Raw genomic sequence first — 72,089 nt, 5'->3', positions numbered from 1 at the left:
CAGTTCTTTTTTAAAACTCTCAGTGTGGCAATCAAGGTGTGAGACAGAATAAAATCCTGTAAGAAAATAAAGCTATAAGAAGGTGGGCAGCTTTCTGTGCAAACTCATTTTAAAGACATTTACTATGGCAAAATAATTGTACTATAAATATTTCATGCTGAGTTAGGTTTTATCAATATATGATCTCCTATGGGGAAATAAATTAGGAATTTTTAAAATCTGCATGAATATTGTCAAGCTACTAGCAGAAATATGTATTAATGGAACCTAAAGTGTATGAACAATGAATAATTTCTACAAAAAATGTTGAATTTAGACTGAGCATATAAAAACAATCAAGAGAAAGTAGTCAGTCAACAACCAGATGAAACATAACAGGTATCAAATAGGTTGATTAATGGTAATGTAAAAACAGTCCGTCCATAGCCAAATGCATTAGTAAATTAATGAAACTCCCTCATCTTAGAGCTGGGAAATATCATGGAAATGCTGCTTTACCCAGACTATAAATAATTATAATATTATAAATATAACATGGATAATAAGAAAAAATCTTAAGTTAAATAAATTATGAAAATTGTGACGGCATCAAGTTATTTTATAAGATAATAAGGATGATTTTGTTTCAGATGGCCATTGTTTTAAGTGATGACACAATATTTTTTGCCTGTTTTTCCCATTTAATGCAAAAGGCCATATGAATCATGGATAAAGTACAAATAATATACTGCATTATAATACATGCATAACTTATGCAATTCATTTTAAAAAATCAAATGATTTTTTTTAATTATAACTTTTTTACAGTTCAGTTGTTACCTCGCTCCTAGTCTGCTCTCCCACAATTCCTCATCCCATTCCTCCCCTTCCCCATCTCCAAGAGAGTTACCCCATGCACACATTGCCAAACCTCTCCATGATCTGAGGCCTCAAATCCCTTAAAGATTAGGCACATCTTCTCTCACTGAGGTCAGACAAGGCAGTTCTCTGCTGTTTGTGTGTCAGGGGCCTCATACCAGTTAGTATATGCTGACTGGATGATGGCTCAGTGTCTGAGAGATCTCAGTGGTCCAGGTTATTTGAGACTGCTTGTCTTCCTATGGGGTTGCCCTCCTCCTCAGCTTCTTCCAGCCTTTCCCTAATTCAACCACATGGGTCCCAGACTTCAGTCCATTTGTTAGGTCTAAGTATATACATCTATCTCAGTCTGCTGCTTGGTGGATCACTTCGAGGACAGCCCTGCTAGGACCATGTATGTAAGCAACAAACTAAGAAGAGTTCCATACCAAACTCCCTGATGAACATTAATGTAAAAATACTCAGTAAAATACTTACAAACAGAATCCCAAAACACATAAAAAACAAGTCATCTCCCATGATCATGTAGGGTTCTTCCCAGAGATCCTAGTATGATTCAACATGTTTAAATCTGTGAGTGTAAATTACCATATAAACAAATTTAAAATAAACCACATAATCATCTCATTAGAGGCTGAAAACATTTGAGAAAAATCCAACAACCATTCCTAATAAAAGTTTTGGAGAAATCAAGGATGCAAAAAACATAACTAAACATAACAAGGACAATATATGGTAAGCCTATAGCCAATATCAAATTAAATGGAGAGGAACTCAAAGCAAGTCTACTAAAATCCACAACATGGCAGGCTCCTCACTTTCTCAACATCTATTTAATATAGAATTTGAAGTTCTACAGGAGCAATAAGACAACTGAAAAAGATCAAGAGAATAAGAATTAGAAAGAATAAGTCAAAGAATTTCTATTCACAGATAGTATGACAGTATACATAAGCAATTTCAAAATTTCTACCAGGGAACTTCAACAGCTGATAAACATCTTCAGCAAAGTGATTGAATAGAAGAATAATTAAAAAAAATACTACTTTCCTATATACATGAGATAAATGAGCTGAGACACAGAAAACAAATCACAGGAAGAACACTTTTTACAATAGACACATATACCCAGAAGAAGTTCCAACTTGTAATAAGAACTCGTGCTCCACTCGTGTTCATAGCAGCCTTATTTATAATAGCCAGAAGCTGGAAAGAACCCAGATGCCCCTCAACAGAGGAATGGATACAGAAAATGTGAGACATTTACAAAATGGTGTACTACTCAGCTATTAAAAACAATGAATTTATGAAATTCTTAGAAAAATGGCTGCATCTGGAGGAGGATATCATCCTGAGTAAGGTAACCCAATCACAAAAGAACACATATGATATGAACTCACTGGTAAGTGGATATTAGCCCAGAAATTTAGAATACCCAACATAGAATTTGTAAAGCACTTGAAACTCAAGAAGAAGGAAGACCAAAGTGTGGATACTTCCTACTGTCCTAGAATGGGGAACAAAATACCCACGGAAGGAGTCACAGAGACAAAGTTTGGAGCTGAGACTGAAGGAAGGACCATCCAGAGACTGCCCCACCGGGAATCCATTCCATAAACAACCACCAAACCCAGACACTATTGCATATGCCAGCAAGATTTTGGTGACAGGACCCTGATATAGCTGTCTCTTGTGAGGCTATGCCAGTGCCTGGAAAATACAGAAGTAGATGCTCACAGTCATCTATTGCATGAAACACGCGGCCTCCAATGAAGGAGCTAGAGAAAGTACCCAAGGAGCTGAAGGAGTCTGCAACCCTATAGGAAGAAAAACAATATGAACTAACCAGTACCCCTCAGAGCTTATGTCTCTAGTTGCATATGTAGCAGAAGATGACCTAGTCAGCCATCAATGGGAGGAGAGGTCCTTAGTCTTGAGAACCTTATATGTTCCAGTACAGGGGAATGCCAGGGCTAGGAAGTAGATGTGGGTGGGTTGGGGAGCAGGGCAGGGGGGTATAGGGGGCTTTCGGAGAGGAAACTAGGAAAGGGGATAGCATTTGACATGTAAATGAAGAAAATATCTAATAAAAAGAAGGTTGAGGATATATGCGTGTAAAAGAAAAAAAAGGATAGGATAGGATAGGATAGGATAGGATAGGATAGGATAGGATAGGATAGAATAGAATAGAATAGAATAGAATAGAATAGAATAGAATAGAATAGAATAGAATAGAATAGAATAGAATAGAATAGAATAGAAATCTCCAGTAGACTGGGGCGGGTACACACAGGAAGAGGAAGGATCAGGTTGGGGAGGATAAAGGAGAATAAATTACAGGGCATCTCAGGGACAAGATAGAAACTTTGTGCACTGGAAACTCTCTGCAGTCTATGACAGTGACTTCAAATTTGCCCTACAATTCATCCTGCCTACAAGAAAACATGTGGTAAAGATGGTGAAGAAATTGTGGGAGTGGCTAATCAATGGCTTGTCTAAGTTGAGACCTGTGCCACTAGAGGGAGGCCACACCTGACACTGCCTGGTGCCAGGAATCAGAGGCTGGATAGCTCAGTGACCTAGAATAGAAACAAACAACAAAAAGTAAAGAAAAAACTCCTAATTATATTGTGTCTTACTTGTAGAAGTAGTAGAGCACAATTGTCATGAGAGAGGCTTCATCTAGCAACTGATATAAACATATGCAAAAACCCACAGACAAACATTAGTTGGAGCTCAGAATATGCTGCAGAAGATGGAGAGGAAAGAGACAAAGAGGTAAAGGACACCATAAACAAACCCACAGAACTAATCTGTGCTCATAAAGGCTCAATGAGACTGAACAAACAGTCAGTATGTCATCATAGATCTGACACAGGCCCTCTGCATACAGGTTATACTTATGGAGACTGATCTTCTGGGACTGCGAAGAGTGGGAGTGGGAGCTACCTCTGACTCTTTTGCCTGCTTTTGGGACCCTTTTCCTCCTACTGGATTGCCTCATCCAGTCTTAATACAAGGGGAGGTGCCTATTCTTATTGAAACTTGATATGTGCCATGTGGTTGATATCTCCCTGGAAGACCTGTTCTTTCCTGAATGGAAAGGAAGAAAAGGAGATGAGATTCAGGGTGAGGGACGTCCTTAAAAGGAGGAAGAAGAAATATATGAGAGAAGAATAAATTTTCAAAATTAACATAAAATACGAGGAAAAAGCTTATGGGGCACCAGTTTTTATACAATGATACTGTGATAACAATTGTTGAGGGAGGGAGAGATGTTCTTCAGTGCTGTAGTTATTGGTAATATATATGTGTACCTGTTAACAAAACTTAACCACACTCCTGTAAATAATTCCAATGAAACTCATTCACATACATGCATACACATGCACACAAACATACGCTTACATACACAGAGGCATGCATATAAATAAATAAATAAATAAATAAATAAATAAATAAATAGTATTGAATTAGAAGGGACGTTAGTTGGAGAGAAGTAAACAAGAAAATGAGAGGTGAGAGGATAATGAAATGTTTTAAATAAGGTACATATATGTATAAAGGTGTCATGGTTAAACTTGCTTTGAATAATTAATACATTCTGACTGTAAAATAAATAAACAAAATGATTTATGGAGAACTCAGTGTCATTGTGGTACTTTACTCAAGCTCAGCTTGTAATCCTGGCATTATGCATCTACTAATGGAACAGCACACAGTGAAGGAACACAGTGGGGAATGGAATGTTAGAACACGTAAGGACTTGTTCTACAGGTTTGTCTCATGGTAGATTTTACAAAAATGCACTCCTTTTTATCTTCCCATTATGCTTTTTCATTTGATAAATTTTCTGTTCTCTTACTATTCATAAAGCTTTATTCCCCAAGAGGAGGTAGGGGACACAGTTTTAATATCTATACCTAGAAATATAATAAGATGGGGTAAGATTTGTATGCACTATCTATCTAGCTTTGGAAATACTCTCATTTACTTGAATCTGTGTTCTTCACTTGTAAAGTGACAGTAATTATACCTGTTTAGAGAAAGTACAGGAAGCTATTACATCCTTTATATATAAAACTGTTTTGAAAACATAAGTTGTTCCTTCTCTGATGAGGGTAATGTAAGAACCAGCTCCTTCTAACATGCCTATAAGAAGGACAAAAAAAAAAAAAAAACACACACACACACAAAAACAAACAAATAAACCCAAAACAATCCTTAAAACCTTTACAAATTAGAGTACTTTTTTTTTAAACCTGCTTGATCTTGTTCATAATGAAGGAAGAATATAAGCCTGAAGGCTGCTTACTGGAGAGTGGGATTTGATCAAATCATAGAAAGCCTAGGCTGGGAAAAGAGGAGCATAAGAGACAGAGTGTGTGTGAACCTATCACTGCAGGCACGATATTTCAATACATAGAAATGTCATCTCTTCAATTCCATAAGTGTTCTGAATTTATGACTTATCAATAAATACATATACAGTTATTCATTTTGGATAATCTGAGTGATTTTGGAGTATCCACTCCTACCTCTGTTTTCATGTCATAATAATTGTACTAATAATGTTCCTTCCACACTGCTTTTCAAATGTCTTATTTTATTTCTATGTGCATATCTGAGAATAAAAATTTTAATAGTCACAGCCATTATATAAACATTTATGGATTTTTAAAAATAAAAATTATAGTTTACTTTTACTGATAACAGATTTCTTTTTGTATATATATTATTTTTATTAGGATTTTTCTTCATTTACATTTCAAATGCCATCTCAAAGGTCCACCATACCATCCCCCCCCCCACTCTCCTACCCACCTACTCCCACTTCTTGGCCCTGGCGTTACCCTGTACTGGGGCATATAAAGTTTGCAATACCAAGGGGCCTGTCTTCCCAATGATGGCCGACCAGGCCATCTTTTACTACATATGCAGCTAGAGACATGAGCTATGGGGGTACTGGTTAGTTCATAATGTTGTTCCACCTATAGGGTTGCAGATCTCTTTAGCTCCTTGAGTACTTTCTCTAGCTCCTCCATTGGGGGCCCTGTGATCCATCCAAAAGCTGACTGTGAGCATGCACTTCTGTGTTTACCAGGCACTGGCATCTCCTCACAAGAGACAGCTATATCTGGGTCCTTTCAGCAAAATCTTGCTGGCATATGCAATGGTGTCTGCCTTTGGAGGCTGATTATGGGATGGATCCTTGGGTGCGGCAGTCTCTAGATGGTCCATCCTTTCTTCTCAGCTCCAAACTTTGTCTCTGGAACTCCTTCCATGGGTGTTCTTCGTTCTTCTTGAGTTTCATGTGTTTTGCAACTTGAAACATGGGTATTCTAAGTTTCTGGGCTAATATCCACTTATCAGTTAGTGCATATCTTGTGAGTTCTTTTGTGATTGGGTTACCTCATTCAGCATGATGCCCTCCAGGTCCATCCATTTGCCTAGGAATTTCAAAAATTCATTCTTTTTAATAGCAGAGTAGTACTCCATTGTCTAAATGTACCACATTTTCTGTATCCATTCCTTGTTGAGGGACATCTGGGTTCTTTCCAGCTTCTGGCTATTATAAATAAGGCTGCTATGAACATAGTGGACATGTGTCCTTAGTACCAGTTGGAACATCTTCTGTATATATGCCCAGGAGAGGTATTGCGGGATCCACCAGTAGTACTATGTCCAATATTCTGAGGAACTGCCAGACTGATTTCCAGAGTGGTTGTACAAGCTTGCAATCCAACCAACAATGGAGGAGTTTTCCTCTTTCTCCACATCCTCACCAGCATCTGCTATCACCTGAATTTTTGATCTTAGCTATTCTGGCTGGTGTGAGGTAGAATCTCAGGGTTGTTTTGATTTGCATTTCCCTGATGATTAAGGATGCTGAACATTTTTTCAGGTGCTTCTCAGCCATTCAGTATTCCTCAGGTGAAAATTCTTTGTTTAGATCTGAGCCCCATTTTTAATGGGGTTACTTGATTTTCTGGAGTCCACCTTCTTGAGTTCTTTATATATATTGGATATTAGTCCCCTATCTGATTTATGATTGGTAAAGATCCTTTCCCAATCTGTTGGTGGTCTTTTTGTCTTATTGACAGTGTCCTTTGCCTTACAGAAGGCAAAAGCTTTACAGAAGCTTTGCAATTTTATGAGGTCCCATTTGTCGATTCTCGATCTTAAAGCACAAGCCATTGCTGTTCTATTCAGGAATTTTTCCTCTGTGACCATATCTTCAAGGCTTTTCCCTACTTTCTCCTCTATGAGTTTCAGTGTCTCTAGTTTTATGTGAAGTTCCATGATCCACTTACATTCAACCTTAGTACAAGGAGATAAGAATGGATCTATTAGCATTCTTCTACAGGATAACCACCAGTTTTGCCAGCATCATTTGTTGAAAATGCTGTCTTTTTTCCACTGGATGGTTTTAACTCCCTTATCAAAGATCAAGTGACCATAGGTGTGTGGGTTCATTTCTGGGTCTTCAATTCTATTCCATTGGTCTACTTGTCTGTCGCTATACCAGTACCATGCAGTTTTATCACAATTGCTCTGTAGTACAGCTTTAGGTCCGGCATGGTGATTCCACCAGAGGCTCTTTTATCATTGAGAAGAGTTTTTGCTATCCTAGGTTTTTTGTTATTCCAGATGAATTTGCAAATTGTTCTTCCTAATTCGTTCAAGAATTGAGTTGGAATTTTGATGGTGATTTCGTGAATCTGTAGATTGCTTTTGGCAGGATAGCCATTTTTACTATATTGATCCTGCCAATTCATGAACATGGGAGATCTTTCCAACTTCTGAGATCTTCGTTGATTTTCTTCTTCAGAGACTTGAAGTTCTTATCATATGGATCTTTCACTTCCTTAGGAAAAGTCACACCAAGGTATTTTATATTATTTGTGACTATTGAGAAGGGTGTTGTTTGCCTAATTTCTTTCTCAGTCTGATTGTCCTTTGTGTAGAGAAAGGTCATTGACTTGATTGAGTTAATTTTATATCCAGCTACTTCACTGAAGCTGTTTATCAGGTCTAGGAGTTCTCTGGTGGAATTTTTAGGGTCACTTATATATACTATCTTATCATCTGCAAATAGTGATATTTTAACTTCTTCCTTTGCAGTTTGTATCCCCTTGACCTCTTTTTGTTGCCAAATTTCTCTGGCTAGGACTTCAAGTACTATATTGAATAGGTAGGGAGAAAGTGGGCAGCCTTGTCTAGTCCCTGATTTTAGTGGGATTGCTTCCAGCTTCTCACCATTTACTTTGATGTTGGCTACTGGTTTGCTGTAGATTGTTTTTATCATGTTTAGGTATGGGCCTGAATTCCTGATCTTTCCAAGTCTTTTATCATGAATGGGTGTTGGATTTTGTCAAATGCTTTCTCAGCATCTAACAAGATAATCATGTGATTTTTGTCTTTGAGTTGGTTTATATAGTGGATTACATTGATGGATTTCTGTATATTAAACCATTCCTGCACCCCTGGAATGAAACCTACTTGGTCGGGATGGATGATTGTTTTGATGTGTTCTTGGATTCGGTTAGCGAGAAATTTATTGTGTATTTTTGCATCAATATTTGTAAGGGAAATTGGTCTGAAGTTCTCTATCTTTGTTGGGTCTTCTGTGATAATAGATTTCTTAATGAACTCTTTTACTTAAAAGAAAATAACACTCCAGGTTATATACCCAAAAGGATGCTCCAACATATAACAAGGACAAATGCTCTATTACGTTCATAGCAGTCCTATTTATAGTAGACATAAGTTGGAAAAAACCAGATATCTCTCAACAGAAGGATTAATACAGAATATGTGGTACATTGACACAATGGAATACTATTGAGCTATTAAAAATTGTGATGACTTCACAAATAGATGGAACTAGAAAATAACATCCTGACTGAAGTAACCCAGACCCAACAGGACATACATGGTATGTATATATTAATGTATGTTAGCTCCAAAGCTCAAAAAACCCATTTTACAACTGACAGACCATATGAAGCTTAACAGGAGGGAAGGCCAAAGTGAGAATGCTTCAATCTCACTTACAAGGGGGAACACAGTAACCATGGAAGGCAGAGGGAGTGAGATATCTGTGTGGTAGAGGGGAGGGGGAGGATAAAGGGGGAGGTTATGACCAGGTATGGGAAGATATAGGTAAGAATTCCAGAGGGCCAGGAGAACAAATATAAATAAGTAGCAGTGGGGGAAAGGGTGGGGAACTTGGGAAACCACTAGAAATTCCCAGATTACAGGAATGTGAGAGGTTCCCAGGACCCAATGGGGAGGAAATTAGCCAAAATACCCAATAGCAGGAGATAGATCCTGAAAAGACCACCTCTAGTAGATAGACATGACCCCCAGTGGAGAGAGGTGACCACCCATCCATCTAAAAGTTTTTAACCCAGAATTGTCCATGTCTAAAGGAAATTCAGGGACAAAAATTGAGTAAATGATGAGAAGGAAAGGCTATCTAGAGACTGACAGCCCCACTGTATGATCAGTCTCATCTGCAGACACCAAAACCTGACACTATCTGATGCCAAGATGTGCTTGCAGACAGGAGCTGCAGACGGGAGCTGCAGACAGGACAGTATGGCTGTCCTCTGAGAGGTTCTGCCAGCACCTGACTAACACAGATGCATAACTCACAGAGAAGCATTGGACTGAGCTTGGGGACCTGAATAGAAGAGGGGGGCAAGGGCTGAAGGAGCTGAAGAGGATAGCAACCCCATAGGAAGAACAACAGTATCAATTAACTGGATCTCTCAGAGCTCCCAGGGGTTAAGCCACCAACCAAAGAGCATACATGGGCAGGCCCATGGCTCCAGCTACATATGTAGCAAAGGACTGCTTCATCTGGCTGTTGAAGACCAAGTGCTTCATCAATGGGCAGGGAAGCACTTGGTCCTGTGGAGAATAGATACCCCAGAGAAGGGGGATGATGAAGGAGTGAGGCCAGAGGGGGTGGGTGGGGAGGAGGAAGCACCCTCTTAGAGACAAGGAAGCAGAGAAGTTTATGGAGGGGAGAGCAGGAAGGGGGATAACAGTTGAAAGGTAAACAACCAAAATGATTAATAAATAAAAGAATAAAGAAAGGAAGGAAGGAAGGAAGGAAGGAAGGAAGGAAGGAAAGAAGGAAGGAAGGAAGGAAAGAAGGGAGGGAGGAAGGAAGGAAGGGAGGGAGGGAGGGAGGAAGGAAGGAAGGAAGGAAGGAAGGAAGGAAGGAAGGAAGGCAGGAAGGCAGGCAGGAAGGCAGGCAGGCAAGAAAGCAAAGCAAAGCAAAGCAAAGCAAAGCAAAGCAAAGCAAAGCAAAGCAAAGCAAAGCAAAGCAAAGCAAAGCAAAGCAAAGACTAAAAGATATTTTCACCATGTCTATGTAGATAAAGTTGTTCCCAGAGGCTGTAGGCTTTTAAATGAAAACAGTTGGCAAGTTGATATATCCTTAGATATATTTAGAGGCTAGTCAGGAAGCCTCCAAAAGCCCCCTAAAGAATATAGGCTATTGCCATTGCCCTTCAATCTTCCACTAGAAATACATGGTAAAAATCTATCACTGAAGTCACAACATACTTCAGATAAAGAACAGAGTAAAACCAAACTGTAACTGAACTGGACGTTTCATGCTTGTTTTCTTACATTTGTAGTGGTGAAAATGTTCTATACAGGCTGCTGTTGGAAACAGACCATCAGCCATTTTACCCAACAGTTGGCCCTTCATGCTACAATACCAAATTTCCAGGCAATATATACTCACTGCTAAAATGATGCTGAATCTATATGGATGGGTAACCAATCACATTCTGATTGGATATGAGTCCCGTTCTATCAGAAGGAATTATATTACTGTAAATTTAGTCAAAATATTATGGCTAAGGAATTTTCAGGTCCTACAGTGAAATGTTTTATTATCTGCCTAATGGACGATTGCCAAGCTGCCTTCTAAACACTTTTATTTATATAATTAAAATAGAACAACATAGCTAATGCTGCTCTAAGCCTGGGCCATTGAAGTTTTTGTTTGTTTGTTTGTTTGTTTGTTTGTTTTGGTTTTTTGGTAGTTAGAGCTAATTAATACAGATACTCAGGATTAATCAAAACTCTGTGAGTGACTACTGGATGATCAGCCTTAAAAACAGAAGCCGAAATCCTCCCTCTAAAGTAAGGAACATCTAGGACATCATGGAGAAAGAACATAAAAGGTCAGACGATGGAGAAAAGCTCAAAGAATATCTGCCTTCTGGATATGACATAATCATTGCAAACATTAACACTGCAGCTGTGTCTAGTGTCATGGCCCCCATGTACGCACACGCGCGTGCGCACACACACACACACACACACACACACACTCACACTCACACTCACACACACACAAGTGCTAGCATGCTCATTCAATGTTTCATTTTCAGAGAGTAAAGACTGAATGTTCTTTTAAGGTTTTACCTTTGTGTTCTCCAAAAATAGAGCATTATTGAAATCAGAGAGTACTCAAGAGAAGACGATTTAACTTGTAATTAACAGTAGAGGATAGCATAACAGTTGCATGCTAATTAATTCTCTGTTGGGTGTAAAGTCCATTCTCTGTCTTTTTAAACAAACATGTTAATGTTAATGTGAGGTAATATGTTTCTAACATGACTTGGAAAGTAATTAAAATCTATCTGTCCACAATTATGAATTTCTAAAAGGAGACACAGTTGAACTACAGAAAAGCACTGAAAAAATTCATACACAGACAAGTATAGAAATACTTCTGATTTGTGTATTAATGTAATTATAAGAAGATTAAAAAAAGAAGTAATCAAAATGGAGAGGGGAACATGATTGGGTATTGGGTGGGGGAAAGGGACAGAAAACCCTGAGAGCCAGCAGAATGGATGGAGACATGCAACCTTGGGAGGTAGAAGGTTGGGGGGACCCTCCAGAATGTACCAGAGATCTGGGAGGAGAGAGACACTCAGGATGCAAAAAAAGGGACCTTCGATGAAATGGACTACATTAGGGAGAGGGAATTTACAAAGCCCACCTCAAGTAGAAAGACAGGGCATCAAGTGAGAGATGGAGTTGCCATCCCACAGTCAAAACTCTGACTCATAATTGTTCGCGTCTGAAAGAACTGCAGAGATGGAAATAGAGAGGAGGAAAAGAAGGTCCAGCAACAGCCCCAAAGTGGGATCCAGGTCAAGGGGAGGTCCCAAGACCTGACACTATTACAGAGGCTATGGAGAACACACAAAAAAGAGACTTATCACGACTGCCCCTCTGAAAGAACCAACAAGCAGCTGAAAGAGTCAGATGCAGATATTTGCATCAGACCAATGGACAAAAGCTGCTAACTCCTGTGGTTGAATTAGGGGAAAGCTAGAAGCTGAGGAGAAAGGCAACCCTGTAGAGGACCAGCAGTCTTGATTAACCCGGACCCCCAAGATCTCTCAGATACTGGACCACCAACCAGGCAGCATATACCAGCTGATATGAGCCACCCCCTACACACATACACACACACACACACACACACACACACACACACAGCAGAGGACTGCCGGGTCTGGATTTAGTCAGAGAAGATGTACCTAACCTTCAAGAGACTAGAGGCCACAGGGAGTTTAGAGGTCTGGTAGGGTTGGGGTGGGGACATCCTCATGGAGACAGTGGGGCAGGGAGGAGATATGGGAATGTGGAACAGTCAGTGGGTGGACCAGGAGGGGAATAAAATCTGGAGTTTAAAATAAAAAATAAATTAGTTGAGAAAACTTAAAATGATTCCTTCTCTGAGTAATGGTTTGTGTTATTTCCAACTATTTTCCTTTAGTGGATGGGCAAAAAAAAATGTTTACAATAAAAATAAAAGAAAGATTCAACTTATGTCTGCCTTTCCTGTAAAGCCTTAATTTTAAAACCACAGAGAAAATCTGGCATAAAAAGTAATTAGGTCAATTTGACTCCCACTTCAGTTTGGTTGTTTGGAGGATATTTTCATCAAATCCTCTGAGAGGTACATCCCCTAAAGGTGTCTTAGAAGCACCTTCCAAGTTGAGAGTGAAAAAACCAAGATGTCTGCTTGCTAGAAGAATGTTATTTCCCCCTGGGGATGGATGAGGGATTTGCCTACAGATAAGTTGGTGCTTGGGAGATAGCCAGAGATTGAGTAGTTCCATTATGAGCGCCTTCCAGATTGCTCAGTATTTTATTATTGTGGTCCAGTGTCTGGCCAGTTTGCTATTACTTCCATCACTGCTTCCTCTCTGTTCTGAGGGCAGTGAGGTTCCCCTGTTTAAGTTTCTCCATACCACAAATAAAAACTATCAAACGGATTTGAAAACCTCTGTGGTCAAACCTTTGTCAAATGATTCCACTATCAGTCTGTCTTTAGATACAATTTGTCTGGTTATTTATTTATTGCTTTCATGCATTATTCTACTTGGTTTCCAACATTTTAAAGTTACCTAAATATTTTAATATCATGAAAGCTGGCTGGGGAGCATATGAAAAAGAAAATATAAAATATTGTTGCAAATATTCTTCTTGCACAAAATGCTCCTTTTGATGATAAGGTTGAGATGTGAAAATGTAACAATTATAATGTTTCACTTGTAAAATAATTTGTCTCCTCAGTAAACATTAACAGTGCATATAGTTTAATAAGGAGTAAACAACAAACACAAACAACTCAGAAATGATGATGTGCACCCAATAATGTATATCACACATGGGATAGTGTTTGCTTTGCTTTATATTGACTAGTTTCCTTTATTTGAAAACTGGACATTTCATTAAGAAAGGTGAAATAATGCCTCAAAAATAACAGTACATTGTGTTTTGAATAACATATTTGGCACAGTGTCTAAGTCAAATGAGTTTTCGTGGATTACACTTAATTTTAAAATGTCAAGTTGCATGATAAAATGTAGTTACCTAGAAGTATTAATGTTTTACTCCTGAAAGAGCAGTGTATGCTCTTTTAAAATTTTTTATTTTATTTATTTACATTTCAAATGTTATCCCCTCTAGAAACCCCCTATCCCATCCTCCCTCCTACTGCTTCTGTGATGATGTCCACCCACCCACCAACCCACTCTTGCCTCTCTCCACTGTCATTACCTTACACGGGGGCCTTGAGCCTTCCTAGGACCAAGGGCCTCTCCTTCCACTGATGTCCAAGGCCATCCTCTGTTACATATGAGGCTGGAGCCATGGGACCTTCTGTGTGTACTCTTTGGTTGGCGGTTTAGTTCCTGGGAGCTCTGGAGTGTCTGGTTGGTTGTTATTGATCTTCTTCCTATGGGTTGCAAACCCCTTCAGCTCCTTCAGTCCTTTAACTCCTACACTGGGGACCCTATGCTCAGTCCAATGGTTGGCTGTGAGCATCTGCCTCTGTATTTGCCAGGCTCTGGTAGAGCCTCTCAAGACACAGCTATATCAGGCTCCTGTAGATAGAGTTTTGATAACCTGAGTAACTTCTCTTTCCCAATTTTGTCCTCCAGTTTGAGCATATATTAAATAGATACAGTAATATTTGTAACACTGTGGTTGTGAATGTATTATAAATAATAAATGATAAGGCATGAGTAAATTATCAACTATATTGCTCAATTTATATAGAAAATAAATTGTAGATATAAGAATAATAAGCAAAACATATATTTCATTTAAGTATATCTGCATATATTTAATTCTATGTTAGGTATGACCCAAAGTAAAAAAATATTGTTACCCAAAAATAACAATTTATTAAAACTTAGTATGTAAGGAAATTTCCCTGAAATATATATCTGATTCTGATAAACAACCATGAATAGCAATAAAAATTTAGAGTATCAATGTCTAAGTTGAGTATGGTGTCTCATTCATGATCCTTATTTTGTTCTCTCTTTAGGTATCTCTTCAAGAAAGGACATGTCCAACAGTTAAGCACACAGATATCTATAACCACACTGTGTTGGTTCTAACCTTCATCCTGAAATTGTTGTGCAACCTGAAAAGAAATAGCTGTTATCTCTGTAAAAGCAACATTGGCTGAATAGGATTTCTGAAGATATAAAACCAAATGAATTAACTAAATATATAGAATATCATCTGCCATAAAGCTAGACACTAATTCATATTTCCTATGAAATAAAAACTAGAGCCTTTTCAGTGCTGCATACTAATAACCCAACTTCCCAGGAGGCTGAAGTAGAAGAACTGAGATTTATAATCTCAATTTAGAACTATACAGTGAGACCTGAAGTCAAAAAATTAGAAATTAAGTTACATAAATACAGAATTTCCTCAAACTTTGATATTCTATAGTCACGACCTTTATTAAGACCTTAACATTCTCCACTTTTAAATTATTTTGAAATTATTTTCTGTGTCATCTTCTCTTGCAATTATTTTCTTGAAACTGAAATGAAACTGTTAGGGATGATTTCCCTCTGTATTCCTCATTCATGAATTACAGTTTGGGTCATGTATATACATGCTTTATCTTTAATTTCATGGGACTTAGATACAGTCAGAATACCGTTTAAAACAAGTTCTATGAGCATCAAATTTAAATATACCAGGTTGAGACAATCGAATACTATTTCCTTCTGTTTGTGGCTTCTATTTAAGTAATGAGGTATTGAGGAAAAAAACAGTTAGCTATAACCAGATGTGTCAAAATATCCTTTTTTTATTTTTTATGTTCCCATGGCTCTTCATTGTTACCCAAGTTGATTTTAACAATTTTCCTTTCTTCATCCTAGCAAATTCTATCTAACTTGAGTTTTGTTTTAAATACACTGAGAACAGAGGCTACCTCAAATATATCTAGAAACATATAGGAATACAAGACAAAGGGTTGTTGTTGAGGAAAGTTATTAGTATGTGGATAATGTTCAATGCTTACAAATTCATACTTATAAATACGTTTCAGCATCAAGACAAAACTAGCCCATTTTTAGTTATTATTCACAACTTTGATCCAACCTCATGAGTCATTTTGTTGTCAGATTTACTTACACATCCTTGGTGACCCATCTCTCATTTTCTGTTCAAATACATTTTGACATATATCAAGTTATATCATTATGCCCAGAATAAAGGTGCTGATACAAACCCCTGTGTAAGGTTTAAAAAAAAACAAAAACAAAAACAAAACACAAAACACAAACAAATAAAGTACACTCAAAGTTCCAAAAATTCTGTCATAGAATACAGAGCCATACGTGCATGCCTCTATCTGCAGTGGCAGTATGCCATATGTACATGCCCTTTACTGTAGCGACAGTGAGCCATTTTTATATCCTGTGCCATCTTATATACATAAACTATATAGAACCATTAACATATAAAATATTTAAAAGTCCATATTGACTTTGTATACATATTTCTAAACTCTCCTGAGAATTCTACTGATCTAATAGTAAATGAAGTTTTAGATCAATAAACCAATAATTTGACTCATAAGGAACGAGGGATTGGAGAAAAAATATATTCAAGATATTTTTATAAATAAGGAGTCATGCAAAGGGATAGAAAAATGCATTGCCATGAAGGAGGAAGCTACATGAGAAAGTTGCCCGTAAAGAAAGATTCATTTAATACATCATTTGATTTGCCCTTCTAAGCTCAATAACATCAGAATTGTGTATGCAAGAGTGAAAAGGGATATATGGCTAATATGTAAATATATATGTAAATGGGATTAATATATGTAAATGGGATTAATACTTTCTCTTTTATTAAAAGACAGTGTTAAATTTAGAGACAAATTAATATAGACATTGCTTCATTGACACTAGACACAATAAAGGGTTGTGGTAAAGAGTTCAGTAAGGCAATCTACACAGGTGTGAATTGGAACAGTGTAGCCTTAGCATTTTTCATCTGCCTTGTGTACCAGGATAAACATATCAATATTTCAAACACAAAGCAGGAGAAAAAGTTCCCCAGAAAGAAACTCATTATTCTAGCATTAAACATTACAAATATCCTCAGTGACAGTCTATTCCTCCCTTAATCTTCCTGTAGAAATGGGCATGTTTTTCCCATTTGAAAAGAATTCAACTTGAAAATGGAAAGAATATGCAGGGGGGAAAAAGCCAAAGAAAATATAAAACAAGCAGGAAAAAATAAAAAGCTTAATTTCATAGCTTGTACCTCAAAGGAAGGAAAAAAATATTCCACTCACAAACTAAATAAAGGTACTGTATATTTAATAAATAGCTTGTATAAAAAGCAATGGCCTTAAAAGTTCAATACAGGGTCACTGAAATTTTATTCTACTAGTTCAGCTACTAATGGCAGAGAGGATGTTGAGAGATTCATAGAATTACCCAATATTCAGTTTAGAATAATTTTACCATGTTAAATGTTGAAAGTAATTTTATAGGTTTAACCCAAAGAATCTAAAATCTACCTAAAAGAAAAACATCATTTAATAAGAGTTGCCACAGTTAAAAATCATCTCCTACATTTGGCCAGATGGCCCATCAGTACAGATCCATGGATGGCCTTCCAGGGATATGGGTTCCATTCTCAGCATCCATGGCACACATTTGTAACTCCAGTACTAGAGGGATTCAATACCTTTCTTGGGCCTACATGGGAATAAGGCATATACCTGGTGTACAAATGTATATACATGAAGACAAAAATTAACTAAATAATTTGAAAAGGTATATATTGAAACTATATTGAAAACTCACTCTACTTGTTTTAAGACACTATGGAAATACCATAGTGATTAATCATACGCAATCACTTACCAGGCTGTATGGATAAATCACTAATCTCCAACACTTACTGCTTAATAGTTCACACAAAAAGCATTTATTGGTCATATATCTTTGAAAAAATTATATTAATATTGATAATATAAACCTTCTAAGTCAGGTCATAGAGATTATTAAACTATTAAAATACATACATGATTTTGAAATAGTGTTACAGGGTAAGTCCTCAAGAATTGGTTAATCTTATAATTCTTATGTACTTAAAGACTATATACACTAAGCAAGAAATATATAAGACTGTGATGGTAATCCAGTATGCAGTATGTCTGTTGTGATATCCTAATGACCTTGATATGTTCCCAATACCCACATTAAAAATAAGGAGTTAGACAAGAGAGTCCTGAGGTTTTGGGCCAGCTGAAACAAACTAGCTGAATCAGCAAGAACAGGTTTTAGTGAGAAACCGTGATTTAAAAGAAATGAAGAAAACTTTCAAGTCAATTGCTGGCCTCCACACACATATGTGTGCACAAATATGAACAAATAAACATCCAAACACACATACATACATTCACACACACACAAAAATATACATACATGTGGAGAGAAATAGAAACAGGGAGAAAGAGAGAGAAACAGAGAGAGAAACAGAGAGAGAAACAGAAAGAAAAACAGAAAGAGAAACAGAGAGAGAAACAGAGAGAGAAACAGAGAATAGGTCTTGTATAAATTCAAGAAGAAACTCTCTTAACTTGAATTCTCTACCCAGCTAAATTATCCCATATATCCAATATATGGTGTCAGTGCAATGATATACTTGGGACTTGAACATCATCATTCTTTTCTGTTCTTGAGTTTTTCCTTCTTTCTTGTACAACATTTTTTAAAAGAAATTCCTAAAGGACATGGTTTCCCCAAAACAAGGATTTGTGGAAGAAAAAAAAAACTGTTAGACAATTATCACAAAGTTCATAAAAGGAGAGTGACAAAATGTACCTGTAAAATGTATATACATCAGTCTGAGAGAAAGCTACATTGACTGATGAGTATATCAGAGGTCTATAGAAAAGAGAAATTACAAAAAGGTATAGACAAGGGCAAAGGGGAAAATGAGTGATCAGGTTTTTGGCGGGGGGGCGGGGGGGATGGGTAAGGGATAGGAGAGAAGTTCTGAGGACCAGACCAGCAGAATGATTGGAAATATGCAACCTCCGGGAGAAGAGCTAAGAGGTGGGGGACCCTCTAGAAAGTGCTAGAGACCTAGGTGGTGAGAAACTCTCAGAATTCAAAGTGTGGCACCTTAGATGAAATGCCAAACACCGGGGAGATGGAACTTGTATAATCTACCTCCAGTACAAAGACAGCGAGCACATCAAGTGCAGGGATGGGGTTGCCATTCCACAGTTAAAACTTCTGACCCCAAATTGTTCCTGTCTAAAATAACTGCAGGGACAAAAATGGAGAAGAAACTGAGGAACAGAAGGTCCAGTGACAGGCCCAAATTTGGATCCATCTCCAAAGCTTAACACCATTACTGATGCTATGGAGTGCTTACAGATGGGAGCCTAGCATGGTTGTCCTCTGAGAGACCCAAAAAGCAGCTGACTGAAACAGAAACAGATATTTACACCCAACAATTGGACTGAAGTTGGGGAGCTCTGTGGTTTAATTAGGTGAAAGCAGGAAGAAGCTGAAGAGAAGGGCAACCACACAGGAAGACCAGCAGTCACAACTAACCTGGCCCCTGAGGTCTCTCAGACACTGATTCACCAACAAGATAGCATACATGGGCTGGTCTGAAGCCCCCCAACAGCAGAGGACTCAGTGGGAGGAGAAGTGCCTAACCCTCTAAAGACTTGAGGACACAAGGAGTGGGGAGGCCTGGCAAGCATGGGGAGAATATCCTCTTGGTAACCGGAAGGAGGAAGAAGAGGATGAGTACCTGGGGGAGGTCAGAAAAGGAGGAGAACAATGACTGGACTTTAAAAATAAAAGTAATATATGTTTTTAAAAGAACTGAAATTAAGAATATAAACATTAAGTTTTTTATAGAAACACTATCTCTAAATATAAACGTAGAAAATTAAATAAAATGTTGATGAAATATTAGATGAAAATATAAAATATAAAACTGCATAATTCCTGATTTTTAAAAAAAATAATAACTTAAAATCAATCACTAGCTCAATGGTTAGTTACATACCATAGTAAATTGGATATTGAATATTGAATATTTATTTAACAATAATTGATACTATAAATCTCTTTAGTGAGGGTTTAGTCATGAAACCTTCTTAGCTATTATTCAATATATAACCTAAGAATGCACTAGAAATTTACTATCTGTAAACATTGTTCTAAAGAAAATACTAAGTGAGTTAAAATGGGTTGTTGGGGAACATAACAGATAAAGGAGAATGGAACTATGGTCTTATAAAGGTTTTGTGATAGAAACTGAAACTCCAAGGTATGTAATGTGAATATAATTATAAATGGATTTTTAAGATGTGTCTCTCTAGAACCTTCGGGATCTAGTATAATTATCTTGTACTCCAGAAGTTCTTCAACTCAGCTAAATAATTTATGAGTTAGCTATATACCCTTTTTGTCTGACCAACTCTCAGCTTCCTGTTCTATTATAAATTTCCATTTCTCTCATTTCAGAACTTTCTCAGAAACTCTCTGAGTTATAGCAGCAGTTCTTTCTCATTAATGCTGCTGGCAGAGACACACAAAATACTCCTGATTGATTGAAACCTGATTTGCTAGTCCCTCAACTTTCAGGAACACTAAATTCCTTTGCAAATTAAAAACAAACACAGCTGATCTATCTTATGTTTAATTTAGCCTAGCCTAGATTAAAGGAACTTCAGGCTGTTTGGAACCTTCAAGAACTTTCCTGGGATAATAATAGGAGCCTGTCCTTACAGGCAGCAGCAGTTTTTCTGTCAGTGATTACTATAAATATATTATTAATTCTAAAATGGAAGGTTTTTAAAGCAGTTTCTAAGTTTACATATTTGTGTGGGTATTAGAAATATAGAGAGACACTGTGGTAGCTAAGGTGGGTTACTGCCATAAGGAAATAAACTATAAATTATGTTCACTTTTATTTATGACATATTTTCATAACTTACTTTTGCTACAAAAAATTAATAATTACATTAGCTATTTATTGAAAGGAAGACATCATCAACCCAAATGATTTGTATGACTCAAGCTATATCTACATCACACAAATACTGAAAACACATACAGGAGAATACGTTTTGCGTATTTTTCTCTCTTTTTACCATTTAGAATGATATCTTTCAGGTATGGTTCAAAGCAGACTTTATCCTCTTCACATTTTCTCAGTGTTGCTTATGGAAGGTCTGAATCCTCCTAAGCAGATCCTGGGCTCTTTTAATGGGAAGCATGTTGCCATTACAAATATTCCAAGAAGACTTCAGATCTCCAAGATTCTTTCAAATCTTCATCATCATGTGTTGTATCTTCTCACATTAACCAGTTTTAAAGAGCATCCTGGCACCAGTTTGACACCAGTACAGCATATCTTTTTAACATTTTGATCTAGAGCCTATAATATGATATCTTTCAAGTATCTCATCATAAATATTTACTGACACAGGAGGCACATGACCTATATATCTATATATGCTACCTGAAACACATGCACTTGCACCTACATACAAACACAGACACGGGACAATGACTCTGTACTATATTAAACTCACATAAATGTTGTCCTTTGTTTATAGTATTATAGCTCCAATATCAAATTTGCTCCTTAGACTTGACAATATTTAAGAGCCTGATTATCCAAGATAAGGCATGTTTATGAGAAAAGAAAACACTTACTTGAACCACATGAACTTGAGAGCTACTAGCCTTTAACAACTGGAAACTGTGTTGCCAAATGTCTTTATATTTATTTGTTTTTCCTTTTAGCTTTATTTCTATGAAGGATCCTTGCTGGTCTATTAGATTTTTTTTTTTTACAATTTATTTCACAGCAAAGCACATGAAAGAATACCCACAAGTCTTTTTAGATTCCATTATTCTAGTTTCTCCAATATTTCCTAAGATGTCTATGTGCCCATTTTTGGTTGAGACAATAAGCTTTCATATCTTTGCACCGACATTAGGAGTAGCAAACCATTTCACTCACAAACATAATTCTGATTCAACAGACGTTGAATAGATAAGGGGTTAAATGTATAAGTAAATGGTCTTAATATTTGAAGGATAAAATATGCACATATCCTAACTTACAGGAGGAAAACCCCATCAGATGACTAGGAAACAGAATTTAAAGTAATTTTATTACTATGCCCTAAAATAAAATAACTTTTATAAGAAACAATGACAAGTCCCTCACAGGGACTACATTTCTTAAAAACAAAACAAAACAAAAAACAAAAAATCAAACAAAACAAAAAAACAAAATTGACTCTCCCTTCTTCTAGGCCATCAATTGCCAATACCAGCTCATATAGTCACGGGACTTCATGAACCACTTCCACATACATGCTGGTAATTTGGCTAGCTAGATCTAGTGCAGATCTTGTGCAAACAGTCCTATACCCATTCACATACACTCAGAACTAAATAGACTCAGTGTTTTGATTTGTTTTGTTAAGACAATATTAAATTGGAAGTGGAAATAGAGGGCAGAGAAAAGAAGGAATTGGAAAAAAATGAAAGAGGGATCTACCTATCTTATCCAACCATTATATTCTTCTATGAAATTCTCAAAGAATATTTTTAAAGAAACAGATATCTAAGGTAAAAGAGAAGTAAACCCATCAAATTGAAATAAGATAAGAGAATCTTTGAAACAGCTGGACTAGTTAGAAAAACCATCGAAAACTGATCCTGACCTCTGACTTGAATGGTGATTGTTTGCCATCAGGCTTGAGATAATTTTCTATGATTGGGGAAAGTTGCAGTTTGTAATAACAAATGTAGCAGTGTTTATGTATTTTCCCTGGTCAGAAGCAGGGATCTAACCTCATTTGTTCTCTTGTAAAGAATCAAGTCAAATCAAATTTTGATGAATGGTTTCAGTAATTGATTCGGTGATGTTTTGCTATCTACTATCTATCTATATTTTATTTTTATTCTTTTAGTTTTCTTGTTCTAGACTTTATAAATCCAGTAATTCAATATCACTTCCCTGAAATCAAGTAAAATTTGATAAAGTATAACCACTCAGAACTTCGATCTGTGCAGGAGCATGAAGTCATACTGACATCATGTCCATCATTCAGTAGCGCCAAGAAACACTGTCTGAGTATAATAGAAGAGGCAGGTAACAAGGTCACAATTAACATAATTTAGCCCATCTTTTTGTGCATTTGTTTGTTCATTTGTTTTTATTTTGGCACGGGGATTCTCTACATAACAACCTTGGAACTCTCTCTGTAGACCATGCTGGATTCAAATTCAAGAGATCTACCTGCCTCTACTTCCTGAATGTTGAAATTAAAGGCATGTGCCACCATCGCCCACCCATTTTCTAAAAAGATAATACATTTTCTTTAATGATTTAATTAAAATAATATACACATAACACACGCAACAGTCTTAACTACATTGAAATGCACAGTAGAGTTCTTTCTGTTCAAGACATCTATAATATTACATAAGCATCTCCACAGATGATCTAGGACCCTGTCCACTGTGGAAAACATACAATACAAACTCCCATCCTTCACCACTTTCATTGTGCTTGGTTTTGATAAAGTATCTCATAAGTAGAACCATATACTGATTTTCACTTTGACTGGCATATTACATCCATATTCATTGTGTCTAGTGCCAGGTATATGTAGCATATGTCAGAATTTTGAACCCTGTGGAACCATGGTTTGTATGTATCTAATATACTTCCTTCTCCGTTCCTCATTTCCTGAACAATGAGATTGATATGAACGATTATTATTTAAGCACTACTTAAATTATTACTAATAGTATTACTAAGAACATGGTCCCAAATATATTATTTGAGATATTTCTTTCAAATATTTTCAGAAAATATGCACAGATGAAATATTTGGATCATATGACAATGCTACTAAAATATGAATACACTAACAATACTGTGTTCTAAAGTAATTGGGCCATTTTGCATTCCAGTATCCAGAGGGGAAGGGTTTCAGTACCCCGGTGTCATTGTCAACATTGTCAACTGGCACATTCTGGTTGCTTTTGAGTATCGACATTGGCAGGTTTATGAGGTGGCATCTCAGTTTCAATATAATCACTTCCCTAATAGAGTCATTAGTTATATTTTCACACACTTATAGGCCTGGTATTTATCTTGGAAAAAATCCATTTACATCTGATGCCCGTTTCTAAGTAGGTTTTATTTGTTGTTGCTGTTGTGTTTTTAGTTCTCTCTATATATGTTTGCTATGCATATAATTTTCAGATATATAATTTGCAAATGTTTTCTATTATGCCATAGATTGGAAGATTTTCTCCCTTACTTCTATTTATACTTATGAATATATATTTTATAAAATTTTATGAAGCCTATGTAAGTTGCACACACACTAGCACAAACACACACACACAAACAGACTACAAACTTCTTACCTTTGCTTTTGTGACATAAGCACAAAATCACCCTATATTTTCTTCTAAGACTTTGATGACTACTTAGCATAATCTCATGAGTATTTTGTTAGGTATTTAGAACATTGCTATATTTTGAATGCTTTTATTTATATTCCATTTTAGATACTATGCTTTTGTACATTTTAGGTTTAGAATCTTTTTAAGAAATTGGATGCTTTTCTATTTTCTTCATATATTATTTTCTTGAGGTCCTCCAGCTTTCCCTTCCCTTTTTAAACATTTGACTATTGCATATTAAGATCTTTGACTGACCCCATCCCTCCACTGGGACCGTACCTAGCCTCTGGCTATGGCCTCTACAGTTTCTCTCTCCTCTTTGTTGGGTATTTCAGCTAACATCATCCCCCTTGGGTCCTGGAAGCCTCTTGCTTTCCTGGCATCACCCACCCATCTCAAAAATATTCACACAGAATTGCTCCTGTCTAAAGGAAATGCAGAGACAAAGAGTGGAGCAGGGCCTGAAGGAAAGGCCAACCAGAGACTGCCTTACCTAGGGATCCATCCCATATGCAGTCACCAAACTCAGACTTTATTGCTGATGCCAAGAAGTGTTTACTGACAGGAGCCTGGTATGCCTATCCCCTGAGAGGCTCTGCCAGAGCCTGGCCAATACAGATGCGGATGCTAACAGCCAACCATTTGACCGAGCACAGGAACACAATGGAGAAGTTAGGGAAAGAACTAAAGGGTCTGAAGAGGTTTGCAACCCCATATAAAGAACAACAATATCAAACAACCACACCCTCCATAGCTTACAGGGACTAAATCACCAACCTAACAACACATGAAGGGCCCCATGGCTCCAGCTGCATAAGTAGCAGAGGATTACCTTATCTGTCATTAATGGCAGGGGAGGTCCTAGGTCCTATGGAGACTCATGCCCCAATATAGGGGAATGCTAGGGCAATGACATGGGAGTGGGAGGTTGGGTTAGGGAATCCCCTCATAGAAGCAGGGGAAGGGGGACAGCATAGGGAGTTTGTGACGAGGAAACAAGGAAGGAGGATAACATTTGAAATGTAAATAAATAAAATACCCAATTAAAAAAAAGATCTGTGACTGAAAGATCAGCCACAACCTATCTCACAGTGACAGTTTCTTATTGGCATATTATTTATCTTTTTGAGTTATCCATACATAGCTTACTCATATTTGTTTCTTAGTTTCTTTACTTATTTGTGTTTTCAACCACAGGTTCTCATGATGTTGCCCACTTTGACCTCAAATTCATATAGTCCTCCTTCAGCCTATAAAGTGCTGGAATAGCAGGCGTGTACCACCATGTATAATCGTGCATATTTCCTTCATATTTTCTTTGATTGATTTTGTTAAAAATACACATTTAAGTCAACTAAAATAATTCTGGATATCTCACCTCTTACTGAAAATCTGATGTCTCTTATTGTTTGTAATTTATGATAACCTCTATCCAGAGACACAGGTTCATCCTAGAACACAAACCCCGACTCCTTTTAGATTTCTTCTGAACTTTTACATGGGTGTGTGCAGTGCTTTCTCACAATCTTTGTATGTACATCATTTGAATATGAAAGTGGGCGTTTCATATATGGTTCCAGGAGAGAAAACGAAAACGAGGAAAGGCGGATATGGTATACAGTGTTCAAGTCTTCTGGGTACTGTTTATGTCACTGGGGTGTGGCAGAGCTCACCTTAACATCAAGAGGAAGAACGAAACAGTTTGTCTCTTGTCACCTCTGTGCACCTCTGTGAAAAACAAGCAGTGATACTCAGTAAGCGAGCAGGTTACCGACACTTTGGAGGATACAGGGAGCCCTTCCTGGCTGCTGTAGGTAGGCTTATTCAGTATTACCTATACAGTTGTCAGCACAAAGCTGGTTTAAAGGGGTCTTAAATTTGCACCATCCACTTTCTCAGAATTCTTCTGGACATTTCACCCTTAAAAGGACCCCAGAGTTATGTAACAGTGATGATACTCTAATAGAGCCTTAGACAGTAATTGTGGTCTAGGTGAGGGTGATACCTCCTTTCTGAACATCTTTCCAGAGTCCTACCCCAAATAGCATTTCATCTAGACATTTAAAGACATCTAAATACATTTCTATTAAAAATGAAAAGAAGTTGCCATTTCTAGAAGAGAAGAAATTAAAAGTCCTTTAGTGCGGTAAAAATAGCACTTAGAAAATGTGCATTATTGTTCATAATCTTAATACTTGTTGGAATATTTTACTTGTTTTTGCCATCCATGTTAGTGAAATAAGGTGTATGTTATTTTTAACACCAATTTTCCTTTGTGCTTAATTTAAAATAATGATGACATAATCATGTGGCTAAGTAACTTCAACTCCTAGTTTTTAATATTCATTGTTATAAACATACTTAAAAATGGAAATGCAGGTTTTTAAGTTCAGTGAAGCACATGCTTTAAAATGTAAGACATACTATTTTGTCTTCTATATCTGTTCCTCTATTTCATGCCTATGCCTCAAATACTGGAAATTCACAGCAGGAAATTAGAAAGCTAAAAATAGATGTCATATACAGGGATGGAGGACAATGAGAATCAATGCTGGACGTGCATACTTTGGGGAGTTGAGACATTCTTTCATATCTACATTCCCTGCCCATGAAGTTATTTGAAGTAAAAGGAAAACAATACAAAACAAAACAAAACAAACAAACAAACAAACAATAATTTAAAACCTCTCTTAAGCCTCCATTGTATCAGCCAAGCCAAATATTAATTGATGCAGTGCCTTAATACTTAGCAAACAGTTAGCTCATAGATAGAAATTACTGAATCCCATTATTAGTTTTAGTTTACCTGTAGAAATTGATTCAGTTCATTGAGTTGTACTATACTAAAATGATTTAACTTAACACTCTTTTAGTAGGTCTAATTTCATGTAAAGTACATCCTCTCCATTTTAGGCAATCTAAATATTTAGTTCCACTTATGGGCACATTGAAGGGGAAAATCATTTAAAAGCTTTTGTATTTAATGGCACAAAGAGATATCAATCACTTTTAAAAGATGTAGAGGCTGAGGTTTTAAATCAGAATGACAATGGCACTCCAGGAGCCATGGACAATCCTCAGAAAGTTTAGGATTTGGGTTCTAATTTGCAAACAGGGTTTATGTTCAGATTAAGATTTGAGTCCAGTTTCCCTATATGGATTTAGGAAAAGCTTTTTATTAAATACGCATACTGAAGAGTGGCTAAAGTCTGTGTGGTTAGAACAAGAAATATATTTTTGTGTATATATAGGATATATATATATATATATATATATATATATATATATATATATCCTAGCAGAAAATACAAACTTTATGGCTACTTTATGGTACTTTAGAGAAGGTACATTATTGAGAATTCAGTGCATAGGGTTCATTTGGAGTATTAGTACTAGGAATAGTAAGGTGTCTTTTTAAACTATTTTGGAGAAATTTTTTGTTGTTGTTGTTGTTTTCGAGACAGGGTTTCTCTGTGTAGCCCTGGCTGTCCTGGAACTCACTCTGTAGATCAGGCTGCCCCTGAACTCAGAAATCCACCTGCCTCTCTGCCTCCACAAGTGCTGGGATTAAATGCAAGCACCACCAATGCCTGGCTTTTGGAGAAATTTTTAAATTAAATCTTTTGGATATGTTTATGTGGATGTGTATATATGTAAAGTTAAAACATCAAATAATTGAACACTGGGCAAAACTAAAAATCATTTGAAATTCTTTACAATACAACTATAAAATGCTGACTAATACTAATATTCAAAGGGTATAGGAACTAAAAAGGGGCCCTGGGGAAGAGAGGGAGGAAAGACCCACACTCCACCAGAGTTCCACCTATGCTCTTGTCAGGCAGGCATGGGAGGACTGCCACAAGCTTTCCACTCAGGCCCAGGTGGGCATCCAAGCCTCTGACTCACTCTTCAGGGGGTGGACAATGGGCAGCCCAACCTGGGATATCCAGGGATACTCTCTAAAGCCCCCCAGGGGGGTATGGGAGAGAGGGGCGAGGGAAGAGGGAAGAGAGGTTCCCACACCTGCGACAGTGAGCGCAGCTTTGATGAGCAGAGACTATGGTTTTAGAGCTTTATTTTAAGGCAGGGAAAAAGAGAGAAGGTAGAAGAAAGAGAGGGAGAGGGAGAGAGAGAGAGAGAGAGAGAGAGAGAGAGAGAGAGAGAGAGAGAGACAGAGAGACAGAGAGACAGAGAGACAGAGATAGAGACAGGGACAGAGAGGAAGAGAGAAAAGGCTAGAGAGAAAGAGAGAGTAAGAGGGAGAGAGGGAGAGTAGAGGAGAGGAGGAGAGGCGAGGAGAGGAGAGGAGAGGTGAGGAGAGGAGAGAAGACAAAGAGAGAAGAGAGAGGAGTGAGAGAAGTGAGGTAAGAGAACAAAGGAGTGAGAGAAGTGAGAGAGTAGAAGCCAAACAGCCCTTTTTAAAGTATGCTGTCTTATCTTACTGTTGCTAGGTAACTGGGGAGGAGTTTAGCCTGAAGGTCAGAAGCTTGGTACATTGCTTACATGGCTTCTAGCCATGCTTCTCTTGGGGGTGGGGGCTAACTTAGGCAGGAGCCAGAGTTCCAGGAGCATGAGGGAACGCCTACTGTGTCATGTAGGTGAATTTTCACCCTTCTGGGGTTCAGATCTCAGCTCAACTGGAAACTAGCCTGTCTGTGCATAGCCCAATGCCCCACAGGTATTTTAAAGTTTGATAGAGTTAGAATGGAGAAAGTGGGATGCATAGACACAAATGTGAAAGGAAAGGTGGGTTTACCTTCAAAACTTTACTTGGTTGATGACTGGAACTAACTTTTCTGAATGACTCAGCCCCACATGAGTTGTGAGTTCCAATTTCTCTGAAGATTTCTAAATATATGTGACTGTCTAGGACCTTTCACTCAGTTCGTGACCTGTATTTCCTTCTTGAGTATAAGTCAAAAAACACATTGGAGAGCACGTATTGGTCAGTATTACATGAATCTTGACTTCAGACAAACCTATGATCTTGGTAGGCCAGTTATGCAAACCATCATACAGACATCAACAGACATTTAGTTTGTCCCAAATAAATGGTTGAATATGTCAGCTACATTTATCATAGCATATGGGTTTTGTTGTTTGTTTGTTTGTTTGTTTGTTTGTTTGTTTTTTGAGACAGGGTTTCTCTGTATAGCCCTGGCTGTCCTAGAACTCACTTTGTAGACCAGGCTGGCCTCGAACTCAGAAATCTGCCTGCCTCTGCCTCCCAAGTGCTGGGATTAAAGGCGTGTGCCACCATATGGGTTGTATCACACTGAGTTAAGTCCCAGTTTCTGTAAGTGACAAATGCATATGGCATTATATCCAACAGGGTAACCAGGGGTCAGAATCTTCTATGTCAAGAGTACAAATGCTCGAGTTTATCCAAGAAAGTTCTTTCTTTTCCTTTTATTGAAAATAAAGATAATTTTTCTCATACATTATATCCTGTTTACAGTTTCCCTTCTCTCAACTTCTACCAGTTCCTTCCCACTTCTATTCCCATCTTGATCCACTCCCTTTTTGTTACTCATTTAGAAAAGATCAGGCTTTTAGGAGATAGCAATACATAATGAAACAACAACTAACCAAAAAACAAAACAACTCCCCCCCAGAAAAACAACCCCCCACATGCATATCAAAGTTGGACAAAGCAAATCATTGACCCTCTCATACACACACTTAGGTGTTTCATCAAAGTGGAAACCATAGTATATCCACAGAGGACATGGTACAGAAGCTTGGCTTTATGCTTGTTGCTTCAATCTCTGAGAACGAGATCTTTGCTTGGTTGATATAGGGGACCTTGTTTTCCTGGGGTCCTCTGTCCCATCTGTCTTCCCAACTCCTTTTGCCTCCTCTTCCACTGGGATCCCTGAGCTCTAGCAGAGGGACTTGATGAAGGCATCTTGTTTACAACTGAGTGTTTAAGTCTCTGTCTCTGTCTGTCTTTATCTGTCTTTCTCTGTCTCTCTCTGTATTGTCTGGCTCACTGTCCTTGAATTTGTTCCCATTTGCTGAGGAGAAAGCCTCTTGAATGGTAGCTCAAAAGGGCACTGATATATGAGGATATCATTAGGGGTCTTTTGATAGTTACTTTGTTCTTGACAAGTAGTATTTGGGTTTATCCTAGTTCTCTAGACTAATGTTCTTGGTCACCCAAATACTGTCAGATATTGTATTCATCTCATGGAGTGTGTCTTAAGTAATATCAGACATTGTTAATTTCCAAAAGTTTGTGCCACAATAACCCAAACATATTTTTTCAGGCAGAACAGCTGAACAGCAATGCAAATCAAAAATTTTGTGGCTTGTTTGATATATAAGTTTCCCTTTTGGTAGTCTGCAGAGTACCTTCCCATACCAAAGACACTAGAACATAACCCTAGAAGATTCTCATTAGAATGTCTTAGCAAAGACTAGATATTAGTATTATCTCCCAATGACAAACTGATGTTGAACCATATTTAGAACTACTAATAAAAGTTAGAGAGAAACTTTTCTCTCATAATGATGGTGAATCCCTTAAAAAGATGGTAGTAGATGTTATATATCTATTGATTGCTTAGAAGTGGCAAAGATCATGTTGGAATACCACTTTAACTCATAAGAGCTCATATTTCTATTTATCTTACAAACTGTTTCCCAATATGTACTTCTAACCTTGATTATCTTTCTGTTCTGGTATTGAGATAGCTGTGTCAGGAATAGGGTATACTATATTATTAATAAATATATTTTTCATGTACTCATAATTATAGGTGTAACCCATAGCTGTAACTAAACACACACACACACACACACACACATTCATAAAAGTATGCATGAATATATTTGCCTACGTTTATCACATCAGCACCTCAGCTATGGAAATCCTTAATCAATGGGACACAGAAAAAATGTGTAGTCTCAGACCTCAGATCCACTGATAGAAAGCAACGCCTATGAGTTCAGTGGGAATATCAAATAAAAGTAGCAAGTGCTCCTGGGACCAAATGAATATAATCAGTAGAGAGAGTTCAAAAATGGCATAGTGGGTGAGCAGGAAGGAAGAGAATACACAATTCCTGAAAGCACATTTGGAGTAGATGATGGGAAAGGTAGACAAAGGTTCTGGGCCACAGTCTCTTCTCAAGGCCTACTGAAGAAATAGGGCTGTTAGCTCTATAATCATAAATGAATACCATGTAGTTACCGTGTACATATCCAGTGGTGTTGAAGGAATGCTAGCTGTCAGCATTAAGATAAGTGATGATTTCTCTAAGTAATGTGAAGCATGAATACAAAGCTTAAGTAGACATTAACAGAACTGAGAAGGTACCAACGTGTAGAGATAAAAATGTAAACTTCATTGTGACTATGGCATGTATCACCAGTATAAATTTACTGGCACATTAGTGACACATGTGTGAAATTAGTACATTATAATTTTCTGTATATCAATGTTTAATAAAAAATGATTTGTGAAATTTCTCCCTGTCTTGTACATAAGGAAAAAATAAATTTAAATATTACAGATATCCAAAGCAACTTGATTATAAGAAAAAAGTAATTGTTCTCTCTGCTTGTGCTTTCCCATGCCTTACTAAGTACAAATAAGAAGCTGGTTTGATAACAGTGAGTCACATAGAATACATTGCTGAAGTGAATCTTCTAGAATTACAGAAAGCCCAATAAGGCTAAGCATGTTCCCTTCTGTATCCTGCAGGGAAGATTTTCTCCATTACATTTTCCATCTATTCAGCATGAATGACAAACTTTCTTCCAAATCTTTAAGCACTGGACACTAATGCCTATATGTAAAACACATGAGGAATTACAACATGTTTCCTAAGACACGGTGTTGTTCCGAAGGTACTATTATGCACTTTAGTGGTGTGCATCACCAGTGGGTTACTCTATTTTCTATTATCTTTATCATTTAAAAATGATTATCAACTCAAACACAAACCTAAAAAGCCTTTGGAAGTGATCCAGAGTATCCTTGAGCTGCTGTTTTTCTGATTTTTTAAATTTTAGTTTGTTTGGGTTTTTTTGTTTGTTTGTTGTTTGTTTTTCAATATAAGTTATAATACTGAATTTTACTAAATATGTCCTACTTTCCTCTGACACCCTGAGGAATGCAAGGTCATTCAAGTTGTGTCGCTTTAGACAACTTGATCATCCATATCTGCATACTAAATATACTCTTCTATTCTTCGCCCTGTTAGAAACTAATCCCCTGAAGCTATCAAAATAATAATTAAGATATTATTTACTAGGGTGTTTTTGACAAAACTTCAGTTTTCCATGTCTGAGATTTACTCTAAAATCACATCTGAACACCTGAACAGTGAGTGCTGGTCACATATTTAGAGAACTTCTAAATTGTACAAAAGCTTTTTCTCTTTTTAACTATAGAGGAGAAATAAAATGTGTGATCACATTGGTAGTGATTAACTCAGTTTGGAAATGAGCTATAGAAGAGCTTTTTTTTTTTTTACAGTCTCCAAAAGACACATAGAGAATAGCAAAAGGAAAATGTGAAACAAGGAAGAATATCGTAAATAATAGATGAATAATAAATGAATGAATGAATAAATAAAAGAAAAAATAACATGGTGCACACATGTAACTCAGTACATAGAAGCTTGATGCAAAAGCAAAATTCAAGTTCATCTCTACACAGAATTTACCATCAGCCTGTTGGAAAAGAAAGCAAGCAAACAAAGAAAAATCAGAGACAATGAAAACAGTGCGAGGAACTTCATGCTTGTTGGACATGTCCAACACAGTCCTATCATCATCTTCAAGTTAAACTAGTTTTTGGTTGGCCACTCCTACAATTCTTCACCATTATTACTCTAGCACATCATACAGGTTAAATTGACAAATTGTAGGTTAAAGATTTTATGGCTAGGTTGCTGTCCCAGTCCCACTACTGGGAGCCTTAACAGTTTACAAAAGATGGCCAGACTGATCTCTGTGTCTCCCATTAATAGAAGTCTTTAACATGGTAACCCTTGTAGATTCCAGCTAGTATTTACTTCACATTGTCACTAAATGTCCCCCAATTCCAGTTGTCACTCCCCATACTATCTTGCTTCATTCTTTCCCCTACTCCACCCTCATCCCTCCTGTTTCCATCCCCACCCACTCCCAGTGCACCTACAAACTCTAATTTCTCTTCCCATGGATATCCATGAGTTCTCCGCTTGAGTCCTCCTTGCTACACACACTCTCTGGGTGCTGTCACAGGATTTTCCCTTTCCAATTACATTAGTTCAGAGGAGTCCTGTGATTGGACAGGGAAAAGGGAGGCATAGCAAAGAGCTACAGAGACAGGGAGCATTTCAGGAGAGAGAGGAAAAGGCCAAGATGGAGGAGGATGTGAACCAGTGTGGCTTTAAACAGCCACAGGTAGTTATGATATAAAAAGGTTAGAATAATTGGGATAAAGCTTTTAACATTATGGTTCTGAAACTATTGTATTGACATTTTATAAAGTAAGAATTTATTGATTCATAAATCTGATTGGTTAATTATAAGCTTTAAGAGTTTTGACTCTACCGGGTAAATAGGTGTTGTGATCCCTGAACATGGGGTGGATGGTCATTGCATGAGGCTGGCAGCAGAGATCTGCCAAAGGACTCGGGAGCTCCAGCCCAGAAAGACCTCTGAGTTGAGATCACATGACTGCAGGCATCTGGACCTCTGGTTGCTGGCTATAGCATGGGAAGCCTGTCCATCAATTTTTTAATATTTCCCGAATGAGGGTGCTATATATTTTACCATTTTTTTATCCTTTGCCTAACAACTATTATCCACTTACAAGTGAGTATATAGGATGTGTCTTTCTGAGACTGGGTCTGGATTACCTCCCTCAAGATGATTTTTTTTTCTAGGTCCATCCATTTGCCTGCAAATTTCATCTCATTACACACACACACACATACACACACACACACACACACATATATATATATATATATATATATATATATATATATATATATATATATATATATATTGTCTTAATCTTATGAACAAAGCTGCAATAAATATAGTTGAGCAAGTTTCCATGTTATAGGATGGAATCTCTTTTGAGTATATGCCCAAGAGTGTTATAGCTGAGTCCTGAGGTAGACTGAATCCCAATTTTCTGAAGTACTGCCATATTGATTTTCATAGTGGTTATGAACTCTCCCACCAGCAATGAGTGAATATTTAAGAAGCTCTATATCCTCACTAACTTGAGTTATCACTTGTGGTTTTGATCTTCAATATTCTGACAGGTGTAAGATAAAATCTTGATATAGTTTTGATTTACACTTCCCTGGTGTAGGAATACTGATCGTTTCTTGACCATGTGAGATTCTTCTATTGGGAATTCTCTATTTAGATCTGTACCCCATATTTTAATTGAATTATGTGATTTGCCGATATCTAGTTTATTTCTTTATATATTTTGGCAATTAGCTCTTTGTGTAATATGGAGTTAATGAAAATGTTTCCCCATTCTTTAAGCTGTTGTTATATCCTATTAATGCTGGATAGCCCAGAGACCTAAGAAAAATCAAGAAAAACCGACAAAGTGCCAATGAAATGACTGCTATTATATTTGTAATAGTAACTTTTATTCACCAGATGCAATTGTCATCTTGGAGGTTTACTGCAGAATAAACTCACCCTTTCTAGCTCGTTATGAGGTCTTGCTGGCTGGTTCAACTCATCTGTTATACCACAAATTCTGATCCAAACCACCTTTTTCAAATTGGCTTCTCTCAGCTTCTGACTGAATTGCTCTGCTCAGCCTCAAACTAATGCTGGCAATTTGTTCTAAACGTCTGGCTTCTTCTCTGGATAATTCTGTCTTTACCTGTAACATGTCTCTGTAAAACTGTCCCGTGAAAGTTCTCTCTCTCTCTCTCTCTCTCTCTCTCTCTCTCTCCCATCCTCTTCCCTATCCCCCTCCCCCTCCCTCTCTCTCTCCTCTCTCCCTCTTTTCCTCCCTCCCTCTTTCTAAACTGTTCTCTTAAGTAGCCTCTTTCATGCCTCTTATAGTAGGAGTTGTGCATATCCTGTCTCAGACTCATTCTTTCAAATCTTTCTCTGATTCATCAAGTTGTCTGCTCTTCAATTAGACATCACTTTTAAACATGCTACTTCCCTCTACAAACTAAATTTACAGTAATTGTTTTGTATTAAATGTATCTGCCAAGGGTGTGTCTATATTCCAGCCAGAGGGCATAAAGGTATGTCATTACAACAGGATCACACAGACCTAGAAGGTTTTTGGATGTGATCATTAGCCAGATCAGCCATGTTGCCATATTAAAATTCCTCTACAGATATTTTGCTATAACTATAGATTAGTATCTATGTCAACTGTCATCAGAGAGCCTTCATTCAGCAACTGATGGAAGCAGATGCAAAGACCCACAGCCAAACATTAGAAAGAATTTGGGAAGCCCTATGAAAGAGGGGAGAAAGAACTGTAGCAGCTGAAAGGACTACAGTATCAAATAAACAATTTTCACAGGGACTCACACGACAGAATCAATAATTACAGAGCCTACATCTTTTCTAAATCCTCCATATGCTATAGTTATATAGTTTGTTGTTCTCTTGGTATTGATAACAATGTGAGTTAGGGGTTTCTCTGACTATTTTGTCTGCTCTTGGCAAAACTTTTCTCCTACTGCATTGCTTAGTCTTACTTTGGTATGAGAGCTTGTATGTAGTTTTATTGTAATTTGGTATTACCATGTTAATTTGATATCCCTGTGAGACCTGCACTTTTCTGACTGGAATCTGAGGAGGAGTGATTCATGGGAAGAGAGCAGGAAGAGGTGGAACTGGGAAGAGTGACAGGAGCGGAAACTGCAATGAGGTTGTAAAATATAAGAAAAAAATAAATATTTAAATACAAGAAATATTAATTCATTGTTGAGAAATATATAACATTAGTAAAACTGTCATTTTATCTACATTTCATAAATTCTACTATATCTGGAATTAACTAAAACCTAAGCAACTTGGTATATCTATGAGAATTTTTTATTCCTAATTAAGTCATTTAAAGTGGGAAGACCTAACTTTATCAGGGATCTTTTGAGGTAGAAATATCTACCTTAAATCTGGCCCACACCTGGTAGCAGCATATATAAAAACATGGAAAAAATAAAACATCTGCTCTTCACCTACCTGCTCTCACCCACACTGGCAAGTTCTTTCCATTACAGGCATTAGAGCCTACTGTTATGGGATATGAAGTATACCAAAGAACAACAAAGACAACCAATCTTGTAGGCTGAACAACAACTGGATTTTTGGACTACAGTTAGAGAGTGTAATAGATAGATAGATAGATAGATAGATAGATAGATAGATAGATCAATAGATAGATAGATAGATCAATAGAAAGATAGATGATAGATAGACAGATGATGATAGATAGATAGATAGATAGATAGATAGATAGATAGATAGATAGATAGATAGATAGATAGATAGAAAGAATATGATACCTGAATAATGCACAGATTGAGTTTGAATCCTCATTAGTATGACAGATTTTCGAATGGATGGAAACTTTGGAAAATGCAGTGATCCCCAACACACAAGTTTGGAGAAATAAAAAGTTCACAACTGTGATTATGTCAAGTGTGGGCTCCCAGGGAATCATTCTCTGAAAACTGACAAAGGGATATTTTGGTACAGGTAACATATGGTTATGTTAAATATATTGTGAGGGTCACAAAATGATACATCTGTTACGCATAATCTTCCACCATTTTCTCACTTAATCTATTTTGATATAAGGCTAATTTTCAAGAAAAAAATCTCTTTCTGTTAATGTTATAAAGGTCTTTCTTAAAGCTAATTATACAGCGCTTTAACACAGAAGTAACAAAGTAGTAATGTACAACAAATTACCTAAAATTATTTTAAAATGTAATTTCACCCCAGAACACTGAAGAGGAAAGTTTCACTAATGAATAGAACAAATATTGTTCTTCACAATAGAACAAAAGGTTATGTTTTAGAGAATGAACTTTGGCACATTGGTCCTATGAAAAAGCACAGAACTTTTAATAAAATATTCTTCCTTTTCAAGAGATCATAAAATGCATATCAACCTCTTCAGTTTCTAAATATAGAAGAAATAGAAAATTAATATAATACAATGGTGTTTATGACAGAGCATAGATTTAGCAAACTGATGAGAAAAAAAATAAAGCAATTCAAGTGTGGAACGAAGAGGGTCTTTCTCTGAATTTTATCAAATACATTTAGATTTAAGTCATTGTAATAGGTAATTATAATTTCTTCACAGCTGGGTAGTTTGACAGCAAGTTGGAATAGTTAACATAAGTCTAACTCTGCGTAGAGCAACTTCAGGCATCACAGCTTGAAGTACACAGTGCCACACTACACACTCATAACTACATTTCTCTGAAACTAGATAAAATTAAAATGTTTAGGGGATTGTGAAAATAAAGCACGGATGAATTCTGCTTATTTAAGTGTTAAAAGATTTTAAGTGAAACAGAATAAAGCTTTCCTGTGAGCAACAGACTCTGTTGTGTGTTTTAGCCACCATTTGTAGCCTGGTGTCCATTAAGTAGATTACTTTACTTTTATAATTTATCTTATTTTCGTGTCATTTTATTTATGTGTGTGTGTGTGTGTGTGTGCATGTGTGTGTATGCACTTGCATAGAAACTGAAAGCCACCTTCTCATACTGTGAAGCCGTTAGTTCCTATTAGAAAATTAAAGTGTACATTATTTGTCTCAAGTTTTAAAGGACAACTCAATGACTTCAAGAATAATTTGGAACAAAATTGAATCTCTCATCCAGATCCCCCAGTTATTGCTATAAAATAGACAAAATAGATGGCTACTGAAAATATTTTTAAAGAGTTTACTAGGTGGGAATGTTGTCCAATGTGTTTTCCTTGTATTCACTTTTCCTCATATTCTCATATCCACCACCCACTTACACAACTTGTAAACATTTGTTTTTATTTAAAACCATCAAAGCCAAATTGTGTTGCCTTACTATGCTTAGGTGTGTGATCTTCCACTAGACTGTGGTAGGCTTACCAGGATCTACTTTCTTAGAGAAAATTACTCTTCCTCTTTCAGCAGCTCTCAATTGCTAATAGTTTCTTGGCCAGTAGTAGGGTTCCTTGTCTATTCCCTTATCCATTCTGGGATTTGGCCTGTCTTCAGCTTGCATAAGGTTTCTGCATACTGCCACAAGTGCTGAGAGTACATATCTACAGAGACAATGATGTGCCTAAAAAAAATGCTTTCTTTGTTGTCTTCCCTCTATCTCTTATATTCTTCCTGTCACCTCTTTTCCATGTTCACAAGCTGAGATAATAACTAAAATTTTAACAACTGCTTGTATGGATGTGGTGAAAGGGAAGTACTTTTTTACTGCTGTTGGGATTGCATGCTGTTGGAGCTACCACGGAAATCAATGAGGACATACAATACAAAGCTATAAATAAATCTACTATAAGATTCCGCTACAGAACTCTTGAGCATATATCCAAATGAAAATTATTTTGTATAATTTATTAGTGTACTGAAACTTGCAAATATTCTTCTAAATATTGTAGATTGGTCATTTGGGGAAATATCATTGCATTTTGTTGCCTTTATAATTGTTCTTGCTCAATTGCTTTTCCATGATCAGTTTTACTATGAGAAAGAAGAATCATCCATTAAAGGTGCGCTATTGCATTTACTGAAAGTGTCAAATTCATCATTTCATGTCCTCTCTGTGAGAGCTCAAGGGAAAAATTTCTTTAATGAAATAATATCAAGAAAATAGGTTGCAGGCTTTCTGCTGAATTCTAATAAGGTTATAAACAATCATATCTACTATACTTTGACCTAATAGAAAATTTGAAATTAAAATTTGGCTTTAGTTTTTAATATACACAAAATAAATACTATGTTTCATGCTACATATACATCTTAAAACCTGAACAATTATCTATCCCTTCATTTTTATTTCCGCAAAACTGCTTTCAATTCTCATACTTTTTCATACATGAGATTTTCATTCTTAACAATGCTGGGATATTAATTATATAATTATATATGAAAATCACTGCATTCTGTCACAGTTTAAACATTATCATCTTCCTTCTCTATCTAAGCTTGTGTGTTTTGTATAACAACTGCATAGAATATTGCAACAATTAGCTTCTTCCCTGATATTTTCTAAGCTATTCTTCACTTACATTACTTCTAATTTTTATTTTTTTAATATTCTATTTGTTTAACCTAGCTCACATGTTTTTATGTGTGTGTGGTTTATTTTTTTCATTTTTTATTGACTATTTTCTTTTTTTTAATTAGGTATTTTCTTCATTTACATTTCCAGTGCTATCCCAAAAGTACCCCATACCCTTCCCCCCACTCCCCTACCCACCCACTCCCACTTCTTGGACCTGGCATTCCCCTGTACTGAGGCATATAAAGTTTGCATGACTAATGGGCCTCTCTTTTCACTGACGGCCTACTAGGCCATCTTCTGATACATATGCAGCTAGAGACACGAGCTCCAGGGGGTACTAGTTAGTTCATATTGTTGTTCCACCTATAGGATTGCAGACCCCTTCAGCTCCTTGGGTACTTTCGCTAGCTCCTCCATTGGGGGCCCTGTGATGCATCCAAGAGCTGAATGTGAGAATCCACTTCTGTGTTTGCTAGGCCGGGGCATAGTCTCACAAGAGACAGCTATGCTTTAATAATAGTAAATTAATATATTAAAGATATGGGAAACTTGTTTTCATTTAGTTATTTTCAAAACTACAGGTTAGTTGATTTTTTTTAGATGAAGTACATGATTTCTTAATCAATAAAACTCCTATGATCACTGCTCATATATGATCATACATTGTTTCTAACATAATTGTTAGAATTTTAAATTAAGATTTAGCTTAAGTTTCTAATATACACAAATAAACAATATGTTGCATGCCATGTATCCATCTTAAAACCTGAACAGTTATCTATCTATCCTTTCTTTTTTATTTCATCATTTATTTACTTCATTCAAACAAGAACATGTTGTTTCTATTATAATGGCTACATCATTGGCAAATTGTAGTTGTTCTGGTTAGTGATTTTTTAATAAATTAATTTACTAACTTCATTTATTTTCAGAATGTATATGTATATATATACATATATATATTTTAAAATTAGTCATCTTTGAAGAACTGGTATAATAGCTAAAATAGTACTTTTAAATTTTCTTACTATAATAATGTGGGCCCATGTAATAATTGCATTTATTGTTACTATTAATGGCAATGAAATAAAGTTACATGTGTCATTGCTGTTTATCACATTATATTCTAATTATTTTTTAAATCTTCACAAGTGTTCAGTGGGGTATGTACATTTATCTCCATTTTGCAGCCAAGAACACTCTATTTTTGCGAGTGGGAAGTTAACCATTCTATCTGAATAAACTGATGGCATTTATTGAACTTCAGTACCAACATTTATCACCTCAATGACATTATTTAGAGCTCTTATTATGTATTTCTATGGCATTTTCAAAACTAAGTAAATTACATCTCTGTTTTCACTGTCTTTTATCTTCTTCTTAACTGTCTCTATATGGTTTACATTTCTCTATGACTTGCCCATGTAGCTTAAGATTCATATAGGATGCTCATAGACTAATGACATTTTTATGCTCTGTGATATAGTCACATGTATAACTCAAAGCACCATGTTTCTTTGGCCTCAGTGTTTGACATCATTGTTATGTATCCACCAGGGTTTAAAATCCATATTTTTTATTAGATTTTTAAAAAATATCTATCTATCTATCTATCTATCTATCTATCTATTTATTTATTATGTATACAACATTCTGGCTGCATGGATACCTTTAGGATAGAAGAGGGAACCAGATATCATTATAGATGGTTATGAGCTGGGAATTGAACTCAGGACATGTGGAAGAAAAGCCAATGCTCTTAAGCTATAAGCCATCTCTCCAGCCCTTACTAGATTTTTTTAAAACACTATTTTAAGAAATGATTTTTTTCTGAAGATGGGGTTTCTGTTTTATTCTTTGAAATAACAAAGAAACTAATAGTTTAATTCTCAAACATTTAAAGATGATATATATTATTATTTCTTCAATAACTACACATTAATATATAAGCACGTAAGTGAAATACTACAGAAATACCTTTAATATTGGTTAAATAAACCAATATTCGTAGGTCTCTGAAAGTATAATAGTAAAGGTAAAACAAACAGAGGTTGTAAGAATGAACTACATTAACATAATAATAAGATTTCTTGGTTGTTTCTAATGGAATTAAATGAACATAATATTTAAGGCCAAAAAAAAGAAAAGAAATGTGATGTATATGTAGCCACGTTCTCCTTTATCACACAGGAAAAAGAGAAGGATCAGGGAGAGAAGGGAAAGAACGCGGTGGAGGGGGGAAAAGAGGAGAATAAGGAGGAAAAGGAAGAAAAATAAGGAAAAAAAATAGAATTGATTCAAAAGCTCTATAGTCCAGTTTTCTGGGCTTTCCTGCACATTAGAGAAAGAGTAAAAAATTAGAACATGAAGAACAAATACTTCATAAATAATAGAATAGGGTTAGTACAAGAGAGAGGAAAGTCATGCCTCATTATATTATAGCAACAGTCACTGGACCCATACTGTGCTATTGCCAAGAAAGTTTTGTACTTCTAGAAGAAAAGGTACCCATTAACTTACGTTCTTCCATACTCTTAAAGGTCTTTGCTCCATATTTGCCCTCTCAGACTTGACATGATATGAGAACCACTCACTTTCTTAAATACTTTATATAGTATATATCCTCCCTCCAGTTCTGAATATCTGGGTTTACACACACACACACACACACACACACACACACACACACATTCTAAGAAACGACTGCCCCCTCTCTTGTTCCTTTTCTCATGTTGTGAAGGGCATTGGCAAGTAAATAACTACTTTCTTTTCCTTTTAAATTATTTTTATTATATTTATTTGGTTGTTTGTTAGAAAGTTTGTATGTTTGCTTGCACATATATGTCAGGAGGTATGTATAAAGGCTACAGAAGAACTTGTGCAAATCACGTCTCTCCTTCTACAACATGGCTTCGGTAATAAAATTTGGGTCCTCAAACTTAGCAGTCATCACCTAGAGTAAATGGGCCTCTTTGCAGAGTGTCTTCTAACTTCTTAGTGTCTATATGTCCACAGAGCTGACTTAACTTAAGCAGAATTCTCACAATATACCAAGTTCTTTACCTGAAGTTAGGAGCTATTTGAATATCACTCTGATATCATAGCCTCAATCTGGTGTCTAAAGTTAACAGGATTGTTCTAACTGTAACTCACTCACCCTTAACTTAATCATATACTTAGAGAAGCATAATAAAATGTTAACTTCCTTTTTCTTTTGTTCAAATATGAATTACATTAATTCAGTTCTTCTTTATTTGAATTTTCATAATCAGCCTTTTCCTTATTGAAAATTTGCAGAGATTTGCTTATATATAATAAATCTGCACAAGTAATCCTACCCACTTTTCACCTTCTATGTTAATATCCCTGGATTCTACCCTGTATATTAAGCTAAAGAAACTTGAACAAGTTCACTAGAATTTTTCTATTGTACTACCAATTCTTAGTTGAATGTAAGTTGGGGATTTAAAAAGTCTCGTCCTTAATAAAGTAGTACAAGAATTTACTATTTCAAAACAATAAAAATGCACAACATAAGAAGAGTCTGTCTTGAGAAGATACAGTGGAGGTGTTATACATAAAGTTAAATGTAACTGGAATGTCCTTTAGCTTACAAGTGTTAATGAGGTAACTTTAATAATTCCAAAGTATATGCTGCCAGTCTCTGAAACTCATGAGAACAGGTTTCAGTGGGTTCTTAGCTAACCACAAGGGGGAGAGCTCCAGTAATTCATTCTTCGGTTGAAGACATTACTTACTGAGTTTTGCTGTTTTGCACCCACAAGGACATTCTCTTTGGGGTACTCCAGAGACCTTTATTATGACTCTTAGTCCTGAGTTCATGAAAAAGGCATGAATGCCCACAATTCAAGTCCCCTCTTTAGAAGTCTCCATGGACACTATATAAAGAAGTGGATATGAATAGACATTGATCTTTAAGGAAGTACTTCCATCTAGAATCATACTAATACCTACTACCTAAGTTCCAGGTGAAACTATTTTCGTAGCCAGCTCAATCATTAGAGGAGAAGTGTAAAAAAATAACACCAAGAGAGATCAGACAGTATCTAAGTCACATGTGCCTCCGCTGAGGTCAATGTCATCACTTTGAACTCACAGAAAATGCTACTGACTAAATCAGGAGCAGAATGCAAAGGAGAAGGCAAGGTGTGTGCTCACAAATATTCTCTAGCAGCCATCACTTGGTCATGAGGCCAGTATGTTACAAATAAGAACAGAAAGACAAAAAATAACAGAAAAATAATTTCCCCAGTTAAGAAACTTTAACTGCCTATTTGGCAAAGTACATCAAGTAAACAAAATAATCTTATTTTGCTTTCATTTATTTTTTTTCAGTAAAGATATAAGGGTATAATAAAAAGAATCACTACTCGTCCAAAATGAAACTTAATTTACAGAATAGCCTAATAAAGATATTGTTAGGGAGAGAATTTAGTATTCTTGGAATAGATGCCAAAAGTTATTTTCTAAAGAAGAAGTTGAAAAGCATCTATTTCTAGCAATGTTTCCATTTGTCACGTGGGCCTGGTGCTTTAAATGCACCCCTGGTTCAGCACTTCTACTGTGTAGTGAGTATGTGTCCACATTCGTCCAAGGGTCCTTCTGAGTCTTTCTCAGACACATAGAAAAGGAAAGCAAGTGAAAAAAAGACTGTGGTATTTATAATCAGTTTTCTGAAAGAATAAGAAATAGTACTTAAAATGATTTAATAATAAAAATGATGATAAAGCTCTGGTTATTGGTACCCAAGTCTCTGCTCATGAACAATATTAAGCTCAGTAGAAAACGACTATTTAAGGATAGAGAATAATTTCTGTGGTACTTTATCTCTTGAGTGAAAAAAGTTTCTTCATCCCACAGCACCAGTATTTTTTTCTGGGATATAACAATAACTTGGTTTGGAACACCCCTATGCTTTGGAGTAATCATAAACTTTAAATTTATGGAGGCAAATATCTGATTTGTACCTTTTTATCTTATTTCCTAATTAAAGTAATTATACATCATTACTTGATCAAGTGATTATTTTCTATTCTTCCTCAATCCATGAATATGTTATACTCTGTAAATTAAGTAGTAATTCTTGAAATAACAGATTTCAAAGTCAACCAAAATAACTGAAAGGAGGGAAAATGAACATAAAATCATATTCAGACATTATTAGCATGCACGTTATCAAAAAAACTGTTTATGTATAATATGCTAAATGTCTATGTAAATGTAAATGAAAGAGTGGATTCAATTATATGGCTATCAACTCATAAAACACACAGTGCACATTATACATCGTGGAATATATTTTGCCTGGATGAGTTGAGACAGATTGTGTAATAAAATGAACATGGCAAAAGAGGGTTTAAGTCAGGAAACAGAATAGTAAAGCAATTTCCTGAGTTATTTAAATGCTTTCAAAGCGAAATGTCATTACATCCTTCAGTTACACTGGCATATAATTATATAAGCATCACAAATAACAATGTCTTACTAAGAAAAACAGAAGTTATTATAGAAGAATTCTTTCACATCATAAACCTTCATTTTAAGCTCAGGTAAATATTCAAAAAAGGGAATTATATACATCAGAATTTATTCTAGTCATGAAATCATCAATAATTGTTATAATTTGAAAAAAGTTTACTTTTAATGTCAGAAAAACCTTTCTCAATCTTAATAATATTGTTTATTAAGCATAAAATTTTCATATTATTTTAGAGTTAAATCCAATTAATGTTTAATAACTATGCTGAGTTTTACAAAAGAGTTAATCCTTGAGTTACACTTTGAAAATTCTTCACTGTTCTTTATAGTCAGTTAAATTTTTGCAATAATTCCAAGTTTTTTCTAACTATAAGTGGCTTAATATGTGAAAAATAACAAGTAAATATTGTTCCTAATTTAAAGACTCAGATAGTCTACACAAACCTTAACTCTGAGTTTCTAATGCTCTGAGATCATCAGGTAACATGTGAAGGTGTTTTATAAAGGCAATAAATATACCTGAATAGGGACAGAAGATATGATTTTTGTACTCTTTTAAAAGGGGTGGTCATAAAAGTGGTTAGAACAAAGAACTGAAATGTTAGAGAATTCCTAAAAGCCACAGCAGTTAGAATATTAGCACCTTATGAACTGATACTTGCTTCTAAAAGTTTGCAAGCCCTAGATAACAGAGGGTCTATAGCCAACTGTCAGTTCTGTCTTGGTGTTCTCTACTGGTGGAGCAGATGAAGACTATAAGCAGAGCAGCAGTATCATACTTGTACCTCAACTAGTCCCACAGAGAGCAATATCCATCTAACATTAGGGAAGGAAAAAGAATTTCAGCTTTCCCCAAGCCATGGGCCATTGTTTTGATAAAAGTAATCAGAATAAAAATTATCTGCTAGGAGACTTAGCTACTCCAGAGAAAGTGAGAGAGGAAAGAAATCTTCGGCTTCTGTGGGACAGTGTGCAAGCCCCCTTATCTGAGGACTTGTCACCGCACCAAGTGCATGCAAGGGATTATGGGTGAAAATGCAAGGCATATAGAAATATGAAACACATGATAGGAGAAAAATGCCAAGAAAACCCCACATCTTAGAAAAAGTTGAGTAAGAGAATCACCTCTGTCAACTCTCCCTGACTGTACAGAGTGATAGGCAAAAGCAGTTTGATTACTGGAGATATGTGAAATGAAAAGAAATGAAATGAAGTGGTGCATGCATACTATGCTGGCTCATTCAATAACCCGGCTACCCTTTATTCCTGATCAGAATCACAGCTTATTCCTATGTCCAAAAACATGAAACCCACATAATTGTAATGACAAAAGTGAACTATAGTCAGCCAGGCAGTGGTGTCATTCCCCTTTAATCCCAGCACTCGGGAGGCAGAGGCAGGCTGATTTCTGAGTTCGAGGCCAGCCTGGTCTACAGAGTGAGTTCCAGGACAGCCAGGACTACACAGAGAAACCCTGTCTCAAAAAAAAAAAAAAAAAAAAAAAAAAAAGAAGAAGAAGAAGAAATGGACTATAGCAAAGAGATAAGTCAAGCAACAGAACAAGTAAGAAAGAACCACATGAGGAGTCATAACTCTCAGAGGTAATGAACTCTTTATTACAACTATAGTAATCTGAGGAAGCCCTGTGAAGGAGAGACACTGAAGAGACAAAAATATAATAATAATAATAATAATAAATAAAAATAAAACAAAACAAAAACACTAGAAGACACTTGTCTTTCCCTTCAGCAATCAGAATTTCTTCTTCTTATAATTAATTTTTTCCTGCAAATTTGGTACATTTAGGAAGTCGGAATATTGAAGTTCATCTCCAAATAATGGTAAGTATGAATATATGATACAGATAATTATCATCAATTAAGTATGCATCAAAAAAGTAAACTACAGTTCTCTTGGCTTGACTAGCTGCACTATGCTTGGCTAGCCTAGCACAGAAAAGGTAATCACTACATTATTTTTTAATAAAAAATTAGGAAGAGAAGACAACTGAGAATGCCTGACCTGACCATTCATGTTCGAGGTTACACTGGAGAAAATATAGAAAGTTCAAAAGAAAATAACAGTGCACAACTAAAAGTAAGTAAGTATTCCTCTCAATTAAAACAACATGATCATAAAATCAAATATCCCCAGGATTCCAGACTATGTAGTCGATTTTTCAAAAGAACTGTTTTGATTTTGGTGGCACACAAATTTAATCTCAGCATCATGATACTTGGTGTAGTGGCTATTCCTGGTTGTCAACTTGACAATATTTGGAATGAACTACAATCCGGAATTAAAGGCTCACCAGTGACCCTTATCTTGAGGCTTGGAGATCCTTATCTGGATCTTGGTTTGAAGATCTTGAGCCATAGTGGCTATGGATTCCAGAAGATTCAATCTCCGAGTTTAAGGAACATACCTTTCATCTGGGATTAAAGGTGTGGTGGAACATACCTTTAATCTGGGCTATACCTTCTGCTGGAGACAATATAAGGACATTGGAAGAAGGGAGTCTAGCTCTTGCTCCTTCGCCTGCTTACTGCGTGAGACTGAGTAACTGCTAGATCCTTGGATTTCCATTCACAGCTGCGACTGAACAATTGTTGGGAATTGGGCTGCCGACTGTAAGTCATCAATAAATTCCTTTACTATCTAGAGACTATCCATAAGTTCTGTGACTCTAGAGAACCCTGACTAATACACTTGGGATTGGAAGCATGTGTGTTTCTGTAAGTATGAAGCCATCCTGGTCTACATAGTGAGTCCCAATACTGCCAAGGCTTGATCTTGTTTAAAAAAATAAATAAATAAATAAATAGATGAATAACAGGTAAGTAGCTGGGACTAGACAGTTGGCTAAGCAATATGGACACTTGCTGCTCTTTCAGAGATTCTCAATTTGGGTGAAAACCCTCTGTAATATCAGATCCAGGTACTCTGATATTATATCTGACCTCTGGAGACACAGTAACACAGAAACAAACCAGGAAGCACTTGTACATACAAATTAATACAACAGAATACACTTTTAAAATTAAACTATATACTCACCAAATATAGATAACCAATTCTATCATCTCCTTATATTGGCTGTTTTATCAAGTATGGGCTCTCTGTGGGCGTGTAAGTGTATATGTATGTGTATGTGCTTACCAACATCTTTTTCTTAGCTTTCTCTGTATCTTCAGAAACAGTCAATAACTAGAAAGGCTGTTGGATGGTTTAACTCACCTTTTCTGGCTCAAACTCCAGTCCACACTGACTGATTTAAACTGACTTCTCTCAACTTCCTACTGAATATCACAGCAGAAAAAATTTCTAACCTAAAAAAGGCAATGCCAGTAGATTCAAGAAGAAAACAAAATACTAAATATATTGGACCAGAAAGATTTCTTGCCATATAATAGTTAAAATATGAAACAGACAGAACAAAGAAAGGTTATTAAAAGATACATGGTAAAAATGTCATGGCATAAAAGGGTGCAGGGGGCTACTATAATTACACCAGAATTCACTATAAAGATTTTAAAAGCCAGAAGAGCCTGGAGAAATGAACTGTAGGCTCTAAAAAATCGTAAATATCAGCCAAGATTATTATACCCAGGAAAATATTCAATTATCATAAATGGAGTAATAAAATAGCCCACAATAAAATCAAATATGAACAATATCCTCAAATCTAGTTTGATACATGGTGCTAGAAAAAAAAATCTCCGATACTTGGAATTTAACTACTGTTAGTGGCTGTTTAATAAATAGTTTTTCAGTTTTCCCAGGTACCTGTGAAATTATTGAGACTGAACTATTATATTTATTTTTACAAGCATTAAATGGCTGAACAACAATCCTCTGAGCTAATCTGGAATACCTCACAGTCAAACTTCCTGTGGTACTTGTATTTTAGTACTGATCTTGCTTTTGAGGCTCCAGTTTTTTTTTTTTTGTTTTGTTTTGTTTTGTTTTTTTCATGATGTCTTCTTGACTCTCTCATTTTGGTGAATCCCTATTTACTTTTTCTCTTTTTCCTCCCCTGAAGGGGAAGAAGTCCAATCATATTCTCTACTCAGTCACTGGGTGATTAGCTTTTTATTGAACTATTAGGGAATAATTGGGGGGGGGGATTGTTTTGCAACCGGATATGGAGGCAAACAAATCAGCATTTGATAAAGGATAATTTTGTACAATGCACAATAACATTATCCCTACAAACTACATTGAAAATATGAGAAATAAAACCATCAAAGCAAATGAAGGAACACACACACAAATACCACTGTAGGTATAGTTCTGATGCTAATTTCCTGTTTTCCAATTGCTTTTTGATCTCTCAGTAAAGATGCCAAGGGCCAACTGCTGGATTGAAGGAAAGAGGGGGGGACTTCCAGGTTCCTGGAGGGGAGGACAGGAGATGCAGATAAAGGAGAGGGGTTTTCCCCATGCTTCAGAGTAAGAAAAGGTGACCAGCCATGACAAATCTCAGGTAGAACAACCATAGGCTGCTTCTCCAGACAGGAAGTTAGAACTGTAGCTAAGTTGAAAGCAGATTTTGGGTGTTGAGCTAAGAGTATTGGGAAGGGCACACTAGCCACAGTAGAGTAGAAGTGCCCAGCAATTGATCCAAGAAGGCAGGTTGAAATTGAGCAACACGTGTGTCTATTTTTCATCCACAGATCCAGTACTCTCTGTGAAGAGGCTGGTAGCACAATCTGCCTGGAGCTTAAAGTGGGGTAGCAGAAAATACATGCTAAATACCACCACCACCAAAACCCCAAAATAACAGTAATAAATAATCATTGGCCATTGATATATCTCTTTATCAGTGGCCTAATTTCCCCAATGTAAATACACAGGCTAACAGAAGTGGAAATAAGGTCCATCCTGCTGAATAAGAAAACTTCTTCAATATCACAAATAAACATTACTTACCAGTGTAAAAGGTTAGGAAAATTTTATTCCAAGAACATGGACCTAATAAGCAAGCTGATTGTATCCATATTAATATGTAACAAAATAGGCTTCAATGAAAAAACTAAATAAAAGAGATTGGAAAGAACATGACATAGTCATCAAAGGAGAACAATCCACCAGGATGACATCTCCTTAACAAGGACTAAAATCAATAAAATAGTAACAAAGAGAATAACACAAAGAACCAATGAAAGAGAATCGTTTCTTTGAAAACCTCAAGTTAGACAAATTCTTATCCAAACTAACTAAAAGAGAGAGAATGTCCAAATTAACAATAATAAGAAATGGAATGGGGGCATAAAAATAGACACTGAGGAAACACAGTGTCATAAGAATATACTTTGAAATTTTCTACTTTACTAAATTGAAAAGAAATGGGTCATTTTTTCAATTGATACCACTTACCAAAGTTAGATCAATCAGATAAATAACTTAAATAGATGTATAACCCCTAGTGAAATAGAACTAGTCATTAAAAGTCTTACAACCAAAAACCACCCTGGGCCATATGAATTTATTGAAGAATTTTAACAGACTTTCATAGAAGAATTAACACCAATACTCCTCTGATTATACTACAAATAGAAACAGAAGGGACAATGTCTAATTCATTCTATGAGGCTGCAATTACTCTGATACTCAAACCATGTAAAAACTCAACAAAGAAAAAGAATTACAGACCTATTATCCTTATGAACATAAATACAAACATAAGCAATAAAGTTCTTGGAAACAATCCAAACACATATCAAAATGATCCTTCACCATGATCAAGTAGACTATATTCTAGAGATGAAAGGATGGTTCAATATATGAAAATACATCCACATAATCTACAATATAAACAAATGGAAATTTAAAAAAATGAAAAAACATCTTTGACAAAATGCAACACCCTTTCATTATAAGAGACTTGTGAGAGATCAGGGTTACAAGGAATATATCTAAACACAATAAATACAATCTATAACAAATCCATAGTCAATATCAAATTAAATGAAGAGCAACTCAAAGCAGTTCTACTAAAATCAGAAACAAAGAAAGGTAGTCCTTGGAATTTTTAAATTTTAGGTAGAGAAATAAGGTAAGCAATAAAAAATCAAGGGGATATAAATAGGAAAGAAGTCAAACTATGGTTATTGCAGATGATATGATATACATAAGCAACCCGACAAATTCTACTAGGGAACTTATACAACTGATAAGTATTTTCAGCAAAGTGCCTAGATATACAATATTAACTCAAGAAAATCAGGAGTCCTCCTATATAAAATGATAGACTGAGAAAGAAATATGTGAAACAATTTTCACAAAAAAACTCAAAAAATATAAAATATCTTTGGTTAATTCTAACCAGGAAAATTCTCAAGTCTTTGAAAAGTAAATTGAAGAATGTATCAAAAGACATAAATGTCTCACATGCACATGGATCACTAGGATTAACACAGTAAAACTAGCTATAGTATCTAAATATATTTACAGATTTAATACAATCCCCATCAAAATTTCAGCACAATTCTTTATAGATATTGAAAGGACACTAATGAACTTACTATGGAAAAACACATCATATTTGAAGCAATTCTGAACAATAAAGAACTGTTACAGTTCACAGATTTACAGAGCTATAGAGATAAAACTGCATGGTATTGGGTGAAAACTAGACATGTGGTTCAATGGAATAGAATTAAAACCAAGGAATAAATCCAGCAACAAAGAAAATCCAGAAATACACACTAGAAAAATCACATCTTCAACAAATGCTGCTAATAAAACTGGATGTCTGCTTATAAAAGAATACAAATAGATTAATATTTATCACCCTCCACAAAATTCAAGTACAAGTGGATCAAACACCTCAACATAAAACCAGATACACTGAATTATGTAACATGGAAGATGGGAAATATCCTTGAATACATTAGCACAGGAGACAAGTTTCTGAACAGAGCACTAATAATGTAGGCACTAAGATCAACAATTAATAAATAGAACTTCATGAAGCTAAAAAGATTCTGTAAGGCAAAAGGCACCATCAATAGGACAAAGCAGTGGCCTACAGAATGTGAAAAGATTTTTACAACTTCCACATCTGATAGAAAACTAATATCCAAATACACAAATTACTCAATAAATTACTAAACATTAAATAACTAATCAAATTTTAAAACATGGTAGAGATCTATACAAAATTCTTAACAAAAAAAATTTCAAATGCTTAGGAAACACTTTTACTTGAAGGGCATCCCATTAGAGGTAGCCCATGACATATACTGCTGGGATGGCCAAGAACCAGAGAATTTATAGCCCAGAGACAAAGAGTAGAAAAAATAAAAAATAATCAATGAAATGATTTCTAATGAAATCTTGCTATACTCAGATCAGGGTCTTTTTCCAGTTGTCATCAGAGAGGCTTCCTCCTGTCGCAGATAGCAGTGAATGAAGAGACACACAACCAGACAGTATAAAGATAAATAGTTCAAATTGGAGGTCTCCATTATGTCCCTCCCATCAGAAATTGGGGAACCCTACAGAAGACAAGGAGGAAAGATTACAGGAGTCAGAGGGAATGGTGTATCCCATGAGAAAATGGCCTTTTGAAGCAACTAATCAGGTCCCATATAGACTCACAGAGAATTAAGTGGCAAAAATTGAGTCTGTGAGTGTCTTCACCTCATCCTCTTCCTACACGTTGTGGCTATTAGTTTGGTGTTTTGTGGGAATCCTAACAGTGGGAGCCAATGTATCTGACTATTACCTGTTCTAGAGACTCTTCTCTCCTATTAGGTTGCTTTGTTCATGCTCCATACAAGGACTTCCACCTTATCCTATTGTATCTTGTTTTATTATGCTTCATTGTACCTTGGAGGACTGTTCTTTCCTGAAGGGAAAAACAGGAGGAGTAGATCTGGGGAAAGGGGGGCTGGCAAAAGTAGAGAGAGAGACTGGTAATTGAGATGCATTTGTGAGACAAGAATCTATTTTCAATTAACAAAGAGATATTCATCAGGGATGCACACTCAAAATGATTTGGAGATAAAACTTAAACACCTGTCTGAATAGCTAAGACAATTAACACAAGTGACATCTCATGCTGGCAAGGATGTAGAGCAAGAGAAGCACTTCACCTTTGCTGGTGGGAATGCAAACTTGTACAGCAACTATGGAAATAACTATGGCAGTTCCTTAGAAAATTGAGAATCAGTCTAAATAAAGATCCAGTTATACAACTCTTGAGCATATACCCACAGGATATTCAATTTTATCACAAGGGCACTTCCTCAACTATGTTCATTAAGACATTATTCATAATACTCAGAAATTACATACATATCCCTCAATCAAAGAATGGTTAAATACAATGTAGCTCATTTACACTACTCATTTGTATTACTCAGATGTTAAAAATAATGACATCATGAGATTTGCAGGTGTTAGATCTAGTGGGGAACCCCCCACCCAATTCCCGATTCGGCGTGCACCCAAAAAATCACGAAGGACCATCACTTGATGTAATTCCATGAGGACGTTTAATTATGGAGCTCCGGACCGACATGTATCCCACACAGGAGATAATGGATGTCGGCCACGAGGCTTGAAAGCTAGGGGTTTTTATGGGGGTAAGGGGCTTAGGGGTGTGGAATTCAGCATAGTGACACACTATTGGCTTATTCAAACATTAACAGAAAGAACACAGGGCATCAGGACTTTGTTCCTGTGGGCTGAGGGCTTATCTTTGTTCACATAGCAACCAGTTGATGTATGACTTTACCCGGTGTCAAGGGGCAATAGACAGAGGGGAGGTTCCGGCCAGATGGTGTTGACTTAGATAATATAGCCCTGTTGGTACTTGCATACCTTTTTATCTTTACAGTCAAGATGTTCTTAGGAATGCCTTAACAACAGCCCTGCCCTGGCATGCCTGGGGGCTGTTCTGCTTTGTTCTCAGTCCCAGGCCGGGGCAGTGGGCTCCTAAACAACTCACAAGTTACAATATTTTATCTTCCTTCACAGGCAAATGGATGAAACAAAAAATAGAAAATCATCCTGAATGAAGTATCCCATACCCAGGAAAGCAAATATGATATATATTCCCTATAAGCAGCATTAGCTGTTAATAAATGATAACCAAGCTACAAGTTGGGAGCCACATTGATCTCCATGGGTTGGGGAAATTGAATAGATTTTGTGTGTGGACTGGGGTCAGTGGTTATGTGAGCTGGATGGATCAGGTAAAGAGAGGAGAGGAGATGGAATGAGAAAATTCAAGGACAGTCAGCTGCAGTTCGATGGCATTTAGGGAGAAGTATGAAAATCTAGTGCAGTGGAAGTTTCTGGAATCTACAGGAGGGAACTTGTGAAGAATCATAGTAATAGGGTATATTGACCAGCCAATGTCTGATATAACTTGAGACTCCCTTCATGGATGGTCAGGAACAAGAAACTGAATAGTCCAAAGTCCTAGGATAGAACCATACATGACTGGTGTAAAATTAAATTAAATAAATAAACAAACAATTAACAACATGACTCATTATGATATGAAACTCTGCTATATTCACAGATCACTATCTTGTCCAGTTGTAATCAAAGAGGCTTCCGCCTGTAATAGATTGGAAAAATGCACACACCCACAAACAGACATTATGCTGAGAGTCTAAATTGAAGGTCTCCATCAGAGGAGAAGAACACCAAGAGAACATAGCCCATTGAATCAACTGAGCAGGGCTTATATGGAATCACAAAGACTGAATCAGCAAGCAAGCAGTATCTGTGGATAGACACCAGGTCTTGGCTGTTAGCTAGATGTTTTGTGGGATTTCTAACTGTGGGAAAATTATGTCTCTGACTCCAGCTCCTCATTCTCTTTTTTTACTGTTAGGTTATCTTGCTCAGCTTTGGTATGAAAACTCGTGCCTTGCCTTTTTGTACTCTATTTTTATCATGGTTGGTTGTTGTCTCTTGGAGAGTTGTTATTTTCTGATTGGAGATGGAAGTGTAATAGATTTGGGGAAGAGGGGAAATAGCAGGAGACATGAAAGGAGTGCAGAAATTAGAAAATGGTCTTGATGTATTATATGTGAGACTATTCTATTATATATGAACATGTTGATATATATCTTTGTATGCATGTAGTTAACAAAAATGCTAACGAACTTATTTGACTGTCATATAATACATGAATTCAATTTTTACTGTTATAGTGATAGATAATACTCTTAAAATGTGGTATGACACATTTTTAATAATAATGGACATAAACAGACTAATAGTGTCACATATGCTGAGTCAAGAATTCAGTCATTAAATCATATCTTTACATTTTTACACTGTACTCCAACTAATTAATATAATAAAAATATAAAAGCAAAACTAAATTTTAACAGCTCACATTAGTTAGTTATACAATGAGATGATATGCTTTAAATATTACCAATTTATTCAATGATAAAATACTTCTTTACTGTTCTACAAAAGTTATGATCATATTTTATACCTGTCACTTTATTTGCATATATATGCAAGACTAACAGAGTGAAAACTATAAAAATCAACTGAATAGTTGAAATTTTAATTAAAATGAAAGATTTTGCATACATTGATTACAAGACCCAATAGAGTTACATTGTTCTTATCTTCAGAGATAATCTAGAAGTTCAGTGTAATTTTAAGCATAGTGTAATATTTCATTTATATAAATGATCAAATTGTGTTACTTTTTGAAACTTTGAGAATTTTGTACACGTGTTTTGGTCATATTTACTCCCCTAAGCACACCTTTCTGCCCAGATCCACTAGTGAACACTGTGTGGTTGTAGTGATTGCAGTAGAGCATGTAAACAACTGGTAATGTTCTTTCTTTTTATTTGATGGTGGTTATCAAGAACATATTTACTTCATGAAAAATGACAAAGCCTGAAATTTAAGGAAGGCGCATATCTACCTACATCTATTATTCTTTCAAAAGCTCTCTTCTTGAATGAAACACATGAAAGTGAATGAAGGCTGGTGATAATTGTTCTGTGAAATACCTGATTAATATTTCACAAACTTAAAAGAGAGATAACTGGATGTGAAATAATATACATCGGTTCCTAGAGCGCTACCTAGAGTGAAGCCTCTGGTGCTCATGACTGTCATTCCCTGTATCCAGTTGATCTTCACCCGAGTATATCAGGGTAGGAATGGGTGTTGTACAAAAAGTGTCTTGCCGCTAAAATTTATCTGGGTTTGTCCCTGCCCTGGATATGATTATTTCCAATATTTACTGCAGTGATGAGGGAAGTTTTTAAAATGTAGAGTTAAAGCGAACAGAAATGTCAGGCCTTGGGACCTCCCTCTGAGCTGGATCCATTTTGGGCCTGTCGCTGGACCTTCTTTTCCTCAGGTTCCTCTCCATTCCCATCACTGTAATTCTTTCAGTCAGGAACAATTATGGGTTAGAGTTGTGACTGTGGCATGGCAACCCCATCCCTCACTTGATGTTCTGTCTTCCTGCTGGAGGTGGGCCCTATAAGTTCCCACTCCCTACTGTCAGGTATTTCATATAAGTTCCCTCCCTTTGAGACCTGACAGTCTCTCACCTCCCAGGTCTATGGTGCATTCTGGAGGGTGCCCCAAGCTCTTATTTCCTGAAGTTTTCTGTTTCAATTCTTTCTGCAGGCCCTCAGGGCTTCAGTTCTTTTCCCTCACCCAATACCAGATCAGGCCTCCCTCTCCCCCTCAAGTCCACTTTACCTCCCAGGTTCCTCCTTCCCTCCCCACTTGTGATTGATTTCTTCTCTCTCCCAAGTGGGACTGAGGCATCCTCAATTGGGCCCTTCAGCTTTTCAGCTTGTTGAGCTTTTTTAATTCTGTGGATTATATCTTGGGTCTTCTGTATTTTTTATTTTTACATTTGCTAATATCCACTTATGAGTGAGTACATACCATGCATGTCCTTTGAGGTCTGAGTTACCTCACTCAGGATGATATTTTCTAATTCTATCCATTTGCCTGCAAAAGTCCTCATTCTTAATAGCTGAGAAGTGTTCCATTGTGTAAATGTACCACATTTTATGTATCCATTCTTCTGTCGTGGGGCATCTAGATTGTTTCCAGCTTCTGGCACCACAAATAAGGCTGCTATGAATATAGTGGAAACACATGCCCCATGTGGCATGGTTGAGCATCTTTTGGGTATATTCCCAAGAGTGGTATAGCTAGGTCTTTAGGTAGATCTATTTCTAATTTTCTGAGGAACCTCCAGATTGATTTCCAGAGTGGTTGTGTCAGTGTACAATCCTACCAACAATGGAGGAGTGTTCTTCTTTCTCCACATCCTCTCCAACATGGGTTGTCACCTGAGGTTTTGATCTTAGTCATTCTGTCTGGTGTAAGTGGAATCTCAGAGTCGTTTGATTTTCATTTCTCTGACCACTATGGACTTTGAACATTTCTTTATGTCCTTCTCAGCCATTTGAGATTTGTCAGTTGTGAATTCTCAGTTTAGTACTATGCTCCATTTTTTGATTGGGTTGTTTGTTTCTTTTTCTTTTTCTTTTCTTTCTTTTTTTTTTTTTGGTGATTAATCGTTTGAGTTATTTATATATTTTGAATATTAGCAGTCTATTGGATATGGGGTTAGTGAAGATTTTTCCCAATCTGCAGGTTGTAGATTTGTCTTATTGACTATGTCCTATGCCTTACAGAAGCTTTCTAGTTACATGAGGTCCCATTCATCAATTCTTTTTTTTTTTCCTTTTTTTTTCCATTTTTTATTAGGTATTTAGCTCCTTTACATTTCCAATGCTATACGAAAAGTCCCCCATACCCACCCACCCCCACTCCCCTACCCACCCACTCCCCCTTTTTGGCCCTGGTGTTCCCCTGTACTGGGGCATATAAAGTTTGCGTGTCCAATGGGCCTCTCTTTTCAGTGATGGCCGACTAGGTCATCTTTTGATACATATGCAGCTAGAGTCAAGAGCTCCGGGGTACTGGTTAGTTCATAATGTTGTTCCACCTATAGGGTTGCAGATCCCTTTAGCTCCTTGGGTACTTTCTATAGCTCCTCCATTGGGAGCCTTGTGATCCATCCATTAGCTGACTGTGAGCATCCACTTCTGTGTTTGCTAGGCCCTGGCATAGTCTCACAAGAAACAGCTACATCTGGGTCCTTTTGATAAAATCTTGCTAGTATATGCAATGGTGTCAGCGTTTGGATGCTGATTATGGGGTGGATCCCTGGATATGGCAGTCTCTACATGGTCCATCCTTTCATCTCAGCTCCATCCATTTGGCTAGGAATTTCATAAATTCATTCTTTTTAATAGCTGAGTAGTACTCCATTGTGTAGATGTACCACATTTTCTGTATCCATTCCTCTGTTGAGGGGCATCTGGGTTCTTTCCAGCTTCTGGCTATTATAAATAAGGCTGCTATGAAGAGAGTGGAGCATGTGTCCTTCTTACCAGTTGGGGCATCTTCTGGATATATGCCCAGGAGAGGTATTGCTGGATCCTCCGGTAGTACTATGTCCAATTTTCTGAGGAACTGCCAGACTGATTTCCAGAGTGGTTGTACAAGCCTGCAATCCCACCAACAATGGAGGAGTGTTCCTCTTTCTCCACATCCACGCCAGCATCTGCTGTCACCTGAATTTTTGATCTTAGCCATTCTGACTGGTGTGAGGTGGAATCTCAGGGTTGTTTTGATTTGCATTTCCCTGATGATTAAGGATGTTGAACATTTTTTCAGGTGCTTCTCTGCCATTCAGTATTCCTCAGGTGAGAATTCTTTGTTCAGTTCTGAGCCCCATTTTTTAATGGGGTTATTTGATTTTCTGAAGTCCACCTTCTTGAGTTCTTTATATATGTTGGATATTAGTCCCCTATTTGATTTAGGATAGGTAAAGATCCTTTCCCAATCTGTTGGTGGTCTTTTTGTCTTATTGACGGTGTCTTTTGCCTTGCAGAAACTTTGGAGTTTCATTAGGTCCCATTTGTCAATTCTCGATCTTACAGCACAAGCCATTGCTGTTCTGTTCAGGATTTTTTCCCCTGTGCCCATATCTTCAAGGCTTTTCCCCACTTTCTCCTCTATAAGTTTCAGTGTCTCTGGTTTTATGTAAAGTTCCTTGATCCACTTAGATTTGACCTTAGTACAAGGAGATAAGTATGGATCGACTCACATTCTTCTACACGATAACAACCAGTTGTGCCAGCACCAATTGTTGAAAATGCTGTCTTTCTTCCACTGGATGGTTTTAGCTCCCTTGTCGAAGATCAAGTGACCATAGGTGTGTGGGTTCATTTCTGGCTCTGCAATTCTATTCCATTGGTCTACTTGTCTGTCTCTATACCAGTACCATGCAGTTTTTATCACAATTGCTCTGTAGTAAAGCTTTAGGTCTGGCATGGTGATTCCACCAGAAGTTCTTTTATCCTTGAGAAGATTTTTTGCTATCCTAGGTTTTTTGTTATTCCAGACGAATTTGCAAATTGCTCCTTCCAATTCATTGAAGAATTGAGTTGGAATTTTGATGGGGATTGCATTGAATCTGTAGATTGCTTTTGGCAAGATAGCCATTTTTACAATGTTGATCCTGCCAATCCATGAGCATGGGAGATCTTTCCATCTTCTGAGATCTTCTTTAATTTCTTTCTTCAGAGATTTGAAGTTTTTATCATACAGATCTTTCACCTCCTTAGTTAGAGTCACGCCAAGATATTTTATATTATTTGTGACTATTGAGAAGGGTGTTGTTTCCCTAATTTCTTTCTCAGCCTGTTTATTCTTTGTATAGAGAAAGGCCATTGACTTGTTTGAGTTTATTTTATATCCAGCTACTTCACCGAAGCTGTTTATCAGGTTTAGGAGTTCTCTGGTAGAATTTTTAGGGTCACTTATATATACTATCATATCATCTGCAAAAAGTGATATTTTGACTTCCTCTTTTCCAATTTGTATCCCCTTGATCTCCTTTTGTTGTCGAATTGCTCTGGCTAATACTTCAAGTACTATGTTGAAAAGGTAGGGAGAAAGTGGGCAGCCTTGTCTAGTCCCTGATTTTAGTGGGATTGCTTCCAGCTTCTCTCCATTTACTTTGATGTTGGCTACTGGTTTGCTGTAGATTGCTTTTATCATGTTTAGGTATGGGCCTTGAATTCCTGATCTTTCCAAAACTTTTATCATGAATGGGTGTTGGATCTTGTCAAATGCTTTTTCTGCATCTAACGAGATGATCATGTGGTTTTTGTCTTTGAGTTTGTTTATATAATGGATTACATTGATGGATTTTCGTATATTAAACCATCACTGCATCCCTGGAATAAAACCTACTTGGTCAGGATGGATGATTGCTTTAATGTGTTCTTGGATTCGGTTAGCAAGAATTTTATTGAGGATTTTTGCATCGATATTCATAAGAGAAATTGGTCTGAAGTTCTCTATCTTTGTTGGGTCTTTCTGTGGTTTAGGTATCAGAGTAATAGTGGCTTCATAAAATGAGTTGGGTAGAGTACCTTCTACTTCTATTTTGTGAAATAGTTTGTGCAGAACTGGAATTAGATCTTCTTTGAAGGTCTGATAGAACTCTGCACTAAACCCGTCTGGTCCTGCGCTTTTTTTGGCTGGGAGACTATTGATAACTGCTTCTATTTCTTTAGGTGATATGGGACTGTTTAGATGGTCAACTTGATCCTGATTCAACTTTGGTACCTGGTATCTGTCCAGAAATTTGTCCATTTCGTCCAGGTTTTCCAGTTTTGTTGAGTATAGCCTTTTGTAGAAGGATCTGATGGTGTTTTGGATTTCTTCAGGATCTGTTGTTATGTCTCCCTTTTCATTTCTGATTTTGTTAATTAGGATTTTGTCCCTGTGCCCTTTAGTGAGTCTAGCTAAGGGTTTATCTATCTTGTTGATTTTCTCAAAGAACCAACTCCTCGTTTGGTTAATTCTTTGAATAGTTCTTCTTGTTTCCACTTGGTTGATTTCACCCCTGAGTTTGATTATTTCCTGCCGTCTACTCCTCTTGGGTGAATTTGCTTCCTTTTTTTCTAGGGCTTTTAGATGTGTTGTCAAGCTGCTAGTATGTGCTGTCTCCCGTTTCTTCTTGGAGGCACTCAGAGCTATGAGTTTCCCTCTTAGAAATGCTTTCATTGTGTCCCATAGGTTTGGGTACGTTGTGGCTTCATTTTCATTAAACTCTAAAAAGTCTTTAATTTCTTTCTTTATTCCTTCCTTGACCAAGGTATCATTGAGAAGAGTGTTATTCAGTTTCCATGTGAATGTTGGCTTTCCATTATTTATGTTGTTATTGAAGATCTCTTAGAGCATGAGACATTGGAGTTCTGTTTAGGAAATTCCCCCCTGTTCCAATGAGTTCAAGGCTCTTTCCCACTTTCTCTTCTATTAGATTCAGTATATCTGGTTTTATGTTGAGGCCCTTGATCCACTTAGGGATGAGCTTTGTCCAAGATGACAAATGTGGGTCTATTTTCATCACTCTACATACAGACAGCCAGTTAGACCAGTACCATTTATTGAAAATGTTTTCTTCCTTCCATTGTATATTTTTGGTGTCTTTGTCAAAGATCAAATGACTATAAGTGTGTGGTTTTATTTCTGGGTTTTCACTGAGGCTACTGAGTGCTCACAAGAAGGGACATATCATGACTACCCGCTGAAAGACCCAACAAACAGCTGAAAGAGTCAGATCCAGATATGTACTCCCATCCAAAGGACAGAGGCAGCTGATCCCTCTTGTTAAATTAGGGAAGGCTGAAAGAAGCTAAGGAGAAGGACAGTCCTGTAGGAGGACCTGCAGTCTCAATTAATCTGGATCCCTGAGATCTCTCAAACACTGGACCTCCGAACAGGCATCATAAACCAGCTGATATGAGGCCCTTAACACAGTACAGTAGAGATTGGAGGCCCCATAGTGTAGCCTCCCGCAGCCTTGAAGCAGGCTGATTCAGACCTTGCTGCCACTGAAAATGAGACCAGCTGGGGTGGAGCCCTGAACCTTGATGGCTTTATTGTTTGCTGCTTGTCTCCAAGACACTGCTACCTGCTGAGAGGCTCCTGAATGATTCCACAGACAGCAAGGAATCCAGTTATTTACACCTACTTGCCAAACCAGTTCTGTGAGGTAGATCATCTACAGGCTGGCAACTGGGGATCCATCCCAGAATCAGCCTACAAATGCTGACACCATTGCATACACTAGCAAGATTTTGCTGAAAGGACCCTGATATAGCTGTCTCTTGTGAGACTATGCCCCAGCCTAGCAAACACAGAAGTGGATTCTCACAGTCAGCTATTGGATTGATCACAGGGCCCCCAATGGAGGAGCTGGAGGAAGTACCCAGGGAGCTAAAGGGATCTACAACCCTATAGGTGAACAACAATATGAACTAACCAATAAACCCCCCCCCCCCGAGCTTGTGTCTCTAGCTGCATATGTATCAGAAGATGGTCTAGTTGGCCATCAGTGGAAATAGAGGCCCATTGGTCTTGCAAACTTTATATGCCTCAGTACAGGGGAATGCCAGGGCCAAGAAGTGGGAGTGGGTGGGTGGGGGAATGGGTGTGGGAGAGTGTGGGGGACTTTTGGGATAGCATTGGAAATGTAAATGAAATATATACCTAATAATTAAAAAAAAAAAAGAATGGATCTGCGGGAGATGGGCTTTCTGCTTATATAAACACAGATTTTTAGTAAACTTTGGGCCTTGATCAGAAATATGTCTTGGTCTCTCCCATACAGCTCCAGCCTCCCACTCAGGAACCCAGTCTGTGTGGCCGCAGGCAGCTCACCATAGAGTTTAGAAGTCAGGTGGTATGGGAGGTGGGGACATCCATGTGGAGACAGAGGGTGGAGAGGAGGTGTGGGATGTGGAACAATCAGAGGGTGGATTGGGGGGGAGCATAAAATATGGAGTGATAAAAAATAAATTAATTAAAATTAAAAAAATTTTAAAAACACCAAAAAAGTGAATAGAAATGTAGCTTAAGGTAGATGTTTTCCTCCATAGCAAGAAGGTAGTATAAGACATTAAGAAGTGGGAAAACATCTTGACATTTAATACATATTACTCAGTTTCTGATGCAAGCATATATTAATTCATTGTAGTATCCCATTGTAAGCATTTCGGTCACCACTCTTGTAATTTAGTCCTGAGTAACACTATGGTAAAGTATAAAAAATGGTCCAACTTCTGTTTTAACCATATGGAGTTAGAAACACAGTTTATAAGACTAAAAGAATCAATAACAAAGTAAAAAAAAAAAAGAACAAATTAGGAATTTCCACTTCAAAGTATTTAATTAGTATCTAATACATACTCACTCCACAGGAGAGACTGTGAAATCAGTAAAGTGTTTGTCACATAGGGACCTAATTTCAATCACCAGGATCTACACAAATGTCTGAAACAGAGAAGTGTACCTGCAATCTCAGTGTTGGTGTAGAAGAGGTAGGAACATCTGCTGGGCAGGCTGCCTAGGTTTTTAGCTGACTTAAAGACCCATGTCTCAAAATATAAGGTGGAGCATGACTGAGAAAAGCATCCAGCATGTACATGCATACTTTTTCAGGAACTGATCTCCTTTATAATAAGAGGAAATTCTTAATAATGACCTTTCAAATTCAAATGATTGACCAAAATTGTTTGGGGAATTCAAGCCATTGTCCTTTGACAATGTCGTGCTAGGCACTGTTCATAGCAACTAATTTCCTTTCACCCAGAATTGAACATTTGTTCATAATTCTTACCATCACAAAAAATTTCTCTAACTATTTGACAGTGGGCCAATCATGAAAACTTAGGCTGCGACTTTCATATTTGTAAAAAAGAGATTATGATGAAAGAATAGAGATGATCAATTTTACCATGCCACGCAATAAATACAGAGCTTAGCACAAGGTATCCACTGCTGGATTTTATTATGATTGCTATTACTTGGAGTGTACACATAATGTAACTTGTATAGAGTGTATAGTCTCCCTTGACTCAAACAATTGAAACAATGAACTACACAAAACTACAATTCTCTCAAGAATCACAAGTTGGGAATTTAAAGAGGCTGAAGTGCTAGTGCCCATAGAAAGAACTCTCTTGATGGAAGTGAACATGAGCACATCTTTCATCTTGTCTATTAAACTATAGTATTGCAACAGAAAAGTGAGAGAAAGGCTAAAAATCTTTTGTCTCAAGTTTAGCCACACCCTTTTTATCAATTTGTCTCATTTCCTTTTAAAAGCAAGAAGTTTATGAATAAATGCTCTTGTAACAAAAATATTGTCAGTTTATTCCAGTTTGCAGAGGGTAGGTCCATGCTGAGTTATTTGGACATAACCTCATTAATTGTTGAATAAATCTGGAATGGTTACTTGAAGTATTTAAAGCTGTGGGCATACTCTTGGAGACCTTAGTAGGGGAATATTCATCCTGCCAGAACTTGAGTGATTCTGGATTTTAAGGCCATCTACAATGAGAATCGCACTGGCTACGGACATATCACAGTTGCCACTGAAGCTAAACCCTTCAATCTTGGAGGAAAACTTAAGACATATGATATAACAATTAAATGAAACAGCAGGATCTTTGAGACAGAATGTTTACAAAGAGATGAATTAAAATAATGTTCTAAAAGGAGGTGAAACTTCCACCTTGAATAGAACCTCAATAAGCCAGGAATAATATCTGAAAATAGCATTATGAAGTCTATGAAACTGAACAGATTGCTTCGACTTCCCCTCTACAAGAGTATATAAGCAAAAATGGCTGCTGAGACTCAATCTGGCTAAGCTGCTTAGAAGAGGATCAGGCCAAGCAGCTTATAAGAAACAAACAAACATCTGTTTTCTGAGAAACCCCCAAACTGATTTCCAGAGTGGTTGTACCAGCTTGCAAGCCCACCAGCAATGGAGGAGTGTTCCTCTTTCTCCACATCCTCGCCAGCATCTGCTGTCACCTAAGTTTTTTTATCTTAGTCATTCTAACTGGTGTGGGGAAGAAAGAATGGGTGGATTAATGAGCAGTGCAGGTGTGATAACGGAGGTTTTCAGGGGAATTGAAGAAAGGTGATAAAATTTGAAATGTAAATAAAGAAAATATCTAATAAAAGATGAAAGAAAAAATAAGAAATTAAGATCAAGCAAGCAGACTCTATCTTCCCGCAGGAGGTGGAAATCAGTATATCAAATGAGGGTGAGGGTGGAAGCATCCCACAGTCATAATTCTGACCCATAATTGCTCCTGTCTGAAAGAATTACAGGAATGGAAATGGAGAGGAACCTGAGGAAAAGAAGGTCCAGCAACAGGCCCAAAGTGGGATCCAGCTCAAGGGGAGGCCCCAAGACCTGTCACTATTACTGAGGCTATGAACCAATCAAGATAAGGGACTTAGGATGACCTCACTGAGAAAAACCCAACAAACAGCTAAAAGAGTCAGATGCAGATATTTGTACCAAACCAATGGAACCCTGTTGTTGAATTAGGGAAAGGCTGAAAGAAGCTGAGGAGAAGAGTGACCCTATAGAAGGACCAGCAGTCTCAATCTGGACCCCTGAGATCTCTCAAACACTGGAACACCAAATAGGCACTACACACCAGCTGATATAAGGTTCACAACACACATACAGTAGAGGACTATCGGGTCTGTGTTCATTCAGAGATGATGCACCTAACCCTCAAGAGACCGGAGGCCCCAAGGAGTTTAGAGGTCAGGTGGGGTGGAGTATGGGGACAACCACGTGGAGACAGGAATAGTAGGGAGGAGGTATAATATGTGGAACAGTCAGAGGGTAGACAGGAGGGGGAATAAAATATGGAGTGTAAATAAATAAACAAATCGAAGAAGAAGAAGAAGAAGAAGAAGAAGAAGAAGAAGAAGAAGAAGAAGAAGAAGAAGACGAAGCATAGACTAGCCAGACTGCCAAAAAAAAAAAAAGAAAGAAAGAAAGAAAGAAAGAAAGAAAGAAAGAAAGAAAGAAAGAAAAGAAAAAAAAATGAAGACTGGATGAGCTGCTTAGAAGAATCTGAAGATCACTAGGTCATAGGAAAAAGTCCTTCTCCAAACTGTTGAGGTACTTGAAGCCTGGGCAATATAACTTAAATTTCACCTGTGCTGGAGTGGGCTCTGGTGTTACAGCTGTCTGAGTCATCTCTGCTCTTGTTAGTATTTCTCAACAAATTTCTCTAAATAACCCCAATAATACTCTCTGACTGAGTTGCACTTTACTAATGGTCACATTTCGTTCTGCCATTATTCCTCATCTAAGGTGAATTGTGTGCTCTTATCTCCCCAGAATGAATGTCAGACAATCACAAAATCTTCAAAGAAGAGAGTTGTTACAGACAGAAACATAGATGTTTATGGGCTGGAGTCTACCAATTGTAAAAACGTTTGCATGTTTTAGAGCCTTTTAACTGATCAGCATACCCTGTGCTTTTGTCATAGATATAAAAGTATCCACCTTATAGGTTGCTAACATCATATTCTAGAAAATAATATGGTGGCAGAGGCAGGAGATCAGCCAGTTTTAAGATTTTTGCGCAGAAAAAGAACTTTAGAGCTACACTCTCAAACACTTCATATACAGCTTTTGTTGGAATTTATACAACATAGACAGGAGCATGGCACTAATTTAATACTAAGTAGTGATTATTGTATAAGTGAATGAATGAACAAAAATATGAATGAAAGATAAATTGTTTACAAGTCTCCGGTCACTTTTTCCTTTGAAGATGAATTGCTTTCTAATTAATTATTCATGGCTTGAAGGTTTCTTTGTTTTGTGGATTTATAGTTTATAACACGGACAAATTAATTGCCAGTGAAATTTACATGTAATTAAAATTATATCATAATGGGTTTTATACATAAGTTTATTTTGCATTATCATGTTTCTGCTATATTAGCTCTGAATGATTACATTGTTGCTCATCTTAGTAAAAACAAACTAAAATAAAACATACGTAGCTTTGCTAGCAATTTTTGTTTGTTTTTTGCTTAAGGATCATTTCCTGAATACAAGTTATCATTAGTATAACAACTTACCTGGTACTTTTTTTTAACCACAAATTAATTTATTTTAATGATCAGTTAATTTATTCAAAGATAATAATATGTACCTAAAATATGGCAAATATTTGTAGTTACAATATAACTTAGTGGTCAAATAATAGTAAGATAAGCATGATATATCACCAAAGAATTCATATTGCACATGAAAATATATTTTGAAATTTTACATTAAAAACATGAGTCTTTAATTAACCTTCTGTCATTTCCTTTCTGCTGTTGTTCCCACACTATCTTCTCTGTGCTGAAATCTAGTTCTCATTTTCCAAATTAAGTTTCTTTGAAAACGGTGGCTATATATGCTTAGCTCTACCATGGAAACTATTTAAGAAGGGGTATTCAGAAAACCTGTTGCGATATATCCAAATTAACTTTCATAAGTCGTTTGCACTCCTGAAAATTAATTGGAATTTAAACGGTTAGCAGAACGCAATATTTTCCCTCATTTTGTGACATCTTATTTGATCTGAATGGAACTACACTGGACTCAAGGTGTCCAGAATAAATTTTTCCAAATGAAAATCATAAAGAAAGCATGTCATACCAATTCATAGATCCATTCCTCTGATTTCTCATCCAATCTTTAAAATATTTTAATATAACAAGAAAAGAGTTTTGCACCAACTACCTTTAGGTCAATAGATTTTTCCAGTTGGTTGCCATAACTGACTTTAACCTTGAGAAAGTTGTCAAAGAGGTCTTTGCCTAACAGGCTGTTTGCGAATATGAACTAACTTCCTGATTCCCTGAGATTCACATAAGATCAGTGGGAAATCTGGAAATTTAAGACTCAGAATGATACTTTCATCTCTCAATTCCAGCCTTTTCTAGCTCTGCTGTGCTGATACTACTGGAGAAAAAAAAATGTATTTTCCTACTTAACCTGCTATCTATTTGCACCAATTTGTCCTGCTATACTTTTTATATTTAACTAGTACATTAAACAACTGAAATAGTACATTCTAGAACATTGATGTTCTATCAGTTCTCTTGTGTCCTCTCAGAGGAAAAAAACCTTTATATATATACATATACAACTTAGCTTAGTCATTCAAAGGCAATCATAAAGTTAATTCTCTATCCCAAACCGTGGTGGCACAGAGAAGAAAGCACATACACTGCCCTGTTTCCCAAGAGGCTAAGATTCTGTATCTCTTCTATATGTTTTGAAGTTTTAGGTAGTATCCATAGAAACAAATTCTGGGAAAAATATTTTTAAAGTCTCATGAAATTATGAAATTAATGCATCTAGGTTTCAAAAAAAAGTATGATTAGGAATTATTTTTTCATCCCTTCTCAGTCTTTTGGCTAAGATCAAGTGTAGAAATTAGTTTTTCTCTTGCTCTGTTCTCAGATAGAAAAATCACAATACTTTAAATGCTGACAGGGATCAATGCCCTCAGAACTTTCCTTGTGTTAGACAAGCACTCTAAGCTGCACCCTTGAACCTTAAGGATTTACAAGTGAACAGCCTTGCTATGTATCCTGGTATGCACATGTACTCCCAGCTTGTGGGAGACTGAGTCAAGAGAAGCAAAGGTCCAAGGACAACTTGGATTACACAGCAAATTTTTTCCTAAGGAAATGTAAATTAAAAATATCAGAATAAATACTATAATTGCTTTTACAAGTTTCACCATGTATATGACTTCCTTCCTATGTGACATTATTTGATCTATTTACTCTGTTTAATTTCAAATAAGTAGCTTTTGATTCTTTTAAAAGTATATTTAACCTCACTTCACAACACTTGAACAAGTCTCTAAAACATGCAAAAGAATACATATAAAAATAAATATGAATGTCATGCATTAATTTGTGATTTGTGTATATAAACTCATATGTGACACATAGTGTTGTCAGAGACAAACTTTGTTACATAGGCTTATAAAGGAGATGAAAGATCTCACTCACTACTGACACTGCAGCTGTCATAAAGTTGAGGCACAATGCATTACTCATATATTCATGGTAATGGTATAAATAAATTTACTGTGCTGTCAGGTGTATAAAAGTATGGCACATTGCAGTTATGCATGAAATATATGAAATATGACTCTGGATAATGATAATAAATGACTGACACTGGTTTACTTATTTAATGTCCTATATATTTTATGATTATGTTAGAATGTACCCTTTCTATTTGATGACATGTGGGCACTGTAAAACAGTGCAAAGCCTTGTGCTATGCTTACTTGCACCAACAGCAGCCTTGTGCATCTTATACTTTTCACATCTCTTGATTCCTTCCAGAAGCCACTTAAGTGTTAATCTACCTATGTAGATTACAAAATAATTAATAATGTGCTTCAAAAATAACATTTACTTGTTTTGTAATAATAATTACAAATAGTAATTATAAACAGTAATATTTACATTACTTACTAGTACACTATTGGTATTAGTCATATTTGGCAGAGTAAAAAGATCTTAAGATTAAGAAGGTTGTCTAAAACACCAGGAAATGGATATTAGACAGATTTGTAATCAAGAACTTTGTGCAACTATAGAAGGTAAGAAATCAGATAAGTTAGAATTTCTAAACTGGAAACTTATGGCAGCCTATAGTTCTGCTTCAACCTGCTGGTGAATACCAGAAAATAAGCCAATGCACTAACATTAGACTTATGCAAGAAGTCTAACGTTAGCCTAAAGTTAGAATAATGGACTCAATTTATGGTTTGTGTTCTGTTCTTATTTTAGTGTTTTCTATGGATCATGTCAGTACTTGAAAAGGCAATCTGCTTTCTAAGTCCACAGAGGCAAATGTTAACATCTTCTAGAAACACTTTACAGACACACCAAAGTACAAGGTTAAAGCAAGTATCTGGCCCTCTATAATCCATCCAGTAAAGCTTAAAGAAAATGTGCCATCTTAGAACATCTTCTATGAAAATCATTATTTTTCTACTTTCTCACTGCATCCCATTTCCTATATAGGAAAATAATGGCTGCACAATCTCTGGTGATGATTGACACCATTACTCCTGTGTATACAAACTCAACTTCCTTAGTTCCCCAGCCAAATATTCTATGGTGGAATTAATCAAACCACCTTAGATAAAGTGTTCCAAATTTATAAAATTTATTAGTCTGGAAGAAAAGTCACCTTTGAAAAGATATGAAGGTTTCCATAGTAACATGAAAAATTGAGATCTTTTCAAAATCCAAAGTAGTTAATATTAAAGAAGAAATTGGCCATCCAACTTGAATTGATTCCATGATATAATTAAAGAAAAACTCCTTATTTCCCAGGCAACATCTTCATGTTTCAGTACCACGAGTCAGTATTTCTGACTCCTTGCCATTTTTTATTGTCCATCCCCAAACTAATCTTGCTATATTATTAACTGTAGCTTATCAGCCGAAGAATTACCATGTTGTTCTAGAAAATCAGCCATTTCTTCTCTATCTTAATTAATTCCAATATTACTTTTATGGATTCTGCTGCCAAAATCTATCTGTACTATGAATATGTGGTGGTACATCATATGCTTAGAACTTCATAATACAGACCTACTGTTTTTGGTGAGGTAATCTTTTAAGAAAAGTAACCAATAAGGTATAGGTTCTAGTGTGTACGTGGTCTTGCCATTGACTCCTTTCTCCTATACATGTAACCCAACTGAAATCTATTTTTCTGAGATCTTCTTTAATTTCTTTCTTCTGAGACTTGAAGTTCTTATCATACAGATCTTTCACTTCCTTAGTTAGATTCACGCCAAGATATTTTATATTATTTGTGACTATTGAGAAGGGTGTTGTTTCCCTAAATTCTTTCTCAGCCTGTTTATCCTTTGTGTACAGAAAGGCCATTGACTTGTTTGAGTTAATGTTATATCCAGCTACTTCATTGAAGCTGTTTATCAGGCTTAGGAGTTCTCTGGTGGAATTTTTAGGGTCACTTATATATACTATCATATCATCTGCAAAAAGTGATATTTTGACTTCTTCCTTTCCAATTTGTATCCCCTTGATCTCCTTTTGTTGTCTAATTGCTCTGGATAGGACTTCAAGATCTCAGAAAATGGAAAGATCTCCAATGCTCATGGATTGGCAGGATCAATATAGTAAAAATGGCTATATTGCCAAAAGCAATCTACAGATTCAATGCAATCCCCATCAAAATTCCAACTCAATTCTTCAACGAATTAGAAAGGGCAATCGGCAGATTCATCTGGGATAACAAAAAACCTAGGATAGCAAAAACTCTTCTCAAGGATAAAAGAACCTCTGGTGAAATTACCATGCCTGACCTGAAGCTATACTACAGAGCAATTGTGATAAAAACTGCATGGTACTGGTATAGTGACAGACAAGTAGACCAATGGAAGAGAATTGAAGACCCAGAGATGAACCCACACACCTATGGTCACTTAATCTTTGACAAGGGAGCAAAAACCATCCAGTGGAAAAAAGACAGCATTTTCAACAAATGGTGCTGGCACAACTAGCAGTTATCATGTAGAAGAATGTGAATTGATCCATTTCTATCTCCTTGTACTAAGGTCAAGTCTAAGTGGATTAAGGAACTCCACATAAACTCAGAGACACTGAAACTTATAGAGGAGAAAGTAGGGAAAAGCCTCAAAGATATGGGTACAGGGGAAAAATTCCTGAATAGAACAGCAATGGCTTGTGCTGTAAGATCGAGAATCGATAAATGGGACCTCATAAAATTGCAAAGTTTTGCAAAGCAAAAGACACTGTCAATAAGACAAAAAGACCACCAACAGATTGGGAAAGGATCTTTACCTATCCCAAATCGGATAGGGGACTAATATCCAATAGATATAAAGAACTCAAGAAGGTGGACTCTAGAAAATCAAATAACCCCATTACAAAATGGGGCTCAGAGCTGAACAAAGAATTCTCAACTGAGGAATACCTAATGGCAGAGAAGCACCTGAAAAAATGTTCAACATCCTTAATCATCAGGGAAATGCAAATCAAAACAAACCTGAGATTCCACTTCACGCCAGTCAGAATGGCTAAGATCAAAAATTCAGGTGACAGCAGATGCTGGTGAGGATGTGGAGAAAGAGGAACACTCCTCCATTGTTGGTGGGATTGTAAGTTTGTA

Source organism: Mus musculus, chromosome 3, assembly GCF_000001635.26.
Source record: "Mus musculus strain C57BL/6J chromosome 3, GRCm38.p6 C57BL/6J".
In the NCBI taxonomy this organism is placed as follows: Eukaryota; Metazoa; Chordata; class Mammalia; order Rodentia; family Muridae; genus Mus; species Mus musculus.
This window is presented reverse-complemented; position numbering follows the sequence as displayed.